The following is a 72089-nucleotide window of genomic DNA, read 5'->3' on the forward strand; positions in this document are numbered from 1 at the left end:
GGCAATGCCCAGCAAAAGGCCCCTTTAAGGGCTATTTGTAATTTAGTATAGGGTAGGGAAATTTTATTATTTTGGGGGGCTTTTTTATTTTATTAGGGGGATTAGATTAGGTGTACTTAGTTTAAAAATCTTGTAATTCTTTTTTAATTTTCTGTAATTTAGTGTGTTTTTTTTTCGTAATTTAGTTTATTTAATTTAATTGTAATTAATTGTAGGTAGTTTAGGTAATTAGTTTAATGATAGTGTAGTGTTAGGTGTAATTGTAACTTAGGTTAGGATTTATTTTACAGGTAATTTTGTACTTATTTTAGCTAGGTAGTAATTAAATAGTTAATAACTATTTAATAACTATTCTACCTAGTTAAAATAAATACAAAGTTGCCTGTAAAATAAAAATAAATCCTAAACTAGCTACAATGTAACTATTAGTTATATTGTAGCTAGCTCAGGGTTTATTTTATAGGTAAGTATTTAGTTTTAAATAGGATTCATTTATTTAATTATTTTAAATTAATTTAGTTTAATTTAAATTATATTTAAGTTAGGGGGTTAGGGTTAGACTTAGGTTTAGGGGTTAATAACTTTATTATTGTGGAGGCGACGTTGGCGGCAGCAGATTAGGGGTTAATAAATTTAATATAGGTGTCGGCGATGTTGGGGGCAGCAGATTAGGGGTTTATAAGTATAATGTAGGTGGCGGCGGTGTCCGGAGCGGCAGATTAGGGGTTAATAGTATAATGCAGGTGGCGACGATGTTGGGGCAGCAGATTAGGGGTTAATAAGTGTAAGATTAGGGTTGTTTAGACTCGGGGTTCATGTTAGGGTGTTAGGTGTAGACATATTTTTTATTTTCCCATATGAAACAATGGGGCTGTGTTAGGAGCTGAACGCTGCTTTTTTGCAGGTGTTAGGTTTTTTTTCACCCAGCTCAGCCCCATTGTTTCCTATGGGGAAATTGTGCACAAGCACGTTTTGCCAGCTTACCACTACTGTAAGCAACGCTGGTATTGAGGTGAGATGTGGAGCTAAATTTTGCTCAATGCTCAATTTTCTGAGGCTAACGCCGGCTTAAAGAAAACTTGTAATACCAGCGTTGTTTAAAGGGAGTGGTAAGAAAAAAAGGAGTGTTAGCCCCGCAAGCCTTACCGACAAAAACTTGTAATCTAGCCGTATGGGTTTCTCACTGAAATTATTTACAAACAGCTTGTGTAGTCATAACACAAATGGTTGTAAAGCTTTTCTGGGATCAGACATAGCAGACATTGATAGTTTTGTCATTGCTTTTTGGTAATTAGAAGGCCACTAATTGCAGCTGTGCACCATACTTCTAATATTTCCAGCATCCTAAGTACAGTTTACTTATATTTATTTATAATGTTTATTTATATAAAAAAGTAGCAATAACACATATTTCTGTAGCCTAGCGCCCCCCCCCTTCCCCACCTCCCTCCTTTCATAAGCCCCTTTGCACATCATTCCCTCTCTCTCCCTCTCCTTTCTGTTCGGTAGCAGGGGGAATCCTCCTCTTCATCCCTCTCCCGCACCCCTCTGGTGATGCCACCTACCTCCCATCTGCCCTCCCACACCACCTACAGCACCACCTACAGTATCATGGTCTGTATCAACATTCTGGCTTCATATAGTAAAAGGAGCATGATCAGTGTTTCCTTACCATATGAGGGCAGATTCCTTCAGCCTCTAGCGCAGTATTAGCTGCCCAAGCTGACAGCTGGGACCGCATCATGCACTACAGTTTTAAAGATAGGTACTACGCCAACAGGGTATGCTGGGCAAAGAACTGTGTGATGTAGAACCATATGAGTCCATATGGTGCAAGGGAGTTAAAGGGACAATTAACACCTTGAGATGGTAAAATAAAATATTTAGCTGTGCGTAGTAAAAATTAAAAAAACCTGTAATATAATTTCATTATTTATTCTTCTTAGCTCTGAAACTGTGTTTTTTTTTATTCTCTGAACTGAAAACGCACACTGCAGACTTATCAAGGCTAACCCTGCTATATATATATTTCCATAGTTGTCTTTAGCTAATAACAACTGCAAAACAATGCAGTCTATTCTTATATAATGACCATGGCTAAGGTTGTCTTATCCTCCAAGTCAGTCAAGTGGTGGGCGAATTTAGGCAATTGAGAAACAATTCCAGCAAACAAGATGTTACTTTTTTTTTTTTTTAATATTTAGACTTGGCAGATATGAATTGACATTCAGATGTCACGTCATGATTCAGATAGACCATACCATTTTTTTTTTTTCTTATTTTTTTTTTTTTATATCATTTATTTATAACCAGCAGTGAGTACAAGTTCCATAATAATAAAGAGAAAAAAAGAAAAATATTTTGATATCGTACATATTACTTCAAGACCAAGAACAAAAAACCAGCATAGCAGGCATACATAAGGTATATAAAACAGGTCATATGCATAGTTAGTTGATCTGAGGCACAAATATTTACCATTTTGCTTACTACTCATTGTTGGAGTTTTTTTTTTTTTTTATATATATAAAAAGAGAAAGAAAGAAAATAAAAAGAGGAAGAGGAGAAAAAAAGAGGAAGAAGAAGAAAAAAAAAAAAAAAAAAAAAAGGGGGGGGGGATGTCCCAAATCTCTCTACCTCCCACCGAATTACCAGATGCCGAGCAGAACTATCTCTGAGTTCTTAAATGGAAAGATCAAATAGTGAATTTCTCCCTCAGGGAAAATCTTAATAAATGGTGCCCATTTATCAAAAAAACTCCGTATGTCAGATTCCTTATCTATGTTTGTGTTTCTTTGTTCCAATACACATTGTTTCTTTAAATTATTCCTAATTTCAGGGATAGTTGGTAGTGATCTCGATTTCCATTTCTTGCAGATCAAGTATCTGGTGGCTAAAATAGAGAGATTTACTAATTTCTCGTCAGGCTGATGCCTGTCCTCAGGTTTTAAACACAGTATAATCTGGTACAATGAAAAAGCTAATATTTCAATTTTTAATTTGTTTTTAAGCCAGTATTCTAGCTTACTCCAAAAATTTCTTATCTTAGGGCATTTCCAAAACATGTGAATCAAATCTGCAGCTGGATAGGAGCATTTGGGGCATTTGTTAAATTCCTGATTTCGAACTCTGAGGCCTCTTTCTGGGGTGAAGTATGCCCTGTGCAAAAGTTTTAAATGTGCATCGCGCCAAGTGGTAGAGAGGGTGGTCCCTGCTACTTTGTTCACTGATAATTGAAGGGTTTTCATCTCAATATTATTGTGTGGGATTGAGGCGTTCCAAGCCAAGGCCAGACTCTCCATGATGGGAGTACCTTTATTGGTGCTCAGAATATAATAGCCAGGGGCGATGGACATGGAGCCGATTTTGATTATTGTTAGCCAGTTTTCCAGTTTGGAGTCCAGTTCCAGCCAACCTTTTTGGTAAGATCAAGAACATAGTGCCTTATCTGCAGATAGGCATAGAGATCTTTATTTGGCAGATTGAATTCGGTCTTCAGCTCTTCAAAGGACTTAACACACTTTCTATCCTGATCCAATACATATATAGCCCTATCCAGACCATTATTATGCCACCTATTAAAAACCGGGTCACATATACTTAATTCGAGTTCGTTATTTAGAATGTAATTCTTGGAGAAGATCCAATCCGCTACTGTGCGGGCTAGGAAACATAGATTATAGAATCTCAAGTTTGGTAATGCTATGCCTCCGAGCTCCCTTGGCGCAGCCAATTTAAAGAAAGATATTTTAGGTCTTTTCCCTTGCCAAATGAATTGTCTGATTGAAGAGTTCATTGACCGAACATCTTTTTCTAGTAACATTACTGGGACATTCTGGAGAACATAAAGCAGCTTAGGGAGGAGGACCATCTTAAATAATGCTGACCGACCCGATATTGACAGTGGTAAATTCTGCCAAACTTTAAGTCTTTCTTTTATATAAACAAGCATCGGAGTTATATTTAGTTTATATAAATCTCCAATGTTAGTTGGAATATTAATCCCTAAATATTTAAAGGACTCTGTTACCACCCTAAAAGGGAGATCTGAATTACTCCTAGCACTTTTCCCGAGCCAAAACAACTCAGATTTTGAAGGATTTACTTTATACCCCGAGATTGCCTTCCTTTTAATGGGAGATGAGATTCCTCCTACATTCCAGGATATTAATTTGAGTTTATCTAATTTTGGCATCATTTATCTCTGGGAGGTAGAGAGGGATGGAAGAGGGACAGGGAGAGGAGGGCGAACGGTGAGGGAGGTGGGAAGGAGAAAAAAAAAAGAAAAGAAGAAGAGAGACCTCAGTCTCCTGGCTACTTTTGCCATAAGTTATATCCTCTGACTATTTAACTAAAAAGAGTTAGGTCATGTAATTACGTGTCCAATGTCTTAAAGAAATTTTCCGCTATTTGAGCCTCTACAAAGATATGTGTTGTCTCCTTTACTACCACTCTAAGTTTAGAGGGATAGATTAAGGCAGCTCTATACCCATGTTGGATAAACTTAGAGCAAATCGGAGCCAGCTCTCTTCTTTTAGAGGCTGTGTCAGACGAGAAATCTTGAAAGATCAAGATCTTGTTGTCCTCTATAAGAATTGGCTGGTTTTTACGGAAATGTTGCAATAGTGTGTTCTTATCTTGATAATTGAGTAATCTTGCGATAACAGGTCTAGGTCTGTTTCCGTTCCTACTGTCTAAACGAGGGGCACCTATTCTATGAGCTCTCTCGACTATAATTGGGTGATATGTGGGTGGAATCTTTAAGGCTTTAGTGAGTGTATCTGAGATAAAAAGATTAAGGTTTTCAAATTGTTTGGCCTCTGGAGGGCCTATTATTCTTATGTTATTTCGTCTAGAGCGATTTTCCATATCTTCCAGCCTATCAAATATTTTTTGCAAGTTCTTAGTAGAGGACTCAAATTTGGCACTATGTGATGTTGCTATGTCTTCTAGGTCAGAGACCCTCTGCTCTACTTCCTGCATCCTATTCGAGAACTGTCTAACCTCTTGGGCTAGAGAGGTAATGTCTTGCTTGATTTCTGATTTAAGTGCCTCAAATTTAGGTTCAAGAGCATCTGAGATACTGGTTACTAAGGACTGTATATTGGTGAGTTCCGGTGTTATTAAGGTATTAATAGGATTAGTTTGGGTCTCAGTAACGAGATCCTGTGTGTTCTTGAGTTTCCTATCCCTGTGCCTGGCTGCCATAATTGGAGAAGGAGTCTTAGAAGGATTGGAAAGAAATTTATCCATGTGCCGTGTGATTAGTTATAGTAGTGAGAAGGGAAACGTTTAATAAAACGTTTCCAGAGTAAAGAAGTGAACTCAGTTTGGTGCTAGGTGCTTAAGTGTGGCAAAATGAGCGAGAGATAGGGGAAAAAAAAAAAAAAGGGACAATTAACACCTTGAGATGGTAAAATAAAATATTTAGCTGTGCGTAATAAAAATAAAAAAAAAACTGTAATATAATTTCATTATTCATTCTTCTTAGCTCTGAAACTGTGTTTTTTTTTTAATTCTCTGAACTGAAAACGCACACTGCAGACTTATCAAGGCTAACCCTGCTATATATATTTCCATAGTTGGCTTTAGCTGGAAACAACTGCAAAACAATGCAGTCTATTCTTATATAATGACCATGGCTAAGGTTGTCTTGTCCTCCAAGTCAGTCAAGTGGTGGGTAAATTTTGGCAATTGAGAAACAATTCCAGCAAACAAGATGTTTTTTTTTTTTTTAAATATTTAGACTTGGCAGATATGAATTGACATTCAGATGTCACGTCATGATTCAGATAGACCATACCATTTTAAACAACTTTCCAATTGAATTATGTTATCTAATTTGATTTGTTCTCTTGTTGTCCTTTGTTGAAAGGCAGTGCATTCAGTGCATTGCTGCTTCTTCAATAAAAGATACCAAGAGAATGAATCAAAATGAATAACAGACGTAAATTGGAAAGTTGTTTAAAAATGTATAATCTATCTGAATTATGAAAGAAACATTTTGGGGTTCATGTCCGTTTAACTATGTGTTTAACGCCTTCAAAGGGATTTAATCACATTTACACACAAGCATTCAAGCAATAGTACAATACTCGGATGATTTACAGCATAAAATATTTTGCTTTCTCTCCTTTTTAAAGGGACACTGAACCCAATTTTTTTTCTTTTGTGATTCAGATACAACATGCAATTTCAAGCAACATTTTACTCCTATTATCAATTTTTCTTTGTTCTCTTGCTATCTTTATTTGAAAAAGAAGGCATCTAAGCTATTTTTTGTTCAAAGCCCTGTACAGCACTTGTTTATTGGTGGTTGAATGTATCCACCAATCAGCAAGAACAACCCAGGTTGTTCACCAAAAATGGGCCGGCATCTAAACTTACATTCTTGCATTTCAAATAAAGATACCAAGAGAATGAAGAAAATTTGATAATAGGAGTAAATTAGAAAGTTGCTTAATATCGCATGCTCTATCTGAATCACAAAAGAAAAAAATTGGGTTCAGTGTCCCTTTAAGTATGCACCTTACTACACTTTAGGCAAAATTCCAATCTGAGTGATGAGTTTCGCGATTTTGTCATTGATGTAACCAATTTCCTCCTCAACCATAATTATTTTGAGTTTGAGGGGGTTTTTTTATCTCCAAAGATGTGGGACAGCCATGGGGGCAAAATTTGTCCCTTCCTATGCCAACCTATATATGGGTTGGTGGGAGCTGTCCCACATCTTTGGAGACTTGAACCCGTTTCAAAATAACATTATGTATTATGGGTGTTTTATCGATGATATCCTATTTGTATGGCAGGGAGAACTAGAGGAGGTACTTTCCTTCATTGATTACATCAACACAAATGATGCAAATCTCCATTTTACCTATGTTATGTCTGACACATCAATACATTTTTTGGATATCACACTTAGTGGCACAGATGAAGGTACAATAGAAAGCAGTATTTACAGGAAACCAATCTCTGGCAATTTTGTACTACATGCCACCAGTTGCCATCCAAAAAATGTATCCTATTCCATTGCTAAAGGTCAACTCATTCGAACTAAGAGAAACTGTAGCACGGAAGGAAATTTTCAACAACACCGAGCTGATTTGGTGGGTTGTTTACACGAGAGAGGATACCCTAAAAAACTATCAAAAGAGCTATTAAAGAAGTTGATAATATTGATCGATCCACCCTTTTGGTGGACAAGCCCAAGCCATCCATATCTAAAAACATGAGTCAGATCACATTTGTGACTGACTACAGTAGTGACTACCAAAACATCTGTAATATAGTGAGAAAGCACTTTAAGCTTTTGGTAGCAGAGGATAAACTTATTGATTGTGTCAAGAAAGGCATCAGGTGTTCCTATAGTAGAAACAAGTCTCTGGGAAACTACCTTGCACCTACAGTTTTGCCAAAAACACCTTCTACCAATTCATGGCTTACCAGTAAAGGAATGTATAGGTGTGGTAGTAGCAGGTGTAAATCCTGTGACTACATTGAGATCTCTGATACCTTTACATCTGCTGTCACGGGCCGTTCTTTTGACATAAATTACTGTTTGAATTGTACATCAAATTTTGTGATTTATTTATTTTGTGCAATATTCAATATGTCAGACTTACACCTCGAGACATCAGATCTCGAATAAGGGATGTCTACCATCAAGGTGGGTAAATCCACATCTCCCATAGTACAGCATTTTGTTCTTTCACATGGGGAAAATGTCTCTAGCTGTAAATGGCTAGCAATTGACAAAGTCCCCCCTCCAAAAAGGGGAGGAGATAGACAGAAACTGTTGGAAAAAACGGGAAATGTTGTGGATTTTCAAATTGAGCACGAAGGTCCCACTAGGGCTCAATGCGGAATATGATTTGATCAACTATTGGGAGTGAGTACCGTTACATGGATATGGTTTACAGCGCATGGGTGGTTCTGTATTCTTCTTATCCTCCTTGCATTGTGGGTTTTTGTACTTTGTCATTTTAGGCTTAAACTGAAATTAGAGGCATATCATGCTTATACTATGTTTAAATTACTACATCCTCGTTACATATTTTGGTCCCATTTTCTTTATTTTCTGTATGATTTTTCCTATTATTATTATTATTATTATTATTATTATTTATTAATATATTTTATATTTTGGTTCCTTTTTAATCTTATTAATTGTTTCATCTTTTTTGTAGGGGTTGAATACAATAAATGCATATTGCATATGTATATTATGTTTATTTAGTACATATGTATATGATTGCTTTGTTTGTTTGTATCTTAGCAATTTCAAGTACAAGGGTATTGGTTGGGCCAATATAGGTCTAAGCCAATAGGAGTTCTACACACCCTTTTTAAACGTGCACCTCTGTGCACATTTTTATCAGTAGTGAGTACGGCTAATGCCGAAACGCGTATACTGCATTTTCCCTTGTACACTTATGCTTCAGACCTTCCATGGAGTGCATGTATTTTTAACATGTGTTAATAAAGTATTGACTTTTTATCACAAGCTGCTCCACTCTTCTTTGGTTTGGACCTTACTACACTTTGCCACCTTTAAGTATGCTCATTAATTTACATATTCCCCCATATTAATCCTATAAAATGAGGAAAAGTAAACATATTAAAGATCATACTTCATATCAGTTAGGCACAAAGCATGAACATTGCTTACAACTAGCAATAATGTTAAATCATCAAAACGCTATACTCGTATAAAAAGTCTTAATACAAAATTAAAATACAAAATAAAAAATACAAAGAAAACTTGCACAAAGTATTTACAGCAGTATGATCAGTAATAAACAAGTCGAGACTACAATGAACACAACGCGTTTCAAGGCCACGCCCCTTCCTCAGGTGTCGTATCAATCAGAGTATACTTGGATCCTGGCTTTGCAAATTCCTGCTAATTATCCTAACAAAAAAACACAGAAATATAGAAAGCTAAAAATCAAATATGTCATGGAAATGGAGACTGTATATGTATTTTTTATTACCTAGCTCTTTTTTTAATCACAGCTTTAATCCATTCTGTTTAGTAATCACATAGTTCAACCGGGCTATCATAAAATGATGTAACGTTTTTGTTTGTTTTTTTGTTTTTTTTTAGTAAAGTTTTTTATTGGATGAAAAATAAAATAGTACATGGTAATGCGTTTCAAATCACATTGGGTACAAATCAGCATGTCATTCTGTGTTTTACATAGGTTTAACATCCTGTATTTTAACTTATCTTTGATAGATTATGAAACAACTTATACAACTTACTAAGAAAACAAAACAAAGGTTGATCACTTTAATTATGCAGAAGCTAAAGATTCTCTTGCCCATCTCAACGTAAGGATATATTTATTTATGCAGTGCCTGTATGGTTACCATAGGGACTTCCCTTTCCTACTTGCTATAAATTTCTCCTAGCTTATATACAGCACTCAATGTGCATGCATTCGTGTTTCCCAATAGAACTTTATATTGTGAAACATTTTCATATCTTTTCTTATAAAATAGCCATATTCCTCTTATTGGATCGTATGATCCATTAACGCTTCCTAGGCCCTGTATGTGGGGATTACTTGTGACTTCCAGCTAGTGGCTATCAGGGATTTAGCAGTGTTTAGAGCTAGCTGTATTAATTTCCTGCGTATTTTGCATTTACATTTTGGGAGTAGGTTTAGTAACGCTGTTGTGGGTTGGATTTGATACTCGTTGCTTTGGTTGCTGACAGATTTAATATAATCCCCTATTTTTAACCAGAAAGGTTGTAGCTTGGTGCAGGACCACCATATGTGTATCATGGTGCCCCTACTACCGCACCTCCTCCAGCACATGTCAGAGGCTCTCGGATAGATTGTCTTAATTCTCACTGGGGTTAAGTACCATCTTGTCAGGATTTTGAAATTTAATTCTAGAGCCCTGGCAGCTGTCGAGGATTTTCTGGTGTTCTGCATAATGTATTTCCAGTCCTGTTCATTTAGTTCCCTCCCCAGTTCCCTATGCCATCTATTCACATAGTTAGGGATGTTTAATTCACTGAGCGACAGTGCCTTCTTAGCCCATGCCAAAGTATGACATAAAGGTTGATTACTAAGACACTGTTTCTCAAACAAAGTGGGTTGTCTAGTCAGCTTTTCTTTGTCTGGAGAAGTAGCCAGAAAGTGCTGAAGTTGAAAATATTTCAACCACTTCGAGAAGGCACCCCCCATTACATCACTAAGATCAGTTCTCTGCCTAAGTTTACCGCCAGTTAAAAATTTGTGTATGGGTGTTGTGTAGCCTATTTCCCAATCAAGTTGCATAGTAAGTTTTTGTTCCAAACCCCCGTGTAATTCTGCATTAGGTGAAACTGGAGACATTGGGGATCTCAGGGACGATATCCTACTATTACCGGCTATAGTGTTGTCGAAGATGTCAAATACATGTTGATATAGTGGGTATGCCTTAATCCATGGTGGGCGACTCTTTCTTTCTACCCAGCACAGCACCCCGGGGGAAGGCGTCTTCAAAATATGAGAGTCTAATGTCACCCAGGCTTTGTTTTCCGCATTTCGGTGCCAGTCTAATATTTTTTGTAAACATTTTGCTTTATAGTACATTTCAATGTTGGGGAGTCCTAAGCCTCCACTTTGGGTAGGTCTATACATTGTGGATTTAATGATTCTTGGTTTAATTTTGCCCCAGATATAGTTATTTAGCAGTTTCTGGAGCTTATTGCGGAATGAAATAGTTAGTGCAATTGGTACTGTTTGGAGCATATAGAGAATTTTGGGCAACACGGTCATTTTCACTGCCTGTATGCGTCCCCACCATGAGATTGATTTGTTGTTCCACCTATTAGGTCTTTAGTTAGCTCATTATATAAGTTTTGGTAATTTTTCTCAAACAGGGTACTGGGTCCAGGTGACAGGTAGATCCCCAGATATTTAATGGCTTTTTTTGGGGAATGAATGCTCATTTCTTTAGTAGTTCAGAGTATTCTTTACTTGGCATAGAGATGTTTAAAATTTCTGATTTTTGATTGTTTAGTAGGAAATTGGAGAAAATTCCGAACTCCCCAAACTCCCTCAGCACCGCTGGGATAGACTCTATGGGGTTAGACAGTGTGAGCAACACATCATCGGCGTAGAGTGACAATTTATAATTATTTTGCCCTATTTTGATGCCTGAGATTTGCATGTTTTGTCTAATTTTATGGGTCAGGACCTCCATACTCAACACAAATAAAAGGGGGGATAGAGGACATCCCTGTCAGTTTCCATTTTGAATAAAAAACTTATCTGATAATATATTATTTGCTTTTACCTTGGCTGAGGGATTTTGATGCAAACTAAAGATTCTTTTTATAATAGTTTCCCCAAATCCCATTTTTCGTAGTATCACTTGCAAAAACCTCCAATCTAAGCGATCGAACGCTTTTTCAGCGTCAGCGGAGACAATCACCATTCCTAGTTTATTAATTTTAGCATAGTCAATTAGTTGTAGTGTTCTGATGGTGTTGTCTCTCGCTTCTCTCCTCGGGACAAAACCTGCTTGGTCAAGGTGAACAATCTGGGGTAATATTTTATTGATGCGCCCTGCTAAAATCTTTGCATGGAGTTTGAGGTCTGTGTTGAGCAGCGATATGGGTCTATAACTGCTTGGTAGATTAACTGGCTTATTTGGTTTAGGGAGCACGGAAATGTAGGCTTCCAAACATTCTGCTGGGAAACCACCTAATTCATCTATGTGTTGGAATGCTTTTAATAAATGTTGGGCTATTAGTGATTTGAACGTTTTATAATAATCGTTTGAATATCCATCTGGGCCTGGGCTTTTATTGTTGGGCAGTGTCTCAATAGCGTTTAAGATCTCTTTCAGCGTAAATGGAGAGTCTAGGATATCCGCCTCTTGGGTGGAGATTTTAGGGGTATCTACCGAGTCTAGGTACTGATAAAGGGCATTTAAATTTCCTGTTTCTTCCTGGTTTGCAATGTTGTATAATTTAGCGTAATAGTCACCGAACACATTTGCTACTTTTTTTGGTTCCGTCTCAGTCTGTCCCTTGTTGTTGTCAATTTTGAAAATGTGGGCCTGATACATTTTTTTTGCTAAGGTTTTTGCCTACCATGTACCTGCTTTATTGCTATTATGGAAGTACATTTTTTTTAAGGTAAAATGCTTTGTTATTTGCAGCCTTTTGCAAGTGTTTTCGGAAGGCAACTCTGGCCCCACACACTAGCCGTGTGAGGTCATCACTTGTGGGGTTGAGTTTATGTCACTGCTCTGCTGACTTTAAATTAGAGAGTAGTTTTTCATACTCTGTGTCATATTGTTTACGGAGGGTTGCTCTTTGTTTAATTAACTCTGCCCTGATAGTTGCTTTGTGTGCTAGCCAGTTATTAACCTTATTTGTGTCCGCTGAGGTGTTGTGCCGAAAAAATTATTTTATGTGTTCACCTATATGATTTTTAATGAGTGGGTTGTGTAGTAGATTGGCGTTGGGGCATTGAGGGCCAGCTAAGTTCTAGGGTGATAGAAGCGTGGTCCGACCATGATATCGGTAATATCTCTGTATCAGTGGCTATAGCTATATTATTGTGGTCTAACAACCAGTAGTCTATTCTAGAATAAGAATGGCCCGGGTGCGAATAGAAGGTATAGCTTCGTGTTCTGGGATGGTTTAACCTCCAGACATCCATTAGCAAGAGAGTATCTAATTTTTGGGTAATACATGTTCTATTTTTCTGGGTTATTTGACTTTTCCCTGTGGAGCAGTCTATAAGAGGGTTCAGTGTGATATTTAAATCTCCGCCCACTATCACTACCCCTCTCCGAACTTCTCCCAATTTGGTTAGAGCCTTGTTATAGAAAGATTGTTGGCCTGTATTGGGCGCATACATGTTCATTAAAGTTAGCTGAGTGTTATATAATGTACCCACCAATATCAAGAACCTGCCATCCTCATCTGAATATTGATCTAAAATTTGGAAAGGGACGTCTTTACTTATTAAGATGCCTACTCCGTTCTTTTTTCTGGCATTAGAGTTAAAAATTTGTTGAGTGTAAATTTTGGAATATAGAGTTGGTTCTCTATGCTTGGGAAAATGGGTTTCTTGTAGAAACACTATCGATCCCTGTGATTTTTTAAACCACGCCAGGGCAATTGACCTTTTGTTATGGGAGTTCAGACCCTTACAGTTTTGTGATATCAACTTTATATCATAAGACATTGACTAGAAATTTAGTCTGCATTTGCTCTTTCCTAATCATCATCTCTATCAGGCGGGCAATATAATAGTACCTTTTATATAGTAGTGATCAACAGTACATAAAATTCAAACATAACCTGGTAACCAAGTAAAACAATGTCAACATTTTAACTATAAATCTAGTTATCAATATCATACTCTCAATTGAAAGATAAAAACAAGAAAAAAGGTAGGGGAATCCAAAGACCTTTTTAGGTCTAGACACAGTTAGGGGAACAAAGTAGTAAAATTACACTTGCTTCTTATATATGGTTTTTTTTTTTTTTAAATATTTTTTTTTTTTTTTTAAGATTTTTTATTGAGGTTTAAAATAGTGCATACAGTCAAGTTGTGACATTTGAACAATATACATAAAATTTGTTGCAAAACATACATATAACACATAATATACAGGTTAGTAGGCATATCACATGTCCATATATAATCATCTTTATAACCTATAGAAACAACACCTCAATTTAAAGGGTAAAGGGGGGTATATCAATATCATACTATTAGTAAAGACGTTTAAACAGAATTAGGGGTTACATATGAGGTCTGTGCCCCTAAGCTTAACCAGTAAGCTGCGTTAAGTTAAGGCAACATAATGCTGAAATTACAATTATTACAGATATTGAGAGAAATTCTAAAGCTAGAAGGTTGAAGTATGCAAGTGAACCTAGGCAGGCTATCCCGGCCGTAGACAGTCCACCCTCCTCTGCACAAGATACTAAAACAACCTATAGGTACTGTGAAATGATAAAGAATCGCTATAAATGAGTTTAGATACAGCTAAACTATATATCAAGAGAGACATCAACAACCCTCAAGTATCAATCCCATGGCATCTACCATATAGTGTATTCATTTAGCTAGGTACAGTATTAAACCACAATTAGTGAAAATATGAGCTATAAAATCTATAACAACTGCCATAGACTGAGTGACATTAAACATTTGGATCTACTAGCAAATATCTTGCAGCTAAAGTAAAGCCTAAGCTTCAAGCTTATATTTTTCCCTGGGAAGATTACTATTAATAGAACAATTAAGATCTTATTTATCATTGGGTACATTATAGTACTGACTCAGGAGCATGGGCCCCATACCCCCAGGTCAAAAGTGAAATGTGCAGTTCCCTAGCATATATAAAAATATGACCAGTATAAAAAGAGTAAGGGGCTGGCAAATACAGGGAGTGCAGAATTATTAGGCAAGTTGTATTTTTGAGGATTAATTTTATTATTGAACAACAACCATGTTCTCAATTAACCCAAAAAACTCATTAATATCAAAGCTGAATAGTTTTGGAAGTAGTTTTTAGTTTGTTTTTAGTTATAGCTATTTTAGGGGGATATCTGTGTGTGCAGGTGACTATTACTGTGCATAATTATTAGGCAACTTAACAAAAAACAAATATATACCCATTTCAATTATTTATTTTTACCAGTGAAACCAATATAACATCTCAACATTCACAAATATACATTTCTGACATTCAAAAACAAAACAAAAACAAATCAGTGACCAATATAGCCACCTTTCTTTGCAAGGACACTCAAAAGCCTGCCATCCATGGATTCTGTCAGTGTTTTGATCTGTTCACCATCAACATTGCGTGCAGCAGCAACCACAGCCTCCCAGACACTGTTCAGAGAGGTGTACTGTTTTCCCTCCTTGTAAATCTCACATTTGATGATGGACCACAGGTTCTCAATGGGGTTCAGAGCAGGTGAACAAGGAGGCCATGTCATTAGATTTTCTTCTTTTATACCCTTTCTTGCCAGCCACGCTGTGGAGTACTTGGACGCGTGTGATGGAGCATTGTCCTGCATGAAAATCATGTTTTTCTTGAAGGATGCAGACTTCTTCCTGTACCACTGCTTGAAGAAGGTGTCTTCCAGAAACTGGCAGTAGGACTGGGAGTTGAGCTTGACTCCATCCTCAACCCGAAAAGGCCCCACAAGCTCATCTTTGATGATACCAGCCCAAACCAGTACTCCACCTCCACCTTGCTGGCGTCTGAGTCAGACTGGAGCTCTCTGCCCTTTACCAATCCAGCCACGGGCCCATCCATCTGGCCCATCAAGACTCACTCTCATTTCATCAGTCCATAAAGATAAAGATAAATCAGTCTTGAGATATTTCTTGGCCCAGTCTTGACGTTTCAGCTTGTGTGTCTTGTTCAGTGGTGGTCGTTTTTCAGCCTTTCTTACCTTGGCCATGTCTCTGAGTATTGCACACCTTGTGCTTTTGGGCACTCCAGTGATGTTGCAGCTCTGAAATAAAACCAAACTGGTGGCAAGTGGCATCTTGGCAGCTGCACGCTTGACTTTTCTCAGTTCATGGGCAGTTATTTTGCGCCTTGGTTTTTCCACACGCTTCTTGCGACCCTGTTGACTATTTTGAATGAAACGCTTGATTGTTCGATGATCACGCTTCAGAAGCTTTGCAATTTTAAGAGTGCTGCATCCCTCTGCAAGATATCTCACTATTTTTGACTTTTCTGAGCCTGTCAAGTCCTTCTTTTAACCCATTTTGCCAAAGGAAAAGAAGTTGCCAAATAATTATGCACACCTGATATAGGGTGTTGATGTCATTAGACCACACCCCTTCTCATTACAGAGATGCACATCACCTAATATGCTTAATTGGTAGTAGGCTTTCGAGCCTATACAGCTTGGAGTAAGACAACATGCATAAAGAGGATGATGTGGTCAAAATACTCATTTGCCTAATAATTCTGCACTCACTGTATATACATAAAATGGAACAGTATAGCTACAGCCCAAGAACTACTATAACACTAATTTTAGATCTTAGAGTCTCTATGAAGAGTGTAGAAGCACATAAACCTCAAGTAAGGGCATTGGTATCTTTAATCTAAACATTGTGTCAAGTTAAACATACAAAATTTATTCTATTAAAAAAGGATAAACACAGATAAACCAAGTGTTAGCTATCTAAACAACAGAACTTGAGCACGGTGGTGTAATACATATACAAATAATGGGTAAATCAGACTAGCAAGTGATCTCCTATAATGGAAATTATGGGCCATTTTAATAAACTGCTAAAGGCCTTGAATGAAAATAAACAAAAACCAAATAATACCAGCAATAGGATCGAGTCCATACATAACTAGTTCAGATAACTCCGATCACAGCGTGTACAACCTATCCTCAGTCCACGGTATTTTAACCTATGCCAGCTTTTTGTGGGACATAGAGGTCAGTTGAAACCATTTTAGGAGCCCTCTGTATGGCGTGTTCGGATGGAGGTTCGTCCGCATAAGTTGTGGCCGCTCCAACAGAAAAGGTAAGTGTCTGTAATTTGTTGAATGCCACCAAGCATCAAAACGGCTCTACCCCCGACTGCAGGTGTCCCTGAGTCTTAGACTTCCAAGCCGTCGGATTATCTCCTGGAGCGGTATAGCCGGCCTGATCCAATGCTCCATGCGCAATGTCCGGTCTATCCAATCGGCTTACCGCTGTCATAGGTACTGTGTCAAAGCCGCTCCAGGTGTCTCTAAGAGCAATTAAGGGGTACCTGGGTCCCAGAGCATCCCCACCTTCGGAGACAGTTGCAGAGGCAGATGTATAAGCACCATATTCTGCGGGCCTTACTTCAGTGGGTTGGAGGGTCCTCTGGAGTGTGAGTTCCACTGTAACTCGACAGACGTCTAGAAGGTTACTTATTTCCTGTATAATAAAGGATGCAGGCTCTATGTTACCGTTACTCATGAGTTGTCGTTATTAGAGGTAATACAGTTCCAATAAGTCGGATTCACTCCCCACACTGGGCGCCACGTGGAGGGGCAAAATGGCGACTTCCGAGATATCAGATCAGCCAAATAAGTCCTAAAAACTTGAAAGTCCGTCTGCAAAGTGCTTATCACTTAAAAGTGAAGTAGCCAGATCCCTGGAGCCTAGAAAGTAGCTGGTCACAAGTGTTAGCGGTGTAGCCGGCCTGATCCAATGCTCCATGCACAATGTCCGGTCTATCCAATCGGCTTACCGCTGTCATAGGTACTGTGTCAAAGCCGCTCCAGGTGTCTCTAAGAGCAATTAAGGGGTACCTGGGTCCCAGAGCATCCCCACCTTCGGAGACAGTTGCAGAGGCCCAGATGTATAAGCACCATATTCTGCGGGCCTTACTTCAGTGGGTTGGAGGGTCCTCTGGAGTGTGAGTTCCACTGTAACTCGACAGACGTCTTGAAGGTTTCTTATTTCCTGTATAATAAAGGATGCAGGCTCCATGTTACCGTTACTCATGAGTTGTCGTTATTAGAGGTAATACAGTTCCAATAAGTCGGATTCACTCCCCACACTGAGCGCCACGTGGAGGGGCAAAATGGCGACTTCCGAGATATCAGATCAGCCAAATAAGTCCTAAAAACTTGAAAGTCCATCTGCAAAGTGCTTATCACTTAAAAGTGAAGTAGTCAGATCCCTGGAGCCTAGAAAGTAGCTGGTCACAAGTGTTAGAACATTCACCAAATTAGCCTCTGTATATGATATAGTCAGAGCTATTGCAATGTGCGGCCATTCAGCTTCAGTGTCAGCTCCGCCCCCCCCCTTTAATTAATATTTTTAATGCCTATACTAGATAGATATTCGTCAAACTTCAGTGACTCTGGTGACTTGTTATGAATGCAAAGTCTTTCAATATCAATGAAACTTGGGTTCTATAATGGAGCATAAGTCCATTGCTCAGTCTTTTATATTTAGGCTCAATGCCTATTCCTAGAGGGCTCTGAACAATGTAACATAAGAAACAACAAACTTTATTACCTGAGCAAATAAGAAGTCTCCTCTTTAAGGCAAAGGTGGACCAAAGACTTACTTCCAAGCCCTTGGTTTCTTCTTAAGATCTGTATTCTGCTTATATGGTGATAAGTCATCCATCATCAGAGTCTTGTGCTGCTGATGAGCCACCTGCAGCAGGGGCTCTTGAACGCTTTCGCTGAACTGTTTGCCAGCGTGGTCTTTGCTGTAGTGGGTTGATTTCTGCTGGAGCCTTTGATTCATGTAGAGACGGCAAGGAGGGTTGTGGTATTCCAAGTTGAGTACAAAAGCTTTCCAGGTCCTCTAGTGATTTGTAGACATGCATGCGGTTGTTTTTCAGCACTTTAATACTGAAGGGGAACCCCCATCTATAAGGGATTCCGTTGTCTTGAAGATGTTGTGTCAAGAATCTTGTTTCTTTTCTGTTTTGTAGCGTGAGTGGACTGAGATCGGAGTAAAGTTGTAACTGGTGCTCCTGGTAAAATATTGATTGCTGTTGTCTCGAAGCTTTCATTATCCTCTCTTTGTCCAAATATTTGTGGAACTTTATGATTAGGTCCATTGGGGGATCCTTCTCTTTGGGTTGTGGACGTAATGCCCTGTGGGCTCTATCAAGTGGTATTTCCTTATATTCAGGTTCTCTTAATATGGTCTTGAACAAATCCTGGAGGGAGGAGTCCAGATTTTCAGGGGTAATTCTTTCTGGTAGACCTCTAATCCTTATATTCTGCCTCCTCCCTCTATTTTCCAAATCCTCCAGTTTTTCCTGAAGGAAACATATTTGGGATTCTTGAGTCAAGAGTTTTCTATTTATTAGGTCCATGTCAGATGTCTGTGTCTCCGTCTGTTCCTCTAGGTACTCCACTCTATTTCCCAGCTCGTTAACCTCTTTCCTCACCTCCGCTAGCCCATCTTTGATCATGCGGCCTACTTGCTGTATGAATTAGGTGAAGTCTCCTTTCATAGGAAGATCTTTTAAATCAGCTCTTGTGAGTGAAGTGTCCACTGTTATATCTTGTTGGATTTCTGCCTCTTCTGGAGTCTGAGCTGAATGCCCATCCTCCATTGTTAATGCCTGTGATGTTTTAAAGAACATACTCATCTTGTTGGGGTTATTTTTCACATTTTTGTCACTTTTAATTGATCTCCTTGAAGCCATATTTGAAACCTCAGTGGATATCTAGCAATACTATCCTCCTTCCCAGGGCCTAGGTTCTCTGCCGCCAAAGTACAGCTTATATTTGTGGATGTTGGGTGACTCAATCCTAATTATCGTCAGATTTTCCCTTCTTTCCTTCTCCCTTTCTCTCTCCTTCTCTCTCCCCCTCTTTTAGTTTTCTTTGTTTCCCCTTCTTTCCTCCTTCTCTGCTCTCTCTTTTTTTTCCCTTTTAGTTTTATTTATTTATTTATTTAATTATTTATATATTGTGTGGAGGGGGTATGAAGCTGTAAGCCCCTTTACTTCTCACAAGGGTATATTCTAATCTTTCAGCAAATGCCTCTGGCGGATTAAGTGGAAGAGAAAGAAAAAAAAACATTCACCTTCTCCCAAACCTCTCTTACACTGAGCCGGATTGCTTGAATCTATCTGAGAAATCCGTTGTCTGAATATTTGCTGCGGGGGGATGAATCTTAGTCTCTAGTGCTTAGTTTAACATATACCGTGCCACGTGGTCAGTGTGCATGGGCTCGCTGCTATGCCTGATTTAGTGACTCTGAAACAGCTCCTGTCAGCTGTGTGACAAACGGCACTATTTGTAATGGAGGGCCTCCCACCCTGTGTATGTGCCGATCAGCTCCGTGTGACCCGTGTTTTATGCTGTGGCGGTGTGAGTATATCTGGTCGCCTGTGTGCTTGTTGTGTTAAAATATGGCGCTCACCTCTAAATTGCGCTAGCGTTGTAATGGCCGCCTCCTTCAACTCCTTCTCTGCACCCGTTCGGCCACTATGTCAGTTCACTCAGTCAGTGATCGAGTAGTTGCTTTTTCCTGGGAGTGATGCCAGATCTGGATTGCGGTGAACAGTCCTATCGCTGTGGCGAGTTTAACTTCTTTCATAGGATTAATGCTGTGCCTTGTATGACGGTTTTGGCGCTTCTTTATAAGCAGTGTTATTATGATACTCACGCTTTCTGTCTTTGTCTTTCTCTGTGCTTTAGAGAGCAATGAGTTTTCAGAACATATTTATATAATGAAAGCATGAGTAGATGAAGTTTTATGCCCCAACTGTGTCTTAGGATTTACAGAGCTTCAGAACTATGCGGCCATTTCAGTCCATGGTGGGCTCCGCCCCCATGATGTAACGTTTTATAGCATTTTCTTCTCACACTTTTATGCTCCTTTTATCTGTGCACTTATGTACTTACCATAAAATGTGTATGATCCAGTAATTTTCCGCTAACCTTTCACCATAACCCATTGTAAAACTCCTAGTTTCACATTTGTCCATATACCTGGTACTCCTAGATCCACTATCCCAGGTAGGAAGACAGCACACCCGATACATGAGGCACAGAAGGAGACCTGCCAAGTCACAGCTGCATTCCAAAATGTATATAACGTCCAGCCTCCAAATTTTATAAAAGAGCTTTATTTTCCAGTTGGGTCCATAGGTAAAAATAAACAACGAATCAGGCCTGCAATAGGCCCTCTAGTGATGTCCTAGCCATGCCTCCTAGATCCATATCTGTCTATATTCCTGGTTCAACTAGTTACACATCTGTCTGTATACCTAGTGCACCTAGATGCACATCTACTCATATACATGGTGCACCAAGTTCAACGTCAGTCCATATACCTGTTGTGCCTTGTTACACATCTGTCCATATATCTGGTCTACTTTGTTCCAAACCTATCCATATACCTGGTGCACCTAGATCCACATCTGTCCATATACCTAGTGCACCTAGATCCACATCTGTCCATATACCTAGTGCACCTAGATTCACATCTGTCCATATACCTATTGCATCTATATCCACATTGTCTATATACCTGGTGCCCCTAGATCCACATATGTCCATTTACACTGTGCACCTAGTTCCATATCTGTGCATATGCCAAGCACACTTAGTTCCACATATGTCTTTATACCTGGTGCATCTAGTTTCACATCTTTTCATATACCTAGTGCACCTAGATCCACATTGCACCAAGTTCAACGTCAGTCCATATACCTGTTGTGCCTTGTTACACATCTGTCCATATATCTGGTCTACTTTGTTCCAAACCTATCCATATACCTGGTGCACCTAGATCCACATCTGTCCATATACCTAGTGCACCTAGATCCACATCTGTCCATATACCTAGTGCACCTAGATTCACATCTGTCCATATACCTATTGCATCTATATCCACATTGTCTATATACCTGGTGCCCCTAGATCCACATATGTCCATTTACACTGTGCACCTAGTTCCATATCTGTGCATATGCCAAGCACACTTAGTTCCACATATGTCTTTATACCTGGTGCATCTAGTTTCACATCTTTTCATATACCTAGTGCACCTAGATCCACATTTGTCCATATACCAAATGCATCTAGATCCACATTTTTCCATATACCTGGTGCACCTAGATCCACATTTGTCCTTATACCAAGTGCACCTAGATCCACATTTGTCCATATACCTGGTGCACCTAGATCCACATTTGTCCATATACCTGGTGCACCTTGTATCACATATGTCCATATACCTAGTGCACCTAGTTTCACATCTGTCCATATACCTAGTGCACCAAAATCCACATCTGTACGTATACCTAGTGCACCTCGTTCCACATCAGGTCCATATACCTAGTTCACCCAGATCCACATTTGTCCATTTACCTGGTGCACCTAGTTTCACATCTGTCCATATACCTGGTTCAACTAGTTTTACATCTGTCTATATTCCTGGTGCACCTAGATCCACATCTGTTCGTATACCTGTGGCACCTAGATCCACATTTGTTTATATACCTAGTGCACCTAGTTTCACATCTGTACATATACCTGGTGCACCTCATTCCACATCTGTCCATATACCTAGTGCAACTAGATCCACATCTGTTTATATACATAGTGCAACTTAATCCACATCTGTTTATATACCTAGTGCAACTAGATCTACATTTGTTTATTTACCTAGTGCAACTTAATCCACATCTGCCCATATACCTAGTGCAACTAGATCCACATCTGTTTATATACCTAGTGCAACTTAATCCACATCTGTCCATATACCTAGTGCAACTAGATCCACATCTGTTTATATACCTAGTGCAACTTAATCCACATCTGTCCATATACCTAGTGCAACTAGATCCACATCTGTTTATATACCTAGTGCAACTTAATCCACATCTGCCCATATACCTAGTGCAACTAGATCCACATCTGTTTATATACCTAGTGCAACTTAATCCACATCTGTCCATATACCTAGTGCAACTAGATCCACATCTGTTTATATACCTAGTGCAACTTAATCCACATCTGTCCATATACCTGGTGCACCTCATTCCCAGGTCCAGCTTAACCATGGGACCAAGTGAGTCCAATGCACCGAGTCAGCACTTAACAAGGGGTGCACCTAGTTGCACAGTGTGTACCATTCTGTAGAGCTGGCAGTAACTGCAGTAAGTTGATATGTCACAATATGTTTAATTAACGAAGTGATACGTCACTATTTCTATTCTGAGCAGGTGCAAGTTGTTTATGCATGCACCACAGCATACAGACAGCTGCTTCTAATGTTGATTGCATAGGAAAACTACCACTTTAACAGTGACAGCTTTTACTAGATTTTTTTTTGCTGATGTACAAAAGCTTCTAAAATTGAAATGCTTTGATGTGCATTTTGTACAGATTTGCAAGAGCACGCACATAAACTTTATAGTTTGGGATCTGAGTGTACAGGCTCAGTTAATTCTTAACAACACTCTCAGGAATTAAAGAGATATTAAAAAATCATTTTCTGATGCACAGTATATATCTGTTATTAAGCTCTGATTTATAAAAAAAAAAGGATGTATACAAAATACAGGCTAGATCTGTATCCTTTTGAATAGTGATGCACATTTGATTGCAAATTTTAGAATTAAAATAAACGTTGAGTTTTGTTAGAGTATATTGTTATTGTTCTTAAAGGGACATGAAACTCAAAACATGTCTTTCATGATGATTTAGGTACAACATACAATTTTAAACAACTTTCCAGTTTACTTCTATTATGAAATTTGCTTCATTCTCTTGGTATCATTTGTTGAAGTAGCAGCAATGCACTACTGGTTTCTAACTAAACACATGGGTGAGCCAATGACAATCGGTGTATATACAGTTGTGCTCATAAGTTTACATACCCTGGCAGAATGTATGATTTCTTGGCCATTTTTCATAGAATATGAAGGATAACACGAAAACTTTTCTTTCACTCATGGTTAGTGTTTGGCTGAAGCCATTTATTATCAATCAACTGTGTTTACTCTTTTTAAATCATAATGACAACAGTAACTACCCAAATGACCCTGATAAAAAGTTTACATACCCTGGTGATTTTGGTCTGATAACATGCACACAAGTTGACACAAAGGGGTTTGAATGGCTATTAAAGGTAACCATCCTCACCTGTGATCTGTTTGCTTGTGTGTATAAATGGTCAATGAGTTTCTGGACTCCTGACAGACCCTTGCATCTTTCATCCAGTGCTGCACTGATGATTCTGGATTCTGAGTCATGGGGAAAGCAAAAGAATTGTCAAAGGATCTGCTGGAAAAGGTAGTTGAACTCTATAAAACAGGAAAGGGATATAAAAAGATATCCAAGGAATTGAGAATGCAAATCAGCAGTGTTCAAACTCTAATAAAGAAGTATAAAATGAGGGGTTCTGTTGAGACCAAACCACGGTCAAAATTTCAGCTACAACTGCCAGGAAAATTTTTGGGATACAAAGACAAACCCACAAATAACTTCAGGTAAAATACAGGACATGTGGTGTGGCCGTTTCAAGATGCACAATAAGGAGGTACTTGAAGAAAGATGGGCTGCATGGTCGAGTCGGCAGAAGAAAGCCATTACTACGCAAATGCCACAAAGTATCCCGCTTACAATACGCCAAACAGTACAGAGACCAGCCTCAAACCTTCTGGCACAAAGTCATTTGGTGATGAGAACAAAATTTAGCTTTTTGGCCACAGCCATAAACGCTATATTTGGAGAGGAGTCAACAAGGCCTATGATGACAGGTACACCATTCCTACTGTGAAACACGGAGGTGGATTGCTGATGTTTTGGGGATGTATGAGCTACAAAGGCACAGGAAATTTGGTCAGAATTGATGGCAAGATGAATGCAGTATGTTATCAAACAGAACCCCTCATTTTCCACTTCTTGATTAGAGTTTGAACACTGCTGATTTGCATTCTCAATTCCTTGGATATCTTTTTATATCCCTTTCCTGTTTTATACAATTCAACTACCTTTTTCCCACAGATCCTTTGACAATTCTTTTTCTTTCCCCATGACTCAGAATCCAGAATCATCAGTGCAGCACTGGATGAAAGATGCAAGGGTCTGTCAGGAGTCCAGAAACTCATTGACCTTTTATACACACACACTAATTACAAGCAAACAGATCACAGGTGAGGATAGTTACCTTTAATAGCCATTCAAACGCCTTTGTGTGCATGTTATCAGGCCAAAATCACCAGGGTATGTAAACTTTTTATCAGGGTCATTTGGGTAGTTTCTGTTGTCATTATGATTTAAAAAGAGTAAACACAGTTGATTGATAATAAATGGCTTCAGCCAAACACTAACCATGAGTGAAAGAAAAGTTTTTGTGTTATCATTCATATTCTCTGAAAAATGGCCAAATTCTGCCAGGGTATGTAAACTTATGAGCACAACTGTATGCAGCCACCAATCAGTAGCTAGAACCTAGGTTCTTTGCTGCTCCTGAGCTTTCCTAGATAAACCTTTAAGGCAAAGGATAACAAAAGAAGGAAACAAATTACAAAATTGAAGTAAATTGAAAAATCTAAATCATGAATGTCTCATTATAACTTAACTGTTTCTTTAAATTCTATTTCAAAAGGGTTAAACAGGTATTCAAAGGTACAATCATGGATAAGGCTGAACTTTAGAAATTAGGCAGAGAAGCCAACTCCCAACCCCAATCCACTCCAACCCCCACCATGACAAGTATAATGAATTTGTTTGATTTTAAAAAATTAAAAACTAAAGTTTGTAACACCTTTCTCTCACTGTATTTTGTAATGTGTCATTAAATACTAAAAAAAAATTAAAGGCACCTGAAACCCAAATTTATTTTCTTTCATCCTTCAGACAGAGCATGTCATTTTAACCTACTTTCCAATTGACATCACATTTGCTTCATTCTCTTGTTATACTTTCTTTTCTTTGAAAAGTAGCTATGCACTACTGTGAGCTAGCTGAGCAGCCACCCATCAGTAGCTAGCTCCCAGTAAAGAATGGCTGCTACTGTACATACCTAGGTATGCTTTTCAACTAAGGAAACAAAGTGAACAAAGCAAATTAGATAATAGAAGTAAATTGGAAATCGCATGTTCTGTCTCAATCATAAAATAACAATTTTGGGTTTAATGTCCCTTTAAATGTATTAAAAATAAAACAAAAAAAGAAGCTATTAAAGTTCAAATTTAAATAAAGAATAACTGTTTATTGCTAATAATCCTGTGCAATCCGCCTAGGCCTGGTCTCATTTGAAACCTCTGACACCCTGCCCTGTTTTTATGCCTCTTTTCTAAGGCGGAAGGACTCGGATAAACCCAAAGTTTACAGATTAACTCAAGGTTCTACACAAAGAGGCAGTATGCAAGTATATCCTAGAGCAGTGTTTCTCAACCCGGTACTCAAGTACCCCAAACAGTCCAGGTTTTCATTATAGCTGAACTAGAGCACAGGTTAAACAAAAAAATCAGCTGATTGGTGAGAGCAGGTTGGTTACCATGGTTAATTTTTAGCTGATTATTTCATCTGTGCTCTAGTTCAGCTATAATGAAAACCTGGACTCTTGGCGGTACTTGAGGGCCGCGGTTGAAAAACAGGCAACAGACAGACAATAGGTGATAGGGCCCAATTAGACCACAAAATCAATGTTATATCGATACGAGCAGCAAAATCAATGCATATTCCTTACCTACCCACATGTAAAACCATCACAAACCAGTTCTGCCTTTATTGCAAATACATTAGAGGAGGCTGAATTACAGGGACTATTTAGTATCCTACAGAGCCAGCCATTGTAAGGAGGATCATTTAGATGTAATACTGAGAGGGCAAAAACGGGGCGAGGGGTAAGACTGACCCTGACTCGGCTCACAGACACACAATGTAGTTAGAGGCAGGGCAGGGCGCTTAAAGGACCAGTCAATACAATAGATTTGCATAATCAGCAAATGCACAATAAAAAGACAATGCAATAGCACTTAGTCTGAGCTTCAAACGAGTTGTAGATTTTGTTTCTGACAGATTTCAAAGTTATGTCTATTCCCACTCCCCCTGTATCATGTGACAGCCATCAGCCAATCACAAATGCATATATGCTGTGAATTCTTGCACATGCTCAGTAGGAGCTGCTGACTCAAAAAGTGTAAATATAAAAAGACTGTGCACATTTTGTTAATGGAAGTAAATTGGAAAGTTGTTTAAAATTGTCTGCTCTATCTGAGTAATTAAAGTTTACTTTTAACTTGAGTGACCCTGTTCGAATTTCTTTAAAGGGACACTAAACCCAGAATTTTTCCTTTCATGATTCAGATAGAGAATACAATTTTAAACAACATTGCAATTTACATCTATTATCTCATTTGCTTCAATCTTTAGATATCTTTTGTTGAAGAAATAGCAATGAAAATGGGTGAGCCAATCACACGAAAGCATCTAAGTGCAGCCCCCAGTCAGCAGCTACTGAGCCTATCTAGATATGCTTTTCAGCATAGAATATCAAGAGAATTAAGCAAATTAGATAATGGAAGTAAATTAGAAAGCTGTTTAAAATGTCATGCTCTTTCTAAATCATGAAAGAATCATGAAAGAAAAAATGTGGGTTTCATGTCCCTTTAAGCATTGCTTCAGCTATCTTTACAAGTGTATCGCTAGTGAGCGTTCTTGCCAGTAACATTTATTGTTAGGTTAAGTGGCCAATGCATGAAACCTCACACATTAAAAGAGAACGTATTTCTAGAGGTTAACACATTTGATACACAATAAATGTAGATGTTTGTTAGTTTAGAACAGAGGACAGCAACCTTGGGCCTCCAGATGAGCTGGAACTACATTTCCCATGATGCTGAGACACTCTTTAGGCTGTCTGAGCATCATGGAAAATGTAGTTCCAAAACAAGGTTGCTCACCCCTGGTTTAGAATATTCACGTGTCTGTTTTTGGCTAGAACAAGTGACATCTAAGAATTTTCACTTACAGAACAAGAGGCCGACTTGGGAATTCCAGGGCTTTCCCCTAAACCTCTTCCTAGTTTAAGGAATTCTATTGCCCCTGTATCTAGCAGTCATGTCTCGCTATCCAAAGCTGACTAGGTTGTCTATTTTTTTACTTTCAGTTTTCTTTTGTGCCTATGTTGGAATAGGCTGTTTTATAGACAATGTATTTTTTTCCAATTGGAATTTGTGTTTATAGTAAGGTTTTGAAGGTGTTTTGTTTGTGATGCTGGTATCTGTGACAAGGGAGTTCATGCTACGTGGAGAAAAGTGAAAGTTTTCAAGATAGCTGCTGGTCCTTTGATTATAATGAAGCTTAATTTGCAACTAGCACATGGTACAAATCTTTTTAAACTCAGCACAGGGGCATGACTACAGGGGTCTCAGAGATCTCAACTGAGCCATAGCCTACACATCTAAGTAGTCTATATACTAATGGTGGGGAAGTTTGGAAGATTTAAAACACTGTATTAATGAAATGAATAACAACCAGACCTATCTTTGCATACAAATATAGCTATATTAAGAGGCCGATTTATCGTGGCCCGAATGGGTACAAATAGATAGAAGTCCCCTTCTTACATAAATGTTAACCCTGTAATACCTGACAAATTAAATAATAGTCAGAAAAAATGAAAGCATGTCAATGGGAACTCTTTATTGCACCTTTAGACATAATTAAAAAAACATTTTTTGAAAAATAAATTAGAAATATGATAAATTGTTGTATCATATTTTGGCATTTCTGAGGTATTTTGAGACAAACTTGACAGTTTTTTATTGAGACCTGCAAGGGTAAAGTTTGTAAAGACTGCACTGAGACCTGTGAGAAAACTTTAGACACACCCAAGGAATGCTTCTGTTTACCCAACTCACCAAGGTGGCTAGACACATTTTACGATGATGATAAATTGTGAATTTGTGGATTTTGGTATGATTTTAACCACATTTTGAAATAACATTGTATATTGTAAGATTTTTAATTTGTTTATTTAAGGGACATGAAACCCTTTCATGATTTAGACAGAGCATACAATTTTAGACACCTTTCCAATTTACTTTTATTATCAAATTTGCTTTTTTCTCTTGGTATCCTTTGCTGAAGGTCCAACAATGCACTACCGGGAGCTAGCTGAACAATTAGTTTCTATTTACACAGTACTAAAAATATACTAGGAATATGTAAATATCTGCACAGTAAAGAATATGATTAGTTAGAGTTCATATAAAGTCCCAGCAGATAATGGTTTGTATAGAGTAGATAGATTCTGCAAAATCCACAGACAGTTCATACAAAAAATATATATAATAGTAGGAGGCAAGAATCCCGGTCCCTTTCGGGTAACTATTTAAACTCTTCTACCTCAATCAGTATGAGGTAAGGGCCGCACAGTGTAGGTATAGTCTTGTTACAGACACCAGGAGTATCTTGTTTCTGTGTGATGTTATCAGGCTTTGTCCAGGGATGCAGTCCAAATTTACATGAAACACAAAGCAAAAGAGAGAGAGTGCAACACAGTTTTATTTGTTTAAAAGACACACAACGAGCAACCAAAGGTAGTTATGCTCACATTTAAAAACCTCAATACATATGAGGTAATTCAAAGCAATTCCAAACACAGGCAAAGAATATATCTCTCAAGCTGAATAATCAACAGGACATGAAAATTCAAAATCGTGGCGTTTTGTTCTAAAATAATCCTTACGCGTTTCAAAGGTTAATGCTATATACTCCTTCTTCATCAGAGGATATATATAGTTCAGCAACAAACACACTCAACAGGACAGCGATGAGAGGTTAACTTAAATGAGCTTTATTCATCCAAAGCGGTAACAAAGTAAAAGACAAGCAGCGGACATGGTCAACGCATTTTGTTTTCAGCAACACAACTTTCTCAATGACCATATACTGACTGACCAAACACAGCTCATTTATACTCATTTGAAACACTTCTTTGACAGTGACTAGCCTTGTTATCTGTGGACTGAATCCCCATATTGGCTCCTCCAGATAAGGCCAATTGTGGTTGGAGGTTGGCTGGCCAGACCCTAGTTCCACAATGCGTTTGAGGGGCACGCTCCTTCATCATATACACGACCCTTCTTCATGTTTTCCTATCTTTAAAATTGAGTGGACTACTAACTATTTTCATCTGGGCTTGTAGCTTTTAACCCCTGACTAGTAAACCATAGTAATATTTTTCCACCCCAGTGTATATATATATATATATATATATATATATACATATATCCTATAATATAAAAGGCCAAGTGTGTTTGTCCGAACCTGTCATGCGCACTAGAGACTGCGCGAGGACAAACACAAGTGGCCTTCAACAGTCTCAGACTGACCTGGCATCTGGGCTGGCTGGGGCCGACCGGGTGTGAGGGAGGCATGACGCGATGGGGGAGAGAGAGCAAAAGAGAGGGGGGAGAGCACAAAAGAGAGGGGAGAGAGAGAGAGTGCAAAAGAGAGGGGGGAAGAGAGGGGGGAGTAAGAGAGAGAGCAAAAGAGAGGGGAGAGAGAGAGCAAAAGAGAGGGGAGAGAGAGCAAAAGAGAGAGAGAGAGAAAGAGCAAAAGAGAGGGGAGAGAAACAGCAAAAGAGAGGGGGGAAAGAGAGCAAAAGAAAGGGGAGAAAGAGGGAGAGAGAAAGCGAGCAAAAGAAAGGGGGGAGAGAGAGACCAAAAGAGGGGAAAACAACAGCAAAAGAGAATAGGGCGAGAGCAAAAGAAAGGGGGGAGAGAGAGAGCAAGGGGTGGAACCGCTGTACTGCAAAAAATGGCCCTTGTACACGGGCTTTAGGACTAGTATATATATATATAATTATGTATATATATGTATACCGGGGTGCTGTGTAGAAAATATCCAAGTTAGAATCTATTCATCCAGGAGAGAGAGCTTAAGGTGCAAGAAAAAAAAGTGTCTTTTTTTCTTGCACCTTAAAGGGACAGTAAACCTTAAAAATAATGTTATATAATTCTGCACATAGTGCAGAATTATATAACATTATTTAAGTGCTATAGTTCTAATAGCCTTTTTTACCTTTAAATATGTAAAAATGATGGCGCTTTTACAGACCCGCTCTCTGCTCTCTGCTGAGCGGGTCTGTAATATTTAGTCAGCGCATCGGGTCAGCTGTATAGTCACAGCCCGGCTCGACCGCGCCATAAGACTAAGTGCAGCTCGCTCCTGTGACAGAAGCGAGCTGCACTTAGTGCTATGGCGCGGTCGGGCCGGGCTGTGACTATACAGCTGGCCCGATGCGCTGACTAAATATTACAGACCCGCTCAGCAGAGAGCAGAGAGCGGGTCTGTAAAAGCGCCATCATTTTTACATATTTAAAGGTAAAAAAGGCTATCAGAACTATAGCACTTAAATAATGTAAAATGTAAAATGTGCATAAAATACAATTCTATAATGAAATGAGTAGTAGAATTTCTCTGATTTTTGGCAGTAATGTTTCTTTAAGAAGCTGGCATGTTACATATGATTTCCTGGTGTACATTTATCCATGGCCATAACATTTTAGTGCCCAACACTTTTTCCTCTTGGCTGTTATTGATCAAGGAGTATCCTGAGCACTTATCAGGCTCGGGGGCTGTGCTAACAATGTGGTGTGTGGGATTCTATTCTCAGTTCATTGCTTTTACAACAGCTTATTGCAGACAGGAGATGAAACCATTTATTTTGGTTTGAAAGGATAGGGATAATAATGCAGCAAGCTTTTTAAGGCTATTGTTAGATATCTTGGACTTACACATTTGTTGTGAGTGTAATAGGGAATTCTTCATCTCCAAGTTTAGAGGAAGGCAATAAAAAAGGACAAATATGAATTAAAAAGAAGTATGTGGATATGCTTTATGTGCATCACACTTTTTATTAACAGGACATTAATGACAGTATTCATCTTTTGTGATGCAGAAACATTTTACATTTCTCTTCTTTTAGCAAATGTGCTTTGTTCTCATAGTATCCTTTGTGGAGGAGTATAACTAGGTAGGCTCAGGAGCAGCAATGCACTACTGGGAGGTAGCTAGATGCATCTAGTGAGCCAATGACAAGAGGCATATATGTGCAGCCACAAATCAGCACCTAAGCTCCCAGTAATGCATGCTGTTTCTAAGACTGTTTAACAAAGGATACCAAGAAATCAAAGCAAATTAGATAATAGTATTAAATTGGAAAGTTGCATGTTCTATCCGAGTAATAAAACTGTAATTTTCTTTTGTGATTGAGCTAAATCATGCAACTTTAAACAACTTTCTAATTTTCTTTTATTATCTAATTTGCCTTGTTCCTTTGGTATCCTTTGTTGCAAAAGCAAACCTAGGTAGGTTCAGGAGTTGGGAGCTAGCTGCTGCACATATATGCCTCTTTTCTTTGGCTTAACAATTGTGTTCAGCTAGCTGCCAGTAGTGCATTGCTGCTCCTTCTATAATGGATACCAAGAGAATGAAACAAATTTGATAATTAAAGTAATATAGAAAGTTACTTAAATTTGTATGTTCTATCTGAAATCTTCGTTTCATGTCCCTTTAATATGTATAGATGCGAGAGTTTCTGCACTTCGAGCGAGAACTACCAACATGGAAAAGCAATAATTACAAATGCATCACCTAGGAACATACTCGCAAACCCATTAATGTAAATGTTTGTAAAGTAGCCTCATTAGATAAAACAAAACGTATCGCCAGACGATGGTTGTGAACATTCCGTAGTATTAGAGAGGTGTGGTCAGGATTTTACACATACATGTTAACCCAGCACGTGAAAGACTATTGTCCTCGTAAGGTATAATTTCTCACAATTACGTCTAGGGATGGGCAAACGTTTTGCAATGTTCAAAAAAGAAAACAAATTTGAACACATTGGCTCGTTTGTTTCTAATTTGAAATGTTTGCACAATATTCTAACATTAGTTTGATTCAGTGGTTTTCAAACCTGTCTTCCCTAACAGGCCAGGTTTTGAGGATATCTGAACTAGAGCGCAGGTGAAATAATCAGTTGATGAGTAAACGTGGATATTTTACCTGCTCTCATCCAAGGTAATCCTGAAAATCTGACCTGTCAGGGAGGTCTGAGGAAAGGTTTGAAAACCAGTGGTTTTCTAATGATATCTTTAAATGTAATATTCGATTCAAATTTTTCTAATTTGAATATTGCATAATTAAAATCTTGATTTTTTTTTATATAAAATGTTTAATGAAACAAATTTGCAATATTCTTTTAATAATGATTTTGTCTCTTTTTCATTTAATTTAGCACTGTAAATTGAGCAATTTCTCATTTTCAGAACTTTAAATACACCCTGCTAACTTCTTAAGGCTACCTCTGCTACATATGCGTCCCTAATTTGCTTTTTCAGATAACAACTACAAAACAATGTACTTTATTCAAACTTAATGACAGTGGCTAGACTTGTTTTCTGTAAACTAAAGAGCAGATTTGCCCTTCCAAATAAGGTAAATGGTGCGTGGCATTTGACAATTGAAATATAATTGCTGTAAAAAGGATGTTAATTTGTTTTAAAAAGACTTGGCTGATATGTCTGGGATATGTCTGGGTTGGTGGAAGCTGTCCCACATCTATAGAGATAGAAATCCATATAGGCAGTATGTGGCATTTTACAAACGCTACATAGATATTTGCTGTTTATTTGGCAAGGAAGTGACAAACAATCTGAAGATTTTGTAAGATTACTGAATACAAATCAGGTAGGCCTTTCTTTTACACATGAGAGCAATAGGGTCAGGATTAACTATCTGGATATCACTTTGAGCTGCCTACCAGGTGGTAAAAGTGTTACAGAAGTGTATAAAAAAAAAACATAAGTGGCAATACTTTGCTACATGCAATGAGTAACCACCCCAAAAGGGTTTTCTCAGCTGTGGCAAAGGGTCAGTTCACAAGACTCAAAAGGAACTGCTCGGACAGTGACGCCTATTTAAAATGAGAGGACAGGGGGGTGGAGCCAGCAGCCTAGGCAAGCAGTCGCATTTATACTGAGCTCTGGCTATAATTATGAAAGAAAGTGACTTAAAAAAGTTGTACTGCTCTCTTTAAAGGACACATTTATCTGGCATAAGCATTGGAGAGGACAGTGATCCTCTACAACTTCCCTTTAGTGGTGCAAACTTTTACTACGACTGCCATACTACAACACTGCATGCTGAGGCCTATGTGGCACTCCTAGTCCTGAGATTGCTGAAGCCTGCACAGGAAGAATTTCGATGTTTTCTGAGAGTCTGTGACTGTGCTGCAGCTGAGACTAGATTTCTTAGCAGAGACTTGTAGCTAGAGGGACTTTAGAGGCCTACAAAGTACGCACTACTGAACGCTGCTGACCTTTTTGTGCGTCATTGGACCAGCCAGGGACACTGCAATGAATGAGGCCTATTACTCTGCAAGATCGACAAATGCCCGAGAGGTAATTATCTCCTTACTGAAGGATTTGGGCACTCGCTTGGATTGTCATCTGGAGATCTGCAGGGCTACACTGAGGGCTGCGGTCAACTTACCCTCCATTACTGCGCCTCCTGCAGTTCCATCTACTAGAGACGAAGCTATCCTACACACCTGGGGGAGCGTTCTAGGGCCCCAATGCTACTCATCAGCCCTCCTTAACACGCCTCAAGTCCGGAAGAATCAGCAGAGTGAAATTAAAGGGACAGTATACTGTAAAATAGTTTTTCCCTTAATGTGTTTACAATTGCTTTTTTTACCAACTGCAGAGTAAAAAATGTATGAAAATTAGCTTTTTAAGGTTTATTTCTGTAGATTAAAGCTCTGATTTTGTGTTTTGAAGCCACAGCCTAATAAAATAGGTTGAGCTTGTAGGTATAATCAGATCTTATTACTGTATCACATTGTGTACATATACCTGCTTCTTTATCGTATATCTGTCCTTAAAACAATCACTAATACTTTGAGAGAACAATGGAAAATCAACATTTTATTACCTTATCTCTGCTTTATCACACTGGGAGTGTAATTTCTTCTGCTGGCTGTGTTTACAAAGCTTATCTATAGCTGGGACCTGCGGCCACAAACTTTCAGAATAGGTGGGGATACCACATGCTAAATTAACAATTTCAAATGCCAATATAAGGGTAAAGGAGCTACTTGTAAACAATTTAAAACACTCCAGCAGGTAAAGTAGATCATTGGGAACAAATTAAAGGGGAGAAATTTTTTGAGTAAACTGTCCCTTTAAGCATAGCGGTGATCCGAGACAGAGGAAAGGGACATCTGAAGTCCCCCATCTCACTTGTACGACAGATGCTTTGGCAGTAACGGAGAAGATGCGGCAGTCCATGCGGTCATATATATTTGTGAGCACAGCGGAAACATTATGGGACATACCACTGATTTGCAGCACGCAAGTTCTTCCTTCTAGGAAATCTGGAGAGTTAAGTCACGAATGTTGGGAGACTCAGTTCACAATGGTGGCCTAAAAGTAGGGGTGGGATAGGGGATTAACTCTTACTCAAGTGCTGGTACCCTTTGCATATCTGACAATACGCTTTACAAAGTTTTTACAATTGGGGTGCTAAGATGTGATCTAAATGAATAAGATGTTGTTCACTTTTATATGACAGTCAATAACAGTTAATTTTAGTTTATAGCTATTATCTCCACTCTGCAATTGTATATACCCCTCTGAACTATCTGGTGTAAATGTGGTTATATGTATTTCTTTCAACATACTCAAGTGTACATTATACAGGCTGTTCTGTGTTAGCCTTAAGATAGATGCTCTACCTCTTAATCTGATGTTATTCTTACTAGATGTTTAATATTAGCCTATAGATTTTATTTTGTCAGTTATGGGTACTGCTCTTTGTCAATGCGTATTATTAGCCAAGGTTCTTGATAAGTGCACATATTGCTTGTCTTCTTTTTACATGACAGTGAGATTTCTGATAGCCTTCTCTGTGTCATAACTTTTCAATGGGATTACACAAATATGTCCTACTAAGGGAAAATTCCAGCTATTAATATTAAACTTCTAAGCCCTCCATATCCTAGTTATCAAAATGTGATGCATGATCAGAAACACAAACGGAACCCCTTTTGTCACATAGTCACTTATGCCCATGTTTTTGTCTCTTAGAATAAGGGTGCTTCAATTGACCCTAGCGTAATAATTATGGAGTTACCATCCATGACATACACACTCCATGCACAGCGGCTCTGGGCTCATTAGTAACTATCCATACCTTTACTGATGGCTTTATTATATAGTGAGCTTCCGTCTCACTTTATCTAGTTGGACAGGGATATTGCTTTTTTATGGCCCCTCTGTCTCCCTCATTCGGCGAGGGAGATAGGGGATTATTGGAGACAATGTGGAAACTGTCCTGTCATTTCCATCTGTGCATTATGCAACAGCTTTGCTTTACTTATGGTATCTATTTCATTCAAGATAAAACTATTCAGTCATTCAGAGAAGCTTTACTTATTATAAAAAGGAGGTTTCAAAAGGCCAGATTTTGTCATTGATTCATAGCTCCCTACTCCTCTGTTCTCATTGCTACCTACAAGCACCCTTGTTTTAACACTATATTAATGTAATTGCCCCCTCGTAACTCATAACTTATACTGAACCTTTCTCCCCTACGCCACTGTAGCCTATAAGATCCACTATCTCATTAGGAAAATTTGATATATATACGCCCTTTTAAAACCTTTAGCATTATCCCCTCCGCCCCCCCATCGTTTCATTAACACACAATACATTGTTACATTAGAAACTTGACACCTCTTTTTCTCTCTCTTTTAGACCACTACTGAGCGGTGTTTACCCGCTGAAGTTAGTCAAACGGGGTACCCTATTATAGGAGCTAAAGACAGTGGTCTTAGATCTTAACTATCTTTTTTATCATTTCTCTCCTTGAGGGGCTCCCAAATGTTTAAGATGAGGTTGTCAAAAACTTATAGACTATTTTGTGTATTAGAACAATGTTATTACGGTTATGTATCTATGTTAGTTTTTTGACTTATGGTTATCATGTCTATATTTCTGTTGCCTATAACAATTGGTTAAATTTTTGAGCCATCGCATTAACCATTGTTCATAAGCATATAAAGAAGAAAATGAGATTCTCAAAGACTTTTATACTCAACAGCTTTAAATGTGCAAATATATATGGACTTAAATTTCTGCCTACCAAAGTAGAGGAATAAGCCAGTGACCGATAGACACAGTCGACAGATGGATTGGTTACGAATGCTTGACCTGACGGAGGGATTCTTCCATGGGAGGGATAAGGGCGTGAATACTCTTTTTTTTTTTATCAAGGACAGACCTCTAACATACCCCATATTCCTGACAGCATACTAACCCCTAGGACCGGGCAAGCATTGAGTAACACCCTGGCGTGTCGGTGTCCTTGTTCATTTCTATCAAGAGACAAACTGTTTTACAAAATGGCATTATGCCATATGTTTTTTACTGATGACAGGATCACTGGCACAAAGGCTTTCAGATAGGCTGAACATATGACTGTAACCCCCCCCAGATTTAAAGTATACTATATGGTGCTAATAGATATGGTTTGACACATTTTAACAGGGGATTATGGCTAAAACAATCCATAAAGAAAGTACAAGTTAGGTTTGATATAACAAGGAAATAGTAAAAATAAGAAATATTACCTTTAAAATAGAGCAACAGTGACAAACTGCCCAACTGTAGACAACTAAATTTGGTCAAGATAGAATAAGACAAAGAACAGTCTCCCTGTTGGATTTAAAAAAAAATGAAATTATATCTTCTCTGATAATCTGTTATAAGGATTTGAATGGCATTATTCTGGATATCAAATGTTTTTTTTTTATTACAATCAACACGCTAAGCGCATAAAAAAACTTCTCAGTCTTTCCTCTGACCAGGACAGCAGAGCAAGAAAAGTGGTCAGACCTCCTCCCTGCTCCAGCCCCAGTGTCTCCAGGCATCCCCTGCCGCCTGAGAGCCACCCGCAGCCCTTTTGAGCCTCTACAAGTTTACCACAGAGGATCCAAAGTGAACAGTCACCTGTCAACCGCTGGAACAAACAACACAACTCTGCAAAAACCAGTAAACTCTCACCACATACACCCCCCTGCAAGCACTCACGAGCACTCACCCCTAGACCTCACCCCTAGCACTCACTCACTAGAACTCACCCCAGCACTCACCCCTAGCACTCACTCACCAACCCACACCCCTTGCACTCACTCACCAGCCCTCAACCATAGCACTCTCTTAACATCCTTCAACCCTAGCACTCACCCATAACACTCACTCACCAGCCCTTACCCCTAGCACTCACTCACTAACACACACTCACCAGCACTCACCATAGCACACACTCACTACCACTCACTCACCAGCCCTCACCCATAACACTCACTCACCAACACTCACTAGCCCTCACCCATAGCACTCACTCACCAGCCCTCTCCCATAGCACTCACTCACTAGCACTCACCCCTAGCACTCACTCACCCCTAGCACTCACTCACCATACCTCAGACCTGGGGGCCGATGTATCACGGCCAGAATGGGGTTGTATACAGAAACAGGAGTTAAGAAGCAGACTGCTGCTCCTTAACTCGTATGCCTCCTCTGAGGCTGTGGACATCAATTTGCCCAATCTCATACGATCAGTCTGATTGACACCCCCTGCAGATTTGCTGCCAATTGGCCGCTAGCAGGGGGTGTCAATCAGACTGATCATATGAGAAGGTATGTATGAGAAGCTTGTGCAATGATAAATGCCGACAGCTTATGCTGTAGCAGATCATGTCCACCAGACACTTGATAAACCGCCCCCCCCGGTCTACAGATATTTTTCGTCCCGTCCCCTTCACTCTGCTCATGACCTCCTACTCTCCTCCTCTCTTGTTACCTCCTCACATTCCCGTTTACAAGACTTCTCCAGACTGGCTCCCATCTTGGGGAAATCTCTGCCTCGCTCCACAACACTCTCCTCTAGTTTTGAAAGCTTCAAGCACTCCCTAAAGACTCTGTTGTTCAGGGATGCATACAACCTACACTAACCTTTCCTGATACCAGTTCCTCTCCTCCATTTCTATCTCCTTGAACCCCCTTAGCATGTAAGCCTAACAGCCCAACTGTTTGTAGATCATCTTCATAAGAGCTGACTGCATTAGCTCTCTTGGCAGGGCCCTCTACCCATTTGATCCCTATAAATGTTACCTTGTATACCGCCTATGTTTAGAGTGCTACAGAATCTGTTGGCGCTCTACAAATAAATGATAATAATATGTTATTCTATAACAACACAACAGAAATGTTTTTAGGCTCGTTGGGTAGCGCTCGTACTAACCCAAAGAGCGCAAAAAGCCGAACTTAGAATATCACGTGCACATTCATGCATTCCCCAATAGAAGTCAAGAGAGGGGGAAAAAGTAGAAAAAAAACAACAACCCTACTCACACGCAAACATTATCACTCATTCTTATGTGCTCTAACCCAAAATGAAAATATGAATATTTCACATTCCAAGGTTCTTCACGTACAAGAATATGTTCTATTTATTCATAAATACATAATTCTACATACTGTATATTTGATGGCATTTTGGTACTATATATATATATATATATATATATATACCTATGTATGTATGTATGTATATATATATATATATATATATATATATATATATATATATATATATATCACACAGATAAAGTCCAGCACTCACTTACAAGCTCTCAGCTAAGATTAAAAGCAAAAATGAAAGAGTTAGTTACTGCCTGTGACTCTGGGAGCAGTGCAGCTTCCTGAGAGTGCTATTGTGCACCCAGGGCTGTGCATGTTGCAGGGTCATGGGATGTGTACCCAGTCCGGTCTGAGAGTGTAGTCCCCTTCCGTGTTTTGTATATGTCTAGGGTGATTACATGAGCCTGTGCACCCTTCACTTTTTCCCAGTTTGTTGGATTGAGAGCTTGCATTGTGTGGCTGTTTAGGGACTCAGGTTTTGAAAGAGACCTTGACGTGGTACCTGGGCTTATCCCATTTGGCCAGATGCGGTAACTAACTCTTCCATTTTTGCTTTTAATCTTAGCTGAGAGCTTGTAAGTGAGTGCTGGACTTTCTCTGTGTGCTGTATTAATTTGTTTTGTAATTTTCCCTATGGGCCTTGCACCTGTCTGGGGTTAACTGCCTGTGACTCTGGGGACAATGCAGCTTCCCGAGAGTGCTATTGTACACCCAGGGCTGTGCATGTTGCAGGGTCATGGGATGTGTACCCTGTCCGGTCTGAGAGTGTAGTCCCCTTCCGTGTTTTGTATATACTGTATATATATGTATGTATATATATATATATATATATATATATATATATATATACATACATGATTATATGTAGGTATAGATATATAAAGATAGATAAAGGAATATCTATTTAGAAATATCTATTTAGAAATACAGTAAATACATAGTTAAAACCTTTATTTAAAATGAATATTGCATAAATATACTTTTTACATGTTTTCAAAGGGCTCCAGTGCACATATATATATATATATATATATATATATATATATATATATATATATATATATATATATATATATATATATATATATATATATATATATTTATGTGTGTACATATGTATTTATGTGTTTATATGTGTATATATGTCTGTAAAAACATATATAAATACAGGTAGCCCTCAGTTTACGCCGGGGTTAGGTTCCAGAAGGAATGGTTGTAAATTGAAACCGTTGTAAATTGAATCCCAGTTTATAATGTAAGTCAATGGGAAGTGAGGGAGATAGGTTCCAGGCCCCTCTCAAAATTGTCATAAGTAACACCTAATACATTATTTTTAAAGCTTTGAAATGAAGACTTTAAATGCTAAACAGCATTATAAACCTAATAAAATATCACACAACACAGAATATATAATTAAACTAAGTTAAATGAACAAAATCATTTGCTAAACAGCATTATAAACCTAATAAAATAATCACACAACACATACTTCCCTTGCATTTTTCTGCAAACAGTTATTTCTATGCATTCCAATCTGGACTGATTTATAGACAGGAAGATCTTGTTCCTTTGAAATCTGCTCGATAGCTCAGGTCTGGTTAAACTGATTAATTTTAGCTTGCTTGGCTTTACTGCAACATAAGCGGACAGCTCCACCTACTGGCTATTTTAATAAATGCACTGCTTCTCAATGCTTTTCAATAGCAGTCACATGACTGGAAAAAAAGGTTGTTATTCTGAAATGGTGTAAATTGAACCGTTGTAAAACGAGGGCCACCTGTACATAAATATTCATTTATAGAAAATGTATATGTATGTATCTCTATGTTTAAGCCCTTTTGATGTGAGCGATTGCGCTCAAGCGATAACATTTACTTTCAACTCGTAATACCAGTGGCAAGCCCAACAAGCGCAAACACCCGTTATAAACCTCTGATCATTTGGGTGCAAACGTTTGCGCTCCACTCATAATCTGGACCAATGTGTTTAATGTCTGTTAGAACTTTTGAGGTCAGTTTTTATCCAGTATTGAGACATTTTGATAATATTTACAATGCAGATAGTATTCTTATATGTGTACAAGGTATAGCTCATGCACCTACTGTGAAACATGGTGGAGATAGAAAACACTTTTTATATCAATGAGAAGGTCTTTTGGACATTTAACTTATATAGCAGAAGTCCTGAATAAATACATAGGGATTTAGATATAAATGCATTTATACAGCCTAATTTGGTTTCAATAATAATAAGGATGATAGAAAAACAAGTATATTTTCAACTAATGTTTCTAACATTGTGATTGTTTTCCATTGAGTTTTATAATAATTTTAGTATATGAATTGTTACAAATCATATTTTGCACACTAAAGGGTTAATCAGGGCATGTGTGATTTAACACAGGTGTGTTTTATTAATTAAGGCTTTAAATCGCTGTAGTATTTTGTCACTGTTAATAGCAGTGGATAAGGGCAGTCGTCTGAAACACGTCTGAACCGTAGCTGTCAGACCCCATAGGGAGAGTGACTTACAGAAGTGCTGATATCTTTGTGCCTTTTAATTATTGTGCAATAAAGGAAATATATTTTTTTTACCTCTGGGAGCTGTTTGTGCTTTGTCGGAGCAATACAGAACCTAAATTAGATTTATTGTGGAGAAACCCTGCGTAACTGCTGGACATATTCAGCAAATAAGCTGCCTAGTCAAGTTTGTGAGATACATTTTATGTAGGAAAACCTGTGTGTACCAATGCAACTATTTAACTTTGGTTCCTCCACATAAAGTATAAATCCACATTGTAATTATTCATTACAATACATTTGTATAGTTCTGTTTTATTCCATTTTATGATTGGATTCATATGTTGTTTGGGAGTGCATCAGGAAAAATGAAAGCAAGTTTAAAGGGACATTCCAGCCAAAATTGAAATTCACATGGGTTCATTTCTCTTTTGAAAAGAAACCTTTTTGCAATATACATAAATGAGCAATAATGCTTCTACTAAAAGTTATAGCTGTTTCAAGAGTGTATTTAAGTATGTTCCGTGCGCCAGCATTTTAAACACAGCGTTTGCTTAGAGAGTCATATGTTCTTGTATCATCTGGTAATGAGTCATTTTGCTAATTGCAAACATGATAGAGCCCCACTGGTGCTCTGAGCAGCTGCAGTATTTAAAATGCTGGTGCACTGAGAATATCTAGCTATGCCTCTCATGCACATGGAGAGAAAATTGCTAACATTAAAAAAGTAATAACTGTTACTATAAGCATTTTTGACAATATATGTATGTTGTAAATATGTTTCTTTTCACAAATGTAATTCATCTATGAGCATTTACATTTTTACTAGAATGTCCCTTTAAATGGTGACAGAAATATACAAATCTGTGGCGAGATTAAAAAAAATATATATTAGCAATGGGGGTTCTTGAAGTTAAAAAGTTAAACTATTAAAGTGATAGTCTAGTCAAAATTAAACTTTCATGATTTAGATAGAGAATGCAATTTTAAGCAACTTTCTAATTTACTCCTATTAGAATTTTTTCTTTGTTCTTTTGGTATCTTTATTTGATGTAAGCTTAGAAGCCGGCCCATTTTTGGTTCATCACCTGGGTAGCGCTTGCTGATTGGTAGTTACATTTATACACCAATCAGAAAGTGCTACCCAGGTGATGAACCAAAAATGGGCCGGCTCCTAAGCTTACATTATTGCTTTTTTCAACTAAAGATAGCAAGAGAATGAAGAAAAATGTATAATAGGAGTAAATTTGAAAAATGCTTAAATTTGCATGCTCTATCTGAATCATAAAATTTTAATTTTGACTAGATTATTGCTTTAACCCTTTGAGTGCTAACTGCTAAGCACTTTCCCACCTGGGTGCTAAGCACATTTGAGGGTTTTTTAAATTTTACATTTTTTAAAATATTTTTGTTTTACTTTTTTTTCTTTTCTTTTCAGATCCCCAAGACTTATACCGTTGGAAAGGTTAGGCGATTACCTTTCCAACGGTCTGTAGCTGCTTAGATGCCTGCGATACAGGCTTCTAAGCAGCAAGCCCCCTTTCCCTATATTGTCCTTTGTCATTTTTAAATAAAGTTGCGCTGTGACGTCATCACGTCATTACGCATGACGTCACCGCGCAAAATGGAAAGCCCCGGTGATGCCTGTCCCTCTACAGGCAAGATTGCTGGGGTAGGAGCGGGTGAGAGCCCCCAGATCTCCCTCAAGGTGGAAGAGTGCTAGCGACGGCTCTGAGCCGTCGTTAGCACCTGAGTGAGAAACTCTGCGACGGCTCAGAGCCATCGTTAGCACTCAAGGGGTTAAAGCGATAGTCTTGTTTCCTTTAAATAACTTTTAAAAGTGTAAAATATCTTAACACCCTCTGGAGAGAGCATTAACACGATCCTCTTCTTGACAAGTCCCAGCCGCGCTAACAGGAGCCTTAGCGTGCTTGACACCTACGTTTTTGTGCAGGTCCTAAGAGCCGAACGTGCTAAACCCTGTTTTAACACAACCAGGGCTTTGGCAAGAATAGGATAAGGTTAGCGCCCATCCCAGAGCATGTTAAGGGAACTATTTTGCACTTTAAAAGTAAGTATGTAGCTACAGCTGAAGATTTCACCCGTAGCTTCGAAACATTTACATTGTTTTAGCGAAAACAAATGTAAATGTTTAATAAAAATTTCATTTTCATTTTCTTTTATACAAAATGAAAAAACAAATAGTTCAGGGAATGAATATTCGGGGAAACAAATGTCCTCGAATATCCTCTACGAAATTTCTTCCCTGCACATTCCTATTGATTTTGATATTCCTTATGTGTTTAGTGGTTATTTAAAATGTGTTGACAGATACTTACACTGCATAATTATGTGCAAGGACCAAGAAGCTGGCGATCAAGTAAGCGAAGGCTTTAGGCTGAATCAAGTGGGCAGGAAGCAGGGTTAGGTGCGGCTGGGCATAGGGACAGTGGCAAGCAGAGGCATTTTTTACCCTTCACACAATAACCAGCTGAGCAGCAGGGGGACAAATTAACCCCTTATGGTGGAGCCGTTTTCAATACCCATACCCATCCGGATGGAGGGACTAACAGCGTGGTCTTGCGGCTTGTGGCAAGACTTGCCCTATTATAGCAACACAATCCCTTAACGACCAGCGACATACAGGGTACATTGTGATCATTAAGGGGTTAAAAGTGGAAATCAGTAGCAGGTTTAGGCTATTTGCAGATTTTTGGGCTCTTGTTGGAGTCGGATAAAAAAACAATTTTCGCACAAAACATTTTATAGTTTTTTTTTTTAGTTTTTAAAGTATACAAAATAGAAAGCATTAAATATGCTATAATATAATACAACATTGTCATCATGCTGCTATACAAATTGTTATATATATATATATATATATATATATATATATATATATATATATATATATATATATATATATATATATATATATAGAATGCAAAATCAAATTTGAAAGCGGAATGAAAAAAGAAAAGAAAAAATTAAAATGATCAAGTATGCAACCTATATGAAAATATTTTAGTGACTTATAATTCAATTTATAGGTGATTGGAACCTCAAATTACTGGAGTTTTTGATTACGTAGTAGGTGGACCCCCGGCAATTACATTGTTTGTATTGTGTTATTCATCTCATCATTAATGTGTCGATCAGTGACAATTTGTGTTAGGTAGATAGAGATCTCTGATATAATTATTTATTGCCGGTTAGTAACATTATAGCCTTATTTGTGCTGCAGTTAGAGGTATTTTAAATAAACACATAGCAGGTCACGTCAAAATTTAGGAGTAAAAAGATTATAGGCTAGATTATAAGCGGAGCGTTTATTGTGCTAGAAGTAAGATTTGTGCAATAGTCGGGTTGCGCTCGTATTGCGATTTGAAAGCTAGCGGTAACCCGACTATTGCAGAAAAAACACCCAACTCTCACGCAAACACGATCGCATATTTTCATTTGTGTTATTCTGACATGAAAATATGAATATTTCACAATCCAAATTCTGCACATAACAGAATATGTTCTACATATATCTAATGGTCTTTTGGTAAAATATATATATCTATACTTATATATATATAGATGATAAAATATATAAATATACAGATATACAGTATATATATATATATATATATATATATATATATATATATATATATATATAAAGAAATATCTATTTATAAATACATATAACATTTTCTGCTATGTGAAGAACATTGACATGTCAAATATTTACAGTAAATACATAGTTAAAACCTTTATTAAATATGAATATTGCATAAATATGTTTTTACATGTTTTCATCTACTTAAAGGGACACTGAACCCAATGTTTTTCTTTCGTGATTCAGATAGAGCATGCAGTTTTAAGCAACTCTCTAATATACTATTATCAATTTTTCTTCGTTCTCTTGCTATCTTTATTTGAAAAAGAAGGCATCTAAGCTATTTTTTAGATTCAGACCCTGGACAGCACTTGTTTATTGGTGGGTGAATTTATCCAGCAATCAGCAAGAACAACCCAGGTTGTTCACCAAATATGGGCCGGCATCTAAACTTACATTCTTGCATTTCAAATAAAGATACCAAGAGAATGAAGAACATTTGATAAAAGGAGTAAATTAGAAAGTTGTTTAAAATGTCATGCCCTATCTGAATCACTAAATAAAAAATTTGGGTTCAGTGTCCCTTTAATGGCAAAGGGCTCCAAAACACTTTTATATATGTCTTTATATGTATACATATGTATTTATGTGTTCATATCTGTATATATGTCTGTAAATACATATATGCACATATAAATACATATGTATACATGTATAGACATATATAAATAGATACATATCTTTAGAGATGTATTTATATGTATCTCAATGTTAAAGCCATTTGGCTGCCTTTTTGTTTTCTCTAACACCTGAGATATTCTATCATTGAGCCTTTGTAACTTTTGTGTGCAATATTTGTTTGTGAAAAAATATTTATAAGAAGGTGTTATTATGAGTGTAACTATACTTTGTAATGTATTTTTGATGTGTTTTGTGAAACTTTTTAGTTTTGCAAAACACTCAACCAGAGCTCTGAATTCGCTGTTATCATTCTAGCGTAAATCGCGATTGCACTCAGGCGAGCACTTTTACTTTCAACTCATAATGCGAGCAGTAAGCCCGATGAGAGCAAACCCTCGCAATACACCCCTTATCACTCGGGCGCAATTGTTTACGCTCCACTCGTAATCTAGCTCTGATATAGTTACCTTGCAGGTCCTGTTAAAAAAAACATATAACCCTTACTTAACTAACTTGTCCTTCTTCCATCTCGGTCGCCTGTATTTCTTCTCTTCCAGAAGCGTAATAATGATCATAGAAACATCTAACATTGCCCCATCAGAATATATTTACTTTTTACAGAGGTAATAGAAAAACTTAAAGGGACAGTCTAGTCAAAATGAAACTTTCATGAGTCAGATAGGGCATGCAATTTTAAATAACTTTCCAATTTACTTTTATAATCAAATATGCTTTGTTCTGTTATATGCTAATTTCTAAGCCCTTGAAGGCCGCTTCTTATCTCAGTGCATTTTTACAATTTTTTACAGCTAGACAATGCTAGTTCATGTGTGCCATATATATATATATATATATATATATATATATATATATATATATATGTGTGTGTGTGTGTGTGTGTGTGTGTGAAATATTGTGCTCACTCCAATGGAGTTATTTATGAGTCAGCACTGATTGACTTAATGCAAGTCTATCAAAAGAACTGAGATAAGGGGCAGTCTGCAGAGGCTTCGATATAAGGTAATCACAGAGGTAAAAAGTGTATTAATATAAATGTGTTGGTTATGCAATCTGGAGAATTGGTAATAAAGGGATTATCTATCTTTTTAAACAATAAACATTTTCAAGTATACCCTTTAAGAGAACATTAAATATCTCCTACTTTTGTGCAAAAACTGTTCTTGTCCCATGTTCCCTAGGAGGACAGAAAGCTAAATTCAATAACCTGCAAATCAAATAGCTGGTATACGCAATTTGCAATATTTTAAAAACCTGGGTTACAGATTTTGCTGATTGGTATCTCTGGGAGAGTGGGACAAACAGTGTTAAAAAAATAGGTTTGACATAGATTGCTCTCAACATCCATTTTAAAATAAATCTATAAGTCTTCTGATTACATTATTAGATTAACCTCAATACTGTGCTGTAAAAGCATCAATAGGTTTAATTACCCAATCATGAAATACTGCATTAATGAAATGGTCAGGTCAGGGGAATGGATGAGAACAACAATGAATTCTAGATGGTTCTAAGGGTCTTTATCATATGGGCATATGACCTGGGGGATAAAGAACATCCAGTGAGTTTATTTGACTTTTAACATCCTATTAACATATGTATGAAGCTTAATGAGGCATAGGTTCCTAATGGCCACCCCCAAAAGTGAATTTATCTGAGTTTATGGATTACCCATGTGGATGAAGTTATTGAATTGCTTGACCTGTGCCTAGGATTCCAGGAATAATCTATTTCAATGTGTTTGTACGCTTCTTTATTAGAAGAGGAATATCATTGCTGTTTTATGAGCTTTAAATGACTCCAATATTACCAAAGAGGCCCGAATATAAAGGACTAGATTTTTTTTTTTTTTTACTTAAATGTATTACAGTGCAAAATGTCCTGATATTTGCTTCACATTTTGGCTTCCGTTTGGCTATAGTACAAGGAACTAACAGACTTTGAAATAGATAACATCTATCAGCAACCAATATTCTATGACAGTAAGTATGGAATTACCTACATAAGGCAAATTATGGACTAATGTAGCCTATTGCTATTTTTATGTCAATTTATTCAACTTTAATAATGATAAATAGAATCATCTCAATTTTAATCCTTCTTTACTTCTGTGTTTTCCATTATGGGCAAAACTAAGTAAAAAGCCACAAATTACTATGCGAAAACAATACATTAGTGTGTTTTATTAAGTGACCTATTTAAAAGATCTTTTTTCACTGTAGTAAAAAACATGTGTTCTGCTAGGAGTATGAGTATATATATATATAAATGTAGAAAAGCAGAGTAATGAGGATTTTCGCACAGCACTGGACCTGACCAATGGATAATTAGTTTCACAAGTATGCCAATGCAAAGCATCATTTGTCAGTGCTAGAATATTTCCAGGATGTCTGATTACTGTCCTTATAGCACTTCTCCAGAACAGGTTCCCTGTCGTTATTATGTGACATTCTGTATTGCATCACCCAGGTGATCGCTGGAAGCAGAAATGCTCAACTTTTAGTGTTTATGCATGAGCCAAGAGCTTCAGAGAATATTAAGCTTCCCCACTTTTGCTGCTTTGCAAATGAGGTCTCTCCACAGTATCTCTGCTTCATGGTACTAAATATGCTCATTTTCTTTATTTTTCTATTTGAATAATTTTGAAAGAATATTCTGATTTAAACTTGCAACAGTATCCCAACTGGCTGAGCTGAGGATGTAAAGATACAATTACTTGTGCTTCAGAGCATTGAAGAGCTCTTGAAGTGTTCTGTCTTTAATTTATCAAATGCATTTTAGAAGCATGTAAGAGTCTGAATTATATCATTAGATAGCAAACCTGATTCTTCCTTTGAGAGGAAAATGCAACCAATTTACACACTTTTTTTTAAAGGTTTCTGAAAATTTATTTAAAGGGGCACGATACCCAAATGTCAAAGCACTTGAAAGTTATGCCGCATAGCTGTAAAAAGCTGACTAGAAAATTTCACCTGAACATCTCTATGTTAAAAAGGAAGATATTTTACCTTAACATTTCTTCAGCTGACCAGGGTAAGTCCAGCAGCAAGTAAAAAGTAATAATGTATATATAGCCAATAAGCATTAGCAGTGCTGAAGTCATGCTTTGCTTTGCTGTGATCTCACAAGATTTCACTGAAATCTAAATAGATTTCATAGTAAACCTTTTAAGCTGAATAGGAAAATAACATGACTGTGCCTACACATGCCAGATGTGCACTCCCTTGCAAGTCCTGGGACTAGCAACATGATTTATAGTGGGGGGGGGTGAATACTTAAGACATTTTTGAGTTAAATATCTTTGCGCTCATATTATGAATTGAACGTAAACCCGACAAGCGCAAAAGCTGAACTTAGAATATCTTGTGCATGTTCATATATTCTCCTATGTATGAACATATTTCTGATGGTATTTTGGTAGCTATACCTATATATGTACATGATTATATATAGGTATATAGATATATGCAGATTTTTTTAGGAATATCTATTTAGTAATACATAGAACATATTCTGCTATGTGCAGAACATTGTTATGTGAAATATTTACATTAAATACATAGTTAAAACATTTATTAAAATACATTTTGCACAAAAATGCTTTTACATTTTCTCATGTACTTGACAGCAAAGGGCTCCAATGCACTTTATATACTACTAGCCGTAAAGCCCGTGTACACGGGCCAAAATCCCTGTCCACTTGGTTCCCCTTTTCCTTCCCTGCCGCTCTCAACTTTTTTTTCTGTAGTGTAGCCCGCTAACACCCCCCACCCCCGCTCCCCTTTGTTTGACTCACTAAATATTTGAGTACACAGGAGAAATGCTATGTTGTTAAAACTGTAGTAGTTCCAGACTACTTCTGTATTGATGTGTATTAGTGAGGGTGGTGTTGTCTTGTAGAGTATCTTTGATTGCTTTAATGCCTAGTTCGTGGGGAATACTAGTATATAATGTGGGTATATCTAATGTGATCCACTTGTAGCTATATTTTCATTGGATGTTTTTGATTTTGTCAGTAGTGTCAGAGGAATCTCTCAGGTATGATGGTAAAGAGGGTACTATGGGTTTTAAGAAAACATCTACGTATTCAGAAAGTCTAGAAGTTAGAGCAAAGGTCAAGTCCAGTGGGAACGCATCAGAATGGAGTTCCTGCACTATTTTTGTAGGTGGAACTAAGTTCCCCCTGGAAAGAGAGAGAAAACACTTCAGTAAACACTGCAGCTACTGGTGGGAGATGGTTGGATCACAGTCTGGTTAGAGGGATGGTGAGATCCTCTAGTAATGGGCAGCAACTCTTCATACAATACACTAAATGCAAGCCTGTCAGTGGTCCTGCTGTGTAATTACCCAAAACTCTGTGGAACACATGCGGCTAAATTACGAGTTTTGCATTAGGGTTAAAAAAACAGTTTTGAGAGGTCCCAACGCTGCTTTTTTCCTAACGCTGGTATTACGATTCTGGCAGGTACAGGTGTACCGCTCACTTTTTTTCCAGGACTCAAGCATACCGCAAATCCATTTACGTAAATTGCATATCCTATCTTTTCAATGGGATTTTCCTAACGCGGGTATTACGAGTCTTGGAAAAAGTGAGCGGTACAGCCTCTCCTATCAAGACTCCTACCGCATTTAAAAGTCAGTAGTTAAGAGTTTTATGGGCTAACGCCATAACATAAAACTCTTAACTAAAGTGCTAAAAAGTACACTAACACCCATAAACTACCTATTAAACCCTAAACCGAGGCCCCCCCTCACATCCCAAACACAAATACATTTTTTAACCCCTAATCTGCCGACCGGACATCGCCACCACTTCAATAAATATATTAACCCCTAAACCGCCGCACTCCCACCTTGCAAACATTAGTTAAATTTTATTAACCCCTAATCTGCGATCCCTAACATCGCCGACACCTACCTACATTTATTAACCCCTAATCTGCCGCTCCCAATGTTGCCGCAACTATATTAAATGTATTAACCCCTAGATCTAAGTCTAACCCTAACACCCCCTAACTTAAAGATAATTTAAAATAATATAAATAAAATTACTACAATTAACTAAATTATTCCTATTTTAAACTAAATACTTACCTATAAAATAAACCCTAAGCTAGCTACAATATAACATAATAATAATAGTTACATTGTAGCTAGCTTAGGGTTTACTTTTATTTTACAGGCAACTTTGTATTTATTTTAACTAGGTACAATAGTTATTAAATATTTATTAACTATTTAATAGCTACCTAACTAAAATAAGTACAAATATACCTGTAAAATAAAACCTAACCTAAGTTACAATTATACCTAACACTACACTATCATTAAATAAATTAACTAAATTAACTACAATTAATTACAATTAAATTAAATAAACTAAAGTACGAAAAAAACACTAAATTACAGAAAATAAAAAAATAATTACAATGTTTTTAAACTAATTACACCTAATCTAATCCCCCTAATAAAATAAAATAGTCCCCCAAAATAAAAAAAATCCCTACCTTATACTAAATTACAAATAGCCCTTAAAAGGGCCTTTTGCAAGGCATTGCCCCAAAGTAATCAGCTATTTTACCTGTAAAAAAAAAAAAAATACAATACCCCCCCAACATTAAAACCCACCACCCACACACCCAATCCTTATCTAAAACCCAACCAATCCCCCCTTAGCAAAACCTTACACTAACCCCTTGAAGATCACCCTACCTTGAGACATCTTCACCCAACCGGGCAGAAGTGGTCCCCCAGACGGTCCGAAGTCTTCATCCTATCCGGGCAGAAGAGGTCCTCCAGGCGGCCAGAAGTCTTAATCCAGGCGGCATCTTCTATCTTCATCCATCCGGAGCGGAGCGGGTCCATCTTCAAGACATCCGACGTGGAGCATCCTCTTCTTTCTGACGACTAACACTAAATGATGGTATCTTTAAGTGACGTCATCCAAGATGGCATCCCTTCAATTCCGATTGGCTGATAGAATTAATTCAGCCAATCGGAATTAAGGTAGAAAAAAATCCTATTGGCTGATGCAATCAGCCAATAGGATTGAAGTGCAATCCTATTGGCTGATCCAATCAGCCAATAGGATTGAGCTTGCATTCTATTGGCTGATTGGAACAGCCAATAGAATGCAAACTCAATCCTATTGGCTGATTGGATCAGCCAATATAATTTTTTCTACCTTAATTCCGATTGGCTGATAGCATTCTATCAGCCAATCGGAATTGAAGGGACGCCATCTTGGATGACGTCACTTAAAGGTACCGTCATTTAGTGTTAGTCATCGGTAAGAAGAGGATGCTCCGCGTTGGATGTCTTGAAGATGGATCCACTGTGCTCCGGATGGATGAAGATAGAAGATGCCGCCTGGATGAAGACTTCTGGCTATCTGGAGGTTCTCTTCTGCCCGGATAGGATGAAGACTTTGGACAGGCTGGAGGACCACTTCTGCCCGGTTGGGTGAAGACGTCTCAAGGTAGGGTGATCTTAAAGGGGTTAGTGTTAGGTTTTATTAAGGGGGGATTGTGTGTGTTTTAGAGTAGGGTTGGGTGTGTGGGTGGTGGGTTTTAATGTTGGGGGTATTGTATTTTACAGGTAAAAGAGCTGATTACTTTGGGGCAATGCCCCGCAAAAAGCCCTTTTAAGGGCTATTTGTAATTTAGTATAGGGTAGGGATTTTTTTTTATTTTGGGGGGCTTTTTTATTTTATTAGGGGGATTAGATTAGGTGTAATTAGTTTAATTTTTTTTAAATTATTTTATTATTTTCTGTAATTTAGTGTTTTTTTTTTCGTACTTTAGTTTATTTAATGTAATTGTAATTAATTGCAGATTAGGGGTTAATAATATAAAGCAGGTGTCGGCGATGTCGGGGGTGGCAGATTTGTGGTTAAAAAGTGTAAGATTAGGGGTGTTTAGACTCAGGGTTCATGTTAGGTGTAGACATAAATGTGTTCTCCCATAGGAATCAATGGGGCTGCGTTAGGAGCTAAACTCTGCTTTTTTGCAGGTGTTAGGTTTTTTTTCAGCCGAATCTGCCCCATTGATTTCTATGGGGAAATCGTGCACAAGCAAGTTTTGCCAGCTCACCGCTACCGTAAGCAGCCCTGGTATTGAGGTGAGATGTGGAGCTAAATTTTGCTCTTCGCTCACTTTTTAAAAAAACCTGTAATACCAGCGTTGTTTGTAGGTGAGCGGTGAGCTGAAACTGCTCATTAGCCCCGCAAGCCTTACTGACAAAAACTCGTAATCTAGCCGTTCATGTTTATATTTCTGTGTGGCTTGCTCTGGGGTTATTTAGCTCCCCTCAGCAGAAATAGGACTATTGCACCTCAAGTGGGTGAGACTCCATGACAGAGGAGGAGTCTGGATTTGCTCTCAGAAACTAAGATCTCAGACTGCCCTGGAAAGGAAGGAGAGAGGAGGAAGGAGGGTGTGAGGAACTGAAGCTAAGCTGGCTATGCACCATGTGAGTTAAAAACAAAGTATGGACACACTGGATCTTGATGTTAAACAACAGGCATTCATGTGTGTCTAGTTTAGTTATTTTAAAGTTGTTTTTAAAAAAAAAAAAAAACCTCAATGTTTCACCAAAGAAATAGATGTAATCATTAAGCAGGGAAGAGTCATGCCCTTCCAGATTCCTGCTTTCTCTCTAGTTGGCATTACTTTTAGTTATTCCAGATACAGCTGGGATGAGATTTGCAAAGGAAATACATGTGTACACACAAAGGAAAATAGTCCTTGCAATTAAAAGTGTTTGTGAAACATCTTAAAGTAGGTTAAGCCCATATACTTTGTTTTATACACCAATAGTATGCATAGTCTGTTTATCTATGTTTTTATGTTAGTGTCTGTATTAATTTATAATATGCAGGCTAGTAGCTGACTTCCGGGCAGAGGCGGTGCAAGCAGGACGCTTGCATATGTGCGCCTCTCTTTTGAGCTCCTGTTACCAGCTCCCTATGGCACAGTGATCCTTGACCGTCATCATCAAGCGGCCCGGATTAATAGGTGATTCAGCACTATGGAAGTCACACGTAAAGCATGCTCCTGCGGCTGGAGTAACCCCATTCATATCCGAACGACAGTCACCTGGATTTCAGGCATCAAGAAGACTACAAAACAGAAGGCAGGAGAGACGGAGGGGGTAGAGACGCTGGAGGCAAAGACATTAGAGCCGACAACCACCATCCACGACATACGCTCAGCACAGAAGGGTAGCCGAACAAAAGGATCCTTCAACAAGTGTTGGTAGCGGTCAGCTCCCAGTTAACATTACAGTAGGTAGCGGTGACAACGTGCCTTTATTGATTTACAACCGTCAGGGGCTCCCTACAGGTACTGTCTTTTTTGTTTCATTTACTCTCCCACAGTATATTCTGATAACCTGCAACGGTTATCCCCAAAAAGGTATCTTGTAAAGCAGTATGTTTGGATATCTATTGGTATTTTTAAATATATATTTTTAAACCCATATAAACTATCCTGGTTACCATAGCTATGCAGTGCATATTGAAGGGGGGCAAATGATCTGGTGTTTTAGGAAATTCCTGGTAACATGTGAATAGCACGGTCCGTGAACACAACAAAAAACTGCTCAGGTGCCAACTTTTATATAAGGCTCAATATCACTTAATACTCACATAACCCTTTGGGTAGGAGTTGAGAGAAGGAGGCTCCCATAACCTTCGGGTAGGAGCAGAAGAAGCCTACAGATAACTTGGAGGATAACATACACGTTTGCCTCAAAGTCAATTAATGAGCAGAGTGGCTGCATTGTTGGTTGTTCCGTTTAAAATACAATACAAGCAGCTGGGAACAAAATTGTGATAATGAATAACCACTGCGATCTGATATTAACTGACCACTCGCTTGACAGTAACAATACAACCAGGATTAAGAGCTAATTGGTGTGACTGTGCCCTTTTTACTCCCATAACCCGTGTAGGTAGGAGCTAAGAACTCAGCTCCCATAACCCGTGGGTAGGAGCTGAGTTGAGAAGGCTCCTTATTAAGTCTTGTTGCCTATGCATGCAATTGACATTTGATCTTATAAGTTTTGAACCACATGGCTAATAAGTTATAAGCTATATAAGGTTACGACTTGGTATTATTAAGTACTGTGGTAGTTGATGTCTGTATGTAAAGTAAAGGTAACATCTGTGGACATGTATTTTTACACAATGATGTCTAGTACAAACAATATAGTATAAAATCTAGCGTGTGGGAAGTCTCTATCCCAAAACTCCTAGAGGAGCTTGCAACTTATGGCTCCCTCTCTAATTTTCATCTAAACATCACAAAGTCTGAGATCCTTAACATATCAGTACCGCAGGCGCAATTACTAAATATATGCAAAGCACACCACATACCAATAGCAAACTCTCACCTAAAATACCTAGGGGTCCTCCTCACAAAAGATCCTCATGAATTGTTTAAATTAAATTACCTCAAACTGAAAAGTTAAATAATTAGAGATCTCTCCTCTTGGAAGAATAAGCCCCTATCCTGGTTAGGTAAAATTGGAGTCATAAAAATGAACATCCTCCCACGTATATTATATATACTGCAAACGCTTCCAATCCCTATCCCTAAAGATTTCCTCCGCAACTACAAGGACTACTAGAGCAGTTCATATGGAATAATAAGGTTTGGGCTTCCCTGAACTAGCATTTTACAGGCAGGCAATATTCCTGCAGAGAATTGTCGAGTGAGCACATAATTCCTCACACAAAGCATGGGTAAAGTTAGATGGCCAAATCCTTAACCTTAACAACATAGGTGTGCTGCCGTACACGTCGCAAACAAACCGCCCGAAAATCACCAACAACTACACTATTATAGCAGAAACCCTAAGAATGTGGGACAAGACAGTTAACACCAGTACACATATCTCATCAAAATACTCACCCCTCTTACCAATTATCGAGAACCCAGACCTCCCATACTGTCATCTAGGTACACAAATGAGCAAGCCCTACAGCCTTCGTGACGGCTCTTTACATTTTGCAATGATGGGCGGGAAATTACTACCCCAACAAGATATGATAGAGAAATATGGCACTGTTTTTCTCTCCTGGTTGAGATATAACCAACTTCAACATTACTTAATGCACCATAAAAACAGGGAGAACTTTATGAGAGACCTCACTACATTTGAAACTTTATGTACGACAAATAAACCTACTAGGCGATTGATCTCACTGTTATATAAACTCCTGTTGGCGCCTTCTGGGTCAGCTCTCCCCTCATACAAAAGGCATGGGGCAGGGATCTGGGCAGGGACTTTGACGAGGACACATGGCTTAAATCCTTTAGGTTGATTAGACGTTCTTCCATCTCCGCTAACGTCCAGGAAATCCACTTAAAACTCAATAGCAGATGGTATCAGACTCCAACAAGACTACACAGATGCTATCAGTCAGCTAGCCCCATGTGCTGGAGAGACTGTGGAGAACATGGCACGCTCCTACACATTTAGTGGGAGTGCCCAAAAATAAAAGACTTTTGGCACAGGGTGACTAGCCATATAGACAGGCTGCAGCTCACCATACCAAACACTCCAGAAGCGACCCTTTTATTTCACTTGCCTGAAGTCAAAACGCTGCACATACGAGCATTAATGCTAATAATGCTCACAGGAGCTAAAAAACTTATACCTAGGAAATGGAAGTCAGGGCCTATCCCAACTTTGGAGGAGTGGACACATGCGGTTGATGAGCTGCTTATACTAGAGAGATTCCACTACTTTAAAGTCAATCTGATAGACACACACGAGATGATGGTGGCCACATGGAAGGGCACTGGTTTGTGAATAGAATAGATCTGTTGGAGGCAAAATCAGAAACACACCTCACAATCTCTCCCTTCCCCCATCCACCAACCCCCCTAAATGAATCCCCTTCCCCCCTCCTCCCCCCCCCACATTTTTTTTTTTTTTTTTTAAGATATGTTCAACAAACGCAAGGTTTTATATGATTAATAGTACTAGTTAGGTTATTGTGAAAGGAGGAGAGTATTTGGAAAGTTAAAAAATATAGCAAGCTTGTCAAGCAAAGAAGTTTATTATAAATTGCATTTACAGGCAAATATTGTGAAATTGGAAGTATGTTCAATTGACACAGATTTGAATATATTTGTTAAAATACAAGCAGAAGAGATGTGTTATGATATGTTTCTACTGTATGCATAATTTTTGTTTTCAATAAAGCTTGTTTAAAAAAAAAAAAAAATCTAGCGTATGGGTAGTTAAGGAAAGGAACAGAGGGGGAAAGAGAAAATAGGGACGTTGGTTTCTCATCTTTCCTCTCTTCTCTTTATGAGAATTAAGCAGTAATATAAATCTGTGAACAATACAGTACAGATTAAATAATAATATACCACAGTTAACTATGTACTGTTAAGTAGTATATTAAGGTCTGGCAATACTCTTTATCTAAGGGCTAAGAAACTTCAAACTAATTATATTGTGTTGAATTCATCATTTGTTTTTGAAGAAAAGGTAGTATTTACTCTTTATATTGTCTATGCATAGACAGATGCACATTTAAATTTCACTTGTATTTATTCACACATTTGTATTAGTTGTTCCACACATTTGTATTCCTTGTTTCACATTTATTAACCCAGAAGAAGGCTGTTACGTATCTTTGATCTCTTAGGCCCCCGATATATCATATAGTATATCATATAGTATCTGGGTATATGTGTATTTGTACATATATATATACGTCTGTATATTCTGTTATTGAGGTTTGGCAGTTGATATTTAAGGGTAGGGAGATTTTAAACTAAATCTCCTTTTTTAATACAGCTAGGTCTGGGCGAAAAGTTTATAAATACTCAGCACACTGTCTAATGGACAGACTGATATACACTTAAGTGTTTTGTTCTACATTTTACTAGCACAGCTGTAATGGTAGTTTTTCACATTTCTACACTTATTCACGTTCCTTATTTGTTATTTAACCCTGATGGAAAGATATACAGGGAGTGCAGAATTATTAGGCAAATGAGTATTTTGACCACATCATCCTCTTTATGCATGTTGTCTTACTCCAAGCTGTATAGGCTCGAAAGCCTACTACCAATTAAGCATATTAGGTGATGTGCATCTCTGTAATGAGAAGGGGTGTGGTCTAATGACATCAACACCCTATATCAGGTGTGCATAATTATTAGGCAACTTCCTTTCCTTTGGCAAAATGGGTCAAAAGAAGGACTTGACAGGCTCAGAAAAGTCAAAAATAGTGAGATATCTTGCAGAGGGATGCAGCACTCTTAAAATTGCAAAGCTTCTAAAGCGTGATCATCGAACAATCAATCGTTTCATTCAAAATAGTCAACAGGGTCGCAAGAAGCGTGTGGAAAAACCAAGGCGCAAAATAACTGCCCATGAACTGAGAAAAGTCAAGCGTGCAGCTGCCAAGATGTCACTTGCCACCAGTTTGGCCATATTTCAGAGCTGCAACATCACTGGAGTGCCCAAAAGCACAAGGTGTGCAATACTCAGAGACATGGCCAAGGTAAGAAAGGCTGAAAGACGACCACTACTGAACAAGACACACAAGCTGAAACGTCAAGACTGGGCCAAGAAATATCTCAAGACTGATTTTTCTAAGGTTTTATGGACTGATGAAATGAGAGTGAGTCTTGATGGGCCAGATGGATGGGCCCGTGGCTGGATTGGTAAAGGGCAGAGAGCTCCAGTCCGACTCAGACGCCAGAAAGGTGGAGGTGGAGTACTGGTTTGGGCTGGTATCATCAAAGATGAGCTTGTGGGGCCTTTTCGGGTTGAGGATGGATTCAAGCTCAACTCCCAGTCCTACTGCCAGTTTCTGGAAGACACCTTCTTCAAGCAGTGGTACAGGAAGAAGTCTGCATCCTTCAAGAAAAACATGATTTTCATGCAGGATAATGCTCCATCACACGCGTCCAAGTACTCCACAGCATGGCTGGCAAGAAAGGGTATAAAAGAAGAAAATCTAATGACATGGCCTCCTTGTTCACCTGATCTGAACCCCATTGAGAACCTGTGGTCCATCATCAAATGTGAGATTTACAAGGAGGGAAAACAGTACACCTCTCTGAACAGTGTCTGGGAGGCTGTGGTTGCTGCTGCACGCAATGATGATGGTGAACAGATCAAAACACTGACAGAATCCATGGATGGCAGGCTTTTGAGTGTCCTTGTAAAGAAAGGTGGCTATATTGGTCACTGATTTGTTTTTGTTTTGTTTTTGAATGTCAGAAATGTATATTTGTGAATGTTGAGATGTTATATTGGTTTCACTGGTAAAAATAAATAATTGAAATGGGTATATATTAGTTTTTTGTTAAATTGCCTAATAAGTATGCACAGTAATAGTCACCTGCACACACAGATATCCCCCTAAAATAGCTATAACTAAAAACAAACTAAAAACTACTTCCAAAACTTTTCAGCTTTGATATTAATGAGTTTTTTGGGTTCATTGAGAACATGGTTGTTGTTCAATAATAAAATTAATCCTCAAAAATACAACTTGCCTAATAATTCTGCACTCCCTGTATGGCCCAGAGCAAAGGGAACTCTCCAGCCATGTCTCCAAAACATAGAGAAAAGAAAAATATTAATAAAAACACAGAAACTAGCTTAGAGCCCTCACAAGAATATTCCGACACACAAGCAATTTCAAGTGGGACATCAGATAGTTACACAGATATCTAAGATGTTCTCCTCCCAGCTTGACTCTTTAAAACAGGAGATCAAACAAGATATTAATGCTTTATCAAATGAAGTCAGACAGTTCGCCACTAGATTAAATGAAATAGAAACCAGAGTCTCAGACTCAGAAGACAGAATGTTCCAATTAGATCAGACAAACTCATTACAACAGACCAACATGGCAAATATGCAAAAAAGACTAGAAGATCTTGAAGATCGTGTGCACCAAAATAATATTAGAATCATAGGATTACCTGAATCTGCTGAATATAAAGATTTAATTTATTTCATTACCATAATACTTCCAAATTTATTAAATATGCAAACAAATACTCAGACTATTCAAATAGAAATAATACATAGGACAGGCATGAGTCGTAGGAACGCTAATGGCACACTTCAACCCGGACCCAAAATAATTAAATTCCTTAAATTCACAAAGTTAATATTCTGAGGAATTACAGAAAGACAAGTCCAGTGTTCTTAGATCAAAATAAGATAATGTTATTCCAGGACTTTTCAGCCGAAACTTCGGCGAAAAGACGATTTAAGTCCCCTTTCTGTACAAAACTGATTAAAGCAAACTACAATGTAAGGTTAATATATCCAGCCAAATTAATTTTGTTAGAGAATGGAGAATCAAAGACTTTTAATAATCCACAAGAAGACAAATTATTTTGTAAAGATAATGGTATCGAATAAAACACCATTCACACTTGATTGTCTTAAAGTAGGAAATGGAGGTTTTAATTTTTAGAGTTTTATTTTTGATGGAGCTGTTCATGATTAATCTATACTTGATTAAGAATTTCAGCTACCAATTACGTGTAGAGAGTAAAAAAAATAACCTGAGAGAAATCTGGCAATGTGTTAAAGGTCAATATGTTCTGTATTTGGTTCAGCCCAAGGGTCTATAAAGACAGAGAAGAGGAAGGGGGGAAATGGGAAAAAAAGGTTTTCCAAAACCAAGCTTCTGTATGTATGTCCTCAACAGAGATGCCTATAAATGATAGAATAATTTATCAGCAACAGCAATGTGTGAACAACGAGATCTACTTATTTGTTGCTGTATATTTCCCTCCCCTTCCCCCTCCTTTTTTTCTGGTTCCCATGTCCCCTCTTCACTCAGTAGACTTCACACATAAAGGATATCTTTAACGCTATTAAAATAAATTAGAAGTGATACACTCAAAATACTATCATGGATATCCAGCTGGAGCAACAAACAGATATAATGGTTGGGTAGAGTCCAAGTAGTAAAAATTACCATCTTACCTCGCATTCTGTATGTATTACAAACACTACCTTCTCCATTACCCAGACACTACATACCAAACCTTCAAGAGATCATAGGACAATATATTTGGCAAAAACTTAGGCCTCGCATCCCAAAAGCTACTATGTTCCTCCCTAGACACAGAGGAGGACTAGGGGTACCAAACATAGAAACCTACAGACACGCAACAATTCTGCAACACCTGGTGGAGTGGTGTTATAACTCAACAGATAAACGGTGGATCCAACTTGATAGAACAATTCTAAACTCAGAAAATATGGGAATATGGGCTTGGATCACCCCAAAACTAAGACCCATAGAAATCTCAAAATACCCACTGTGGAGCGAGCTGTTCCTACTATGGGACAAACTCCTTAAAACGTCCAATCATCTCTCCACCATGCTTTCCCCAATGACGCCATACAGGAACAACCCTGACTAACCGACCATAGGCTTTCCCCCCCCGAACAACCCCTCCCCACACATACAAGAACTCACCCTAAAAAGTATACTAGAAGGTGGCAAACTGATACAAAGGGAAAACTTGGCAAGCTCTGGAGGGGGTCCTCCCCCACCATGGTTCGCTTATACACAATTGGCACACTTTGTTCAAACACATAAGAAAAGAGAAGAATTCAACCGCCCCCTAACCAGATTCGAAAATTTATGTTCCCAACAAATCCAACCCAGACATACTATATCTAAATTGTACAACATGCTTCTGACCAACAGCGGCAAAGCATATCCTTCCTTCACCCACAAATGGGCCAAAGACCTAGAAAGAGATATCAGCCAGGAGGCATGGGATCATGCCCTACAATGCAATAAAGAAGCCACAATCTCCTCTAACATAATGGAAATGAATTTTAAATTACTGGCGAGGTGGTACCTTACACCAGCCAGAATACGTCATATATACAAAAAGAGTAGCGGCAGATGTTGGAGGGGTTGTGGGGAAGAGGCAGACTTAGTACATATTTGGTGGACATGTAGGGATATGGAGAGTTTCTGGTCTGGGATACTCTCCGAAATAGACACCAAACTCAATATCCAATTACAAAAAGACCCAGGCATCCTTATCTATCTAGACATCCCTAAAATCCGTAATAAACCTAAAAAACTCCTACTATATATTATGTTAAATAGTGCTAAACTCCTTATACCACAAAGATGGAAATCAAAGGTAGTTCCTTCACTTGAACACTGGAAAGAGCAGGTCTCTTCCATGCTTCAGATAGAAAGATATCAACATATGAAAAACGGTACAATGGAAATACATGAGGCAATGATGGAACTATGGAATCCATCTATGGCTACCTGCCATGGTTAAACAACTATACCCCCTTAGACGGAATAATTTTTCACCCCAATCACTTTTTTTTTTTTTTTTTTTTTTTTCTCCCCCTCCTGCTCTCCTCCTCCTCCCCCTCGACCCCCCACTCCATCCCTTTCCTCCTCTTACCTCCCTTCCACCCCCTTCTTCTTCCTCTCTATCTCCCTCCTCCCACATATATACCTTCACTGATACTTTTTTCTTGATATTAACATTCTGCACCTATAGAAGACTTATCAAAATAGTTATCTAAGAATTGTTATATGAATAACTAATGAATAGTTAACTTGTTAAGCAATAACTTATTACTATGTTAATGTTCACAATAAAAATTGAAAAATGAGCTTTGGAAAAACCAGAAAGGACAAAAAGACACAGACCACTAACTCAATATAACATCGCTGATTGTAATGTATAATATGTGTAAACATGAAACAGTCTGTGCCTCTGTATTACCCTTTATTGTATGTTATAATTTTCCTTTATGCTCAATAAAAACTATTAAAATCAAAAATACTATCATGGAATGTGGGAGGAATTACAACCCCAATAAGGCAGAAGACCATAATTAAGCTTTTAGGTGCACACAAAGCAGATATAGTGATGTTACAAGAGACACACTTACAAGAGCAAGAAGCTCTTAAATTGAAAATGAAGTGGTTGGGTGAGGTAATTTCCTCAGGTTATGATAATAGGAAAAAAGGAGTAGTGATATTAATTAACAAACAGCTGACATACCTAATAGTAAACAAAATAATTGACCCAGCAGGAAGATTCCAATTTGTAAATATTGAATTAAACAGCATATCTTTCACTCTATGTAATGTTTCTGGACCAAATGTGGTTGACACTCAATTCTGGGACATATTAGCAGCAAAGCTATTGGATTATAGAGGTAAAAATTTGATAGTCGGAGGAGATTTTAATGTAGCTTTCTCTCCGAATTTGGATAGAGTAAACAGTAAGTTTGGGAACAGAAGAGATAGGAAAATACGCATTTTACAAAAATTCTGGAACAAAACAGGGACCCAGGACATTTGGAGGCTTCAGAATCCAGACATAAAATCATTTACATGTGTCTCAAAGACCCATCAGACCTTCTCCCGAATAGATATGTTTCTAATTGCTGATATAATGACAGGTAAGAAAGTCAAGGCGGCTATACATGATATAATCCTCTCTGATCACACAATCATCTCACTAGATATAGAATTAAAAGCATATCAAAATCCCCCCACCAATGATTTATTTTTCCTAAAATATTTGGCACAAAATAACTCATTCCAAAATTGGCTTAAGAGCAGATGGCAAGAATATGCACATTTTAATCACGCATATAGAAATAAATGTGAAACTTTTTGGGAATGTGGGAAAGTGGTATTGTGGGGAGACATAAAGGCTTATCTATATGAGATTAAAAAGAAAAAATAAACAGCGGGATGCACAACTTTCTAATTCAGTCGCAAATAGCTTTAACACATATCTGGCACAACCTAGTAAACAACACTGGGATAAATATATAAACCTAAAATCCCAGAGAGATCTATTCCTAAAACAAAATATGCTACAAGAAGAAGCCTGCATCAAAGCACTTTATGGGGGGTTTAGAGGAAGGTCTGCTAAATTTTTAGCTCAAATAACAAAAGTGAGAGCAAATAATAATATTGTTGCAAGTCAGCAAGGATCAAAAAGATGTACTAGTAATACTGAAATTAAAAAGATATTTTCAGAATTTTTCAAAAATTTATATACAGCAGGTAAAGTTGGTCAGGAATCAAAAAATATGTTTTGGGATAAAGTAACCATACCAAAATTATCACAAGAAGCAATTGAGAATATTAATAGCCCGATTACAATAAAAGAAATTGAGGATGGAATAAAAACTCTCAAACTAAATAAAGCTCCCGGTCCTGATAGACTACCTTCAGAGTTTTATCAAATATTAATAGAACAAGTCATCCCTGTGTCACATAACATATACAATAATTATTTCCAGCAGTCTAATTTTTGCTTGGCGGGGTTTGCCGCGTCCAACATCTCACTTATTCTCAAGAAGGACAAAGATCCAGAAAACCCTGCATCATATCGTCTAATATCTTTACTTAATACTGATTATAAGATCTTAACTTCTATAATAGCTAATCAATTGAAACCATATATTACGGATATTATTCACGAAAATAAATCGGGTTTTATGCCCAGGAGAAACCCGGTTAGAAATATACGGAAAACGATGTTGATAATAGCATATATTCAGGACAAGATGAAAAATAGAAAACAAGTTGGACGCGGCAATTTTGTCAGTCGACGCTGAAAAAGCTTTTGATTTTATAAGCTGGGATCATTTATTCACGACACTGGATAAATTTGGTTTTCAGGGTAATTTCACAAGTTTAATAAAAATATTGTATAATAAGCCAATGTCGGCAGTCATTGTTAATGGTACCACATCAGAAAATTTTAACCTACAGAGAGGCACCGTCATGGTTGCACCCGTCATGGTTGCCCTTTATCCCCTATACTTTTAAATTTGTCAATAGAACTTTTTGCAATTCTTCTACGGAGTTGCTTACCTGGTATACACATTGGTGGCCAAAAAATGGTACTCTCATTATACGCTGATGACTTGCTGATATATCTAAGTGATATAGAAAAAACTTTACCCCAATTACTAAATGCAATACAGATATTTGGTGCTATATCAGGTTATACCATTAATTCCGTGAAATCAGAACTGCTCTGGCTAAATAAACCATCTGAATTTAAGGGTCAACTTCCCTTTAAAGAAACAAACCAAATTAAATATCTTGGAATTACGATGTCCAAAATACTATGAGTGCTATGACTTAAATTACCCCAAAGTATTTGCAGAGTGTAAAAGGAAAATGTCAGATTGGGTGAATTTACCTATCTCCTTGATGGCCCAAATAATGCTGTTAAAAACTATTCTCTGCAAAAAATATTATACCTCCTCCAAAATATCCCGCTCTTATTACATAAAACTGACATAATGTTTTTCAAGAAAATCTCCAGATTTATATGGAATGGGAGAAGACCAAGAATTGCCTTGGACAAATTACAGTGTGATAAAATAACCGCCGGTCTAGCCATTCCAGATATTGAAGCTTATAATTTAGTGACCCTAGTCAAATATGCTTTAGACTGGATAACAACTCAAGAGCATGTGACACTGCCCTATAAGTAAACTCCCAAAGAAAATATCAAATATGATATTATTTAACAATATAATCAGGGCATGGCAACAACTATGTCCCAGAATTGATGTCAACCCCTATTGCACGGAAGTACTTACTATTACTGGTAACCCTGAATTTAACCCAGGATACACCCAAACAATATTCCATTGATGTAAGAATAAAGGTTTAGGGGGGTAGTTATCAAGCCGTCTACTTTACCTGCCTCAATACGCCCGCCTAAGCTCGCCTACCATCGCAGCCGCGGACCTGCAGAATTTCGCCTAAGTTATAAAAAAAGCTGTCAAAAAGTCACGCACCAAGTACGGGGCGATGAGCAGCGGACTGTGAGAGTTATCACTTATCCGTTCTCGCTGCTCTTCGGCTTTTTGACAGCTTTATTGCTAGCCTGTCACTAAGCACCCACACTAACTACACTGTTCTACCCCCTATACCGGCGCCCCCGGAGCCCCCCGCAACTCCATAAAATTATTAACCCCTAAACCGCCGCTCCTGGACCCCGCCGCCACCTACATGATACCTAGTAACCCCTATCCTGCCCCCCCTATACCGCCGCCCTCTATAATAAAGTTATTAACCCCTATCCTGCTGATCCCAGACCCAGCCGCAACTATAATATATGTATTAACCCCTAAAACGCTGCTCCCGGACCCCGCCGCCACCTACATGATACCTAGTAACCCCTATCCTGCCCCCCCTATACCACCGCCCTCTATAATAAAGTTATTAACCCCTATCCTGCTGATCCCGGACCTTGCCGCAACTAAATAAATAGATTAACCCCTAAACCGCCGCTACCGGACCCCGCCGCAACCTATATTAAATTTATTAACCCCTAATCTGCTCCCCCTACACCGTCGCCACCTATAATAAATTTATTAACCCCTATCCTGCCCCCCACTACACCGCCGCCACTGTAATAAAATTATTAACCCCTAAACTAAGTCTAACACTAACCCTAACACCCCCCTATCTTAAATATTAATTAAATAAATCTAAATAATATTTCTCTTATTAACTAAGTTAATCCTATTTAAAACTAAATACTTACCTTTAAAATAAACCCGAATATAGCTACAATATAAATAATAATTATATTGTAGCTATCTTAGGATTTATTTTTATTTTACAGGCATCTTTCAATTTATTTTAACTAGGTACAATAGCTATTAAATAGTTATTAACTATTTAATAGCTACCTAGCTAAAATAAAGAGAAATTTACCTGTAAAATAAAAACTAACCTAAGTTACAATTACACCTAACACTACAGGGTTAGGGTTTATTTTAAAGGTAAGTATTTAGTTTTAAATAGGAATAACTAATTTAATAAGAGAAATATTATTTAGATTTATTTAATTAATATTTAATTTAGGGGGGTGTTAGGGTTAGGGTTAGACTTAGGTTTAGGGGTTAATAATTTTATTACAGTGGCGGCAGTGTAGGGGGGGCAGGATAGGGGTTAATAAATGTATTATAGGTGGCGACGGTGTAGGGGGGGTAGATTAGGGGTTAATAAGTTTAATATAGGTTGCGGCGTGGTCCGGGAGCGGCGGTTTAGGGGTTAAACGATTTATTTAGTTGCGGCGAGGTCCGGGATCGGCAGGATAGGGGTTAATAGGTATCATGTAAGTGGCGGCGGGGTCTGGGAGCGGCGGTTTAGGGGTTAATACATATATTATAGTTGTGGCGGGGACCGGGAGCGGCGGTTTAGGGGGTAATAACTTTATTTAGTTGCGGCGGTGTAGGGGGGGCAGATTAGGGGTGTTTAGACTCGGGGTACATGTTAGGGTGTTAGGTGTAGACATCTCCCATTGGAATCAATGGGATGTCGGGCAGCAGCGAACATGACCTTTCGCTATGGTCAGACTCCCATTGATTCCTATGGGATCCGCCGCTGGTCCGGAAAAGTGCCGAGCGTACCTGCTAGTTTTTTGATAACTAGCAAAAGTAGTCAGATTGTTCCGAACTTGTGTGCAGAACATCTGGAGTGACGTAAGAATCGATCTGTGTCGGACTGAGTACGGCGGATCGAAGCTTACGTCACTAAATTCTACTTTTGCCGGTATCTAGAGCTTGATAACTAAGGCGAATCAGCCTCGCCACAAATACGCTGCGGAATTCCAGCGTATTTGAGGTATACGGCTTGATAACTACCCCCTTAATATAATATAGGTTTAAAATATATTCCACAACTACTGTTGGATGATTTAACAATAGATTCATTTGTAAATATTTCCAGGAAGTATGACCTACCCAAGATTTTTTTTTTTGCCTTCCTTCAGGTTAGGCATTATATTAACGAGTTGCAACAAGGTATAGACCAAACTGGTCTCTGGGAGCCCTAAGAAATATAATTCATTTATATAAAATAGGTAAATATTACATTTCTATAGCCTATAATATGTTTAACTCTTTCAAGAATGAAGAATATTTGAGATAAGAGATAAATGGCAGAAGGAGTTTCCAAGACTAAATATAGAGGAAATATAGCAATCCTTTAAGTTAAGTAATAAATTTTGGGTCCCTACCAATTGGAGAGAATCACATTTGAAACTGATTAGGAAAGCGTTTAAAACTAATGCTAGTTTAAATAAATGGTAGGGAACCAAACAAGTACGCCCTAAGTGTAGCTCAGAGGTGGTAGATATTACATATTATTTTTGGTCCTGTCCGAAGATTTCTCAGCTATGGACAGAAATTAATTACTGGCTGAAGAGGAAATTGTTAGTAGAGTTTGATATACAAATGTTCCATGTTTTTTTTCTAGTAAAATATACAGAGAAACATAAAGAAAGCAAACTAATTAATACTATAATTTTCATCACTAGGAATTTAATTCTTAAAGACTGGAAAACAGCTAAGGCCCCTAAATTTGAGGCATGCAAAAAAAGTCTTAATTAAGCAGTGTATTTCAGAACAATATGCCTTACGGGATCTCTCCAGTCCCCAACTAGGGACATTTTTTAATAAATGGAAAGTCCTAATTTTTTCATTACCTGAGAATCTTCAGACTCAACTGATATTCCGGCTCATGAATACTGAATATGTACTTATTAAAATAATAGCAGGCCACTTTCCTCGAAGCTGGGCTGGAATCTAAGTTGGTCGTAAATATAGTTGGAGAATGGGGCGTGGGAGGTGGGACTACAATCGGTCCTTTTTTTTCTTTTTTTACCCTCCCTTCCCTGTTTTCGCGTGACATGCAATGCTGAGACAAAGAGATCATTTTGTAATCTATTTTGAGAATATTGAGATGACTGATTATGATTTATTTGTTAAGATAAGATTTCTATGAGCTGTTGAAATATTCAGAACAATGCCAGAAATAATTTATGTCAATGTAAGGTATTAATTATTGGTTATTAGGTTCACGTATGAATATATGATCCATACACAGGGTAATAAGATTTCAGCAATTGTGATGTATAATCTAATGCAGCATGTATTTATTTATGTTGTGTATTTGATCATTTCTGTTAATTGTAAATCAGACTGAACCTCTGCATAACATTTTTTTTTTTAAATTAATAAAAAAGAGATAAAAAAATAAAATTATGATACGCAGGCCAGATTCTCTAAAGAATGCTGACCTATGCAAGATAATGTATTTGCTGCAGATTCAACCCTACCAGTTTTCTTCCTCTGCTAGTGTTATGTGCTTTATATTTACTTGGTATATGTGTTAATGGTAAAAGACAATAACACTCAGGTGCTTTGTGACCATAATTTTACTTTAAATCTTATTATCATTGTTTTTTACTATTTACAGAGTGAGAGCACTAGTGGGGTAGTGTGGGTTGTCAGCACCCAGGGCAAGGCAAGTATTGCGCCCCCTATCTCATTAGCACTGACTGAGTCTCTTCCACCAGTACAGTAGGGATTGGCAAATTTGCTTTGAATCTAGGAGGAGTCAGCTAAACAATTTAGGAGACTTTTTTTAAAAAAAACAAACAAACAAAGCTTTATTTTTAACGACAAAAATAACAGATCTTAAATTTACAAATAACGAAGACCAAACGTAATGAGCATGAAGTTGATTCATGAAGTTGCTTGCTGTGTATTTTGAACAACTTTATTGCAGTACAATTTCAAAGTAAAAGTACAAAGTCAAATTTATGTAAAATTTAGACTGTCACTTACCAAACACATATTTTTTTATTACAGGCAGCAGTAGCACTAATCTTCTTCTCAAGCAAGGCAGCCAGCACACGTTGTTGTCTCACTGCCTGAGTTTCAACCGCACAAAACTACAGTCAGGCTACAGCCATTGGCTGAAGCTAAACTGTGACATTGGTTGCAAGCTAAATAGCCTGCACAGATCCCCCCATGCCCCCCATACTCCTGTGATGCATTTATGAGTGTGCACGCTAGCGCACCCTATGAATTGGCAGACGGCTCCCTCACAAGCAACCCCCACCTGCGATTTTTATAACAAAATTCTTTATGGGTGCAAATTTCAACATGTCCTAAAATTTTACTAAAGCTCTTCGCTCTTTGGATTGTTCAACATCATATATACTGTATATATATATATATATATATATATATATATATATATATATACACAAAACAGAAAGAGAAGCAGTCTGCCAGGAACGAACAGCAGCATCAATAGCTTGTTCTATGGCCTGGTTTTCACCTGGAAGTAGCTTCTTTCTGCCCAATTGTGCTTTTCACAGAGGAAAACTTTCCTGCAGTATATCAGTCTGATCCCGCCGACAAGGTCAGTCCAGCCCCGAAATACCAGGCAATTCTCCTCTGAACAAGGAAAAGGCAACCCCAGACGATCGTTTCTAGTCTCCCTACGTAAAAAAAAAGGGTAACCCAGACGTGGAACACTTGCTCAGTGTGCTTAGAGGAATGCTGCTACACCTCACTGACGAGGCCCAATGAAGGCCGAAACGATCGTCTGGAGTTGCTGTGTTCCTTGTTCAGAGAGGAATTGCCTGGTATTTCGGCGCTGGACTGACCGTTATAGGCAGGATCAGACTGATATACTACAGGAAAGTTCTACTCTGTGAAAATCATTACTGGGCTAAAAGAAGCTGCACCCAGGTGGTAAATCGCCATAGAACAGGCTAACAATGGTATTGAGCTGGTTGTTCGTTCCTGTGAGTGCATTTCTCTCTAGTCTCCTTATGTAAAAAAAAAAAAAAGGTAACCCAAACGTGGACCCCTTGCTCAGTGTGCTTAGAGGAATACTGCTACACCTCACTGACGAGGCCCAATGAAGGCTGAAACTATCATCTGGGGTTGCTGTGTTCCTTGTTCAGAGAGGAATTGCCTGGTATTTCGGTGCTGGACTGACCGCAATAGGCGGGATCAGACTGATATACTACAGGAAAGTTCTACTCTGTGAAAAGCATTGCTGGGCTAAAAGAAGTTGCACCCAGGGGGTTAATCACCATAGAACAGGCTAACAATGGTATTGAGCTGGTTGTTGGTTCCTGTGAGTGCATTTCTCTCTAGTCTCCCTATGTAAAAAAAAAAGGGTAACCCAGACGTGGACCCCTTGCTCAGTGTGCTTAGAGGAATACTGCTACACCTCACTGACGAGGCCCAATGAAGGCTGAAACGATCGTATGGGGTTGCTGTGTTCCTTGTTCAGAGAGGAATTGCCTGGTATTTCGGCGCTGGACTGACCGTGATAGGCGGGATCAGACTGTTATACTACAGGAGAGTTCCACTCTATGAAAAGCATTACTGGGCTAAAAGAAGTTGCACCCAGGTGGTTCATCGCCATAGAACAATGGTATTGAGCTGGTTGTTCATTCCTGTGAGTACATTTCTCTCTAGTCTCCCTATATATATATATATATATATATATATATATATATATATATATATATATATATATATGTATATACAAATGACCCTTCATTTTGTTCTAAAAATTGAGTGTCTGTCTTCTCAGTATTTAGTATCAGTGTCAGTTGAATCCAAATCAGATGAATATCTCTCTCTATCTCCCTCCAGTCATGATATCCAGATCTTGAAGTTAGCATATCTGAGACTTTCGCTCTCATGCTAACTTTTTACTTTCATCTTGTAATACATGTTGTAACATGGCTGTGCTAAAATTTTAACTTGAGTGTGGTTAGAACACAAGTGGAAGAAAAAATGGTGCAATACTTTTAATCTATCCCTAAGACATATGTGTTTTCAACAATATATAACACTACAAGCACTACTGCCCTTTAGTTCTCAACACACATGCACACTTCTGATCCTACCTACCTAGGTATGCTCTTCAACAAATCCCAAGAGAAGAAAACAAATCCGATAACAGAAGTAGCATGGGAAATTTGTTAAAATGCATGTTCTATCTGAGTAATGAAAGTATAGGTTTTAAATTTGAGTTTTTATTCAATCGAGATTAAAAAAATGAATCTATTCACAGCCCACAATATGTCACCTCATGCAGAGCTAAAGAGAATTTCTGTATCACCAAACACATAAACAGTAGCAGACCGACTGTCACGCCATTTTCTTAGTACCTCTTCTCTTTTAAGAAGTGGTGGAATCAAACGTGAATTCCTTAATAAAATCCTTCTTCCTCCTATCCTCATTGCTTGTTAATTTATTTAACAAGCTACGAAGTCTGCACAGCAACTTCTTACCTGTGTATGAAACTCCTATTCGTTACCTACAAGATAAGCTGTTCCTTCGCCTGCTGTGAATTTCACTTCAGAACACAGCGGACCTCTCTCTCATTTGTAGCCGGATGTAATCTGG

Source organism: Bombina bombina, chromosome 7 (assembly GCF_027579735.1).
Source record: "Bombina bombina isolate aBomBom1 chromosome 7, aBomBom1.pri, whole genome shotgun sequence".
Classification (NCBI taxonomy): domain Eukaryota; kingdom Metazoa; phylum Chordata; class Amphibia; order Anura; family Bombinatoridae; genus Bombina; species Bombina bombina.